Source organism: Alosa pseudoharengus, unplaced genomic scaffold (assembly GCF_046254945.1).
Source record: "Alosa pseudoharengus isolate Yale_2024_CS ecotype anadromous, Long Island Sound unplaced genomic scaffold, YU_APseudo_1.1 YU_APseudo_1.1_scf_18, whole genome shotgun sequence".
Lineage (NCBI taxonomy): Eukaryota > Metazoa > Chordata > Actinopteri > Clupeiformes > Clupeidae > Alosa > Alosa pseudoharengus.
In genome coordinates, this window is record NW_027468650.1 from 25,767,231 (window position 1) to 25,839,319 (window position 72,089).

The 72,089-nt window shown below is 40.4% G+C and overlaps 2 protein-coding genes, 2 long non-coding RNA genes and 2 pseudogenes across 5 annotated transcripts in view; 1 reads left to right on the forward strand and 5 right to left on the reverse strand.

The window, feature by feature from the left end:
* Window positions 1-856: 856 nt before the first annotated feature.
* On the reverse strand, window positions 857-10,108 carry LOC143131507 (phthioceranic/hydroxyphthioceranic acid synthase-like). Its single transcript, XM_076291157.1, has 6 exons — window positions 10,063-10,108; window positions 9,623-9,776; window positions 9,368-9,528; window positions 7,804-8,007; window positions 7,222-7,403; window positions 857-6,397 (listed from the first exon to the last, which is right to left on the reverse strand). The coding sequence occupies exons 1-6, from the start codon at window positions 10,106-10,108 to the stop codon at window positions 857-859; spliced, it is 6,288 nt and encodes a 2,095-aa protein (XP_076147272.1).
* A 10,030-nt stretch (window positions 10,109-20,138) lies between these two features.
* Window positions 20,139-23,741, forward strand: LOC143131509 (patched domain-containing protein 3-like). The gene is made up of 4 exons (XM_076291158.1): window positions 20,139-20,825; window positions 21,296-21,423; window positions 21,820-21,965; window positions 22,096-23,741. Exons 1-4 carry the CDS (start codon window positions 20,139-20,141, stop codon window positions 23,739-23,741), a joined length of 2,607 nt encoding a protein of 868 aa, XP_076147273.1.
* Window positions 23,742-30,134: 6,393 nt separating this feature from the next.
* On the reverse strand, window positions 30,135-32,968 carry LOC143131510 (uncharacterized; annotated as a pseudogene).
* Window positions 32,969-34,029: 1,061 nt separating this feature from the next.
* LOC143131257 (uncharacterized) lies at window positions 34,030-34,980 on the reverse strand. The gene is made up of 4 exons (XR_012988077.1): window positions 34,953-34,980; window positions 34,637-34,699; window positions 34,463-34,522; window positions 34,030-34,116 (listed from the first exon to the last, which is right to left on the reverse strand). It is a non-coding gene; the product is annotated as an uncharacterized LOC143131257 (long non-coding RNA).
* Window positions 34,981-36,880: 1,900 nt separating this feature from the next.
* On the reverse strand, window positions 36,881-38,870 carry LOC143131256 (uncharacterized; annotated as a pseudogene).
* A 31,763-nt stretch (window positions 38,871-70,633) lies between these two features.
* The window catches only part of LOC143131725 (uncharacterized), a 3,111-nt gene continuing 1,655 nt past the window's right edge, over window positions 70,634-72,089 (reverse strand). For both annotated transcript variants that reach the window (XR_012988194.1, XR_012988193.1), the window contains 2 exons: window positions 71,635-71,690; window positions 70,634-71,429 (listed from right to left, as the gene is read on the reverse strand). This is a non-coding gene — a long non-coding RNA (uncharacterized LOC143131725). The remainder of the gene's footprint in view (window positions 71,430-71,634; window positions 71,691-72,089) is intronic.

The window sequence follows — 72,089 nt, forward strand, 5'->3', positions numbered from 1 at the left end:
ATATATTATATAATGTATATTTTTCCGACTAAAAGTTATTCTCTACAATGCCACATGCAATGATGTTTTTATAAAATTCTGTCATAATGTTTATTTATATGAATACATTGTAGTTCCAGTTGTACAAAGTTTTAATACATTTTACCCAGGTAAAGGGACATACAACAATATTTTACATACAGTCTTCCAAAGTGAATTAAATGGCATTTAAAGCACTGACATTTACATTGAAAATGCACACAAATTATCTAAAAGTTAGTTACATTATATCACAATATGATTAATGACCATACTATGTGCAAGTAAATCACATATTCATATTAACACATCCAAAATAAACATTTCTTGTAAATATTTTTTACAGAAGCTTTTTAGATGAACCTACAGCTTAAACGTAAAGCAATAATACAAAAAGAATAATATTAAACATAAAGAATAATACAAAAAAGAATGGATATTTCTGAAAATGCAGTGTTTTTTATTTCAAATATGTACAAAACTGCAAACAGAAAGTGCAAGTTTTATCTCTTGTTAGACACCTGTGCTAGCAACCTTAGCTTATAAATAAAATAATGATGAAATAAATATTAATACAAATTATAAAAACAAACAAAAAAGCATAAAAACAGGTAAATGTGTGTGTTGTGATGAAATTGTTTTTTATTATCTAAAATTAAATGTTTTTTTATTATCTAAAAATGTTGTTTTCGTAATTATTGTGGGGGTAAAAAAAAATAAATATCAAGTCGCGGGCCGGACTTGGGCCAGACCCAGGCCGGTAGTGGCCCAGGGGCCGGGAGTTTGAGACCCCTGCTTTAAAGTCACTATCACCATTGCCTGGACATAGACCTGTAGTCTATAATGGTGTGTCATCATTCCTTTCTTCTATATCATCTTGTGAATGTTCCATTAGTATTGCTGCCAAGATTGAAATATTACAGTTAGGATCCAGTAATTTGACAAGAGGGATGTTTACACCTCTCTCCTGGAAGATAAGATTCTGCAGGGTCATGCCCAACATGGAGTCCACACCCAGAGCTGAGAGGAATGTCTCATCATTCAGCTCATCATACTCAACACCCAAGGTCTCACTGAGTATGGTCCTGATAAACTCGTTTGGGGAAGAGAACGATTCTTTGTTATCAGCTGGCATATCAGACATTTCTGCATCAGTCAATTTACCTAAAACTAAAGTGCCCAACCGTTTAGAGAGAGAGGGATTTTGTGAAAACCCATGGTGATACATAGCTTTTAAGTTGAACTTGCAAATGACTTGCTGAGCTTTGTTCAACATAAGACACTGCTCTAGGCTCTGAAGGATTTCTGGACCATGCATCACCATCAATCCTTGGGCCTCTAGAAATTTTTGCAGATGGTCTTTGTTCAACAGAAGGCCAAGGTTCAAGGCCCCCCAGTTGATGGACTGCGCTGCAAGTCCGAGACGCCTTCTATAATGACAGAAGGTGTCAAGAAATGAGTTAGCAGCTGCATAGTTTGTTTGGGATGCATTGCCTAAAAAGGAGGCAATTGATGAGAAGCACACAAAATAGTCAAGCTTACAGTGCTTTGTGGCATGATGGAGATTCAGCGCTCCATTCACTTTGGGCTTCAAGACCTTCTCAAAGAGGGATTTGTCAAGGTTCCCTAAAACAGCATCATGAAGCACAACTGCGCTGTGAAATATCCCCTTTATGGGGCAAGAGGTGAGACTTTCCTCAATGGTAAGGATGGCCCTTTTCACTTGTTCAGGGATGGCAATGTCACATTGCAAACTGACAATCACTGCCCCACACTGCTGCTTCACGGCATCAATCTCTAGTTGCATCTCAGAGCTGGGGCTCCTCCTGGAGAGAATGACAATGTACCCTCCACCTCTCTCAGCAATGAACCTCACAGTCTCAAACCCAAGTCCTGTGAGTCCTCCAGTCACAATGTACACACAGTTCTTGTTGAAGAGTCTGTGTTCTCTTGGTAGCAGTGAAATGTCAGAGACTGCATGCTTACCATTGCTTTCATGCAGCATCACCATGGGCATAGTTCTGACACTGAAGTAGGACTTTGGCTCAACAAAGGGCAATATGTCAATGCTTCCAGTTGTGCTCCTCTGAAATGTAATTGTTGGGAGAGCTAAAAAAAATTTGTCAAGGTGCAGTGCCCTCAGCCATTTGTAAATCTGTGGTTGGTTTGCTCTAATTGAGCCTTTTGCCAAAATGCTGGAGACCTCAATGGTCTGAATGCAAGCAACATCATTGTCTTCTCTGAGAATGTTCTGAGAGCCAATAGTTGAAACCTTACTGTCACCAACAACAACAATATTTTTGACACCAGACATGGTGCAAGCTTTGACTAATAAAGATTTGTCAAATGGAGGCAGTAAGACAAGTGCATCAAATTTGTTCAGATCTTGCAGTGTCCCACTCAGCTCAGTTGCAACAAAGGCATTCCATCCAGACTTATTTGCAATCAGAGTGAGGGCTTTCACCAAACCTGAGTCAGGGACAGAGGAGAGGATGCCCAACTTGCCATACCATTTCAGTTTGGGTAAAGTTGAGTGGAGTATCCTCCAGACTACTACATAGTATGAAACACATGGGAGGTCGCTCAAAAATGGAAGTTTCTTTGTTCTGTAGCAAACATCTTCTGGTAATACAATTTTTGAGGAGGCCATTACAGGGTAACATGCAGCAATGTGGTCTCCAACTTTTAGTTTCCTCACACCTTTCCCCACAGCTGTCACAATGCCACTGAAGTCAAGTGCCAGGAGCTTGTGATTGTGATTTGTGTGTTTGTTCCAGTATATTGCTTGACCAAAGTTGTGGTCAGAGACACTAACTGAATAGTAATCTGAAGAATGGACACAAATTTGACCAAGCTGAACCTCAACATTTTTGTCTGGTATTTGTCCAACTTCCACATCAGAGGGAATGGCAGATATACTGGTCATTCTGAAAGGGTCTGCTGTCTGTAAAGTGAAAGCCTTTGCTTGTGAACTGCAAACCTTCTTCTCTTGATTTACCGTGACAGGCATTGTGGTGTTTACAATTTCTGGTTGGAGAATCTGACCATCTTTCACTACTAACTCTGGGTATTCGCTGCAGGGGTAGGAGGTCAGGACCTGATTAAGGGCTTTAATGTCCTCAGTTGAGACAGAGCCGATGTCAATCAGCTGAAATGTAAATTCAGATATTTCAGCTGCACATGCTCTTGTCATGCCTGAAAGCACAAACCCTGGACTGATATGGTCCACTGTGGTCTCTGAAGATCGATAAGTCACTACTCTGACAGAGTTTGAGTAATTCATTTTCCTCAGTTCTAAAAGTATTTGGCGCAATTGTTCACAACAATTTGCCATGTTTGTCAAGACATCATCAACTGGCTGAGTGGAGAGGTCTTGATTGCCCCACATGAACAAAATATCTGTGAAATTTTTCCTCACATCTGAGATGTTTACCTTAGCAAACAATGCAGCCGGTCCCTGTTTTAACACTGTATTTGCATACTTTAAGGAGATGTATTTTGAGCCATTACTTATATATGGTTTTATGGCCAAGGAAATGGCATTATGGTCAGAAAAGACCAATGCATTGCCTTGAGGCTTTGTTGATTGTACATCCTCTGAAATGATGCTGACATCATTGTGAAAGAAGTACTCCTCAAGAACATGAGAAAAACTCCCAACATACTTGACCACTAAATCCCTCACCTCAGCAAGAACTATTCCTTCTCTGTCTGTGAGACAGCCACACACAACAAAGTGATCATCTGCCAGATCAGTGGCTTTTATATATATTACCATTTCCTTCTGGAGGGGTTCCAGCACAATGAAACTACCAACAGCTGAAGGAAAGCTTGGTCTGACTACATTCCCTTGGCAACCTGTGATGAGTGTCATTTGCATTAAGTAATCCAGGATAACTGGATGAATGGAAAATTCATATACTTGACTAAGTAACTCCTCTGGAACAGTCACAAGAGAATATGCCTCCCTGAATTCCTCCCCCCAAAGAATGTCTCCCTTGTTCTTGAAGACACCACCATATTGGAACCCTCCCATGTCTAATTTCCTGTACAACTCATCAGATTTGATAACAGATGTGCATCTGTTAGATATGCAATCTAACAAAATGTTCCTTTCGTCCACCATTTTCTCTCGTTTACATTCTATGCTTCCTGATGCAAAGACTGTGCTGCTGGAATGAATCTTAAAAAGGGTCTCATGCTCAGCTGGTTCAAGTGTCACCTTTAGCTCAGGTTGACGCTTAGTCAGCAGAAATGGACTCAGGAAGTTGATACTCAGTTGCAGTGTGTTGAGTGGAGCCTTTGGTTTGGCATTCGCCATGTAAGCAGCCAGGCCAATCTCAATATATAAAGCCCCTGGGATGATGGAGACTCCATTGTTTTTGTGTTCTGACAAATATGAGAGTTCTTGGGATGACAAATCACAAACAAACTCATGGGCTATCCGTGTCTGTTTAAGGACAGGGTGGCCGCTTGCTGTATTCTTTGGTGCATGTGAAAGGGTGATGTGTTTCTTAACACAGTCAAACTGATACCTCGGAAGGGAAGTTGGAACGACCTGCATGCCAGAATAGAATTGATCCCAGTTAGCACTGAATCCTAACTCAAACAGCTTACTGAAAGTGGCAAGCAGTGTCTCATGATCTTTTTCAGGCTGTGCTGAAGACAGGACAGTAGAGTCATTCCCAAGTGTCTCCATGATGTTTCTGTACAAAGCTCGCCTGGGACCGATCTCTACAAACACAACATTCTTCTTGTCTGTAGCTGCTGCTGTCAAAGCTTTTTCAAATTCAACAGGCTCACGGATGTTCTTTGACCAGTATGAGCCAGTGCAGAAATCATTATCGCTAGCTATTTTTCCTGACACAGTTGAGTACAACTCTGCATCCATTTCATTTTTCTCCAAAAACCCAATGCTGCTCTCTACCTCTGACAGAATTGGATCCATCATGTGGCTGTGGTATGCAGCAGGGACATCCAAGACATGAAGAAACAGAGTCTTGCTGTTTGCTGAACTGCTTAACATTCGATGCAGGGCCAAAATGGATTCTGCATCACCTGATAGAGTGCAAGATGTAGGACTATTATGGGCTGCCAAATAAATCTTCCCTGAGAATGAAGGCAGGTATTGAAGGACATCTGTTACAGCCATGTTACTGACAACCAGCATCTTCCCACCAGTGACCTTGTTCTGCAGTACACTGCGGTAATGGATGACCTTCACAGCATCCTCAAGTGACAACAGACCAGAGCAATGAGCAGCAGCAACCTCTCCTACAGAATGCCCAAGAACAACATCTGGTTTAACACCCCAGTGTTTTAAGAGAGAAGCAATGGCAACCTGAACAGCAAACAGGAGAGGCTGAACAGTATCAGGTTTTGAGAAAACGAGTTCCTCAACGTCATTCTCAAGTGCATCTATCAAGCTCTGACTTTTGTAGCTTCGTAAGGCAGTTTCAATTGCCATGATCTTTTCTCTGAAAACAGGCTCTTCTTTGAGCAGCTGTCTGCACATGCCTCTGTATGTCACACCGTTCCCACAGAAAACAAACACTAATCTGGGATCTGATTTGGAGGGAATTATCTTTTTGTCTAGAGAAGATTTAAGCTGTATTCCCAAATCTGTCAAAGAAGAAGTTCTGAACACCTTCCTGTATTTGTGTTTTACATGACTTCTCTTACACGCTGATGTGTATGCAAGACTTTGTATGTCAGCTGTTGTCTCCTTGGTCAGCTGTTCAGCCATATGAGCAATCATGCTGGTAAGAGATTTTTCTGATGCTGCTGAGAACACAAACATGTTCTGAGATTTCTGAACCTCTCTATCGGAATTGATTGGTTGATTATACTCTTTGATGATAACATGGGCATTGGTCCCCCCAAAACCAAAGTTGTTTATACCTGCAGCCCTTCCAGTGCTTGGGGCTATCCATTTTTGTGGCTGGGTAGGTATGATTAAATTCAGTGCTTTAGCATCAATGCTAGATCCATCCTCTGTGTAGAACACTGAGGGCACAATTGTTTCATGTTTCATCATTAGGAGAACCTTAATCAGTCCTGCCACCCCTGCTGCTGATTCAGTGTGCCCTATGTTTCCTTTAACTGAGCCCATATAAATCTGCCCAGATCCTGCTGGTCTTGCTTTGGCAATGACCTTTGAGATACTGCCTGCCTCTATTGGGTCACCTACTGGTGTTCCAGTCCCATGAGCCTCAATGTACTGGACACTGGTCAGGTCTCTCTCTGTAGAGTAGATTCTGCTGAGAAGCTCCTCCTGCTGAGCCATGGATGGCTTGGTGATTGGAGTAACAGTGCGGCCATCTTGGTTCACGGCTGTTTTGCTGATAATGCCCCATATGTGATCACAGTCTGTTAAAGCCTGTCAAATGTAGTCAGAATATTGATGTGAATGTTAATGAAAATGACATTAATTATTATGACCGCCGCGCAGCGAAGCTAAATATAGGTTTAGTCAGATTTTCCAATTTATTAAGAGTTAGAAATAATTGTTTCGTCTACCCCGGTCTTTCAGTGTCCCGGGAATCATTGACGGAAATTTGGACATGCGAAAAAGAAAAAAAAAAAAAAATCTGACTAAACCTATATGACCGCCGCTTCGCTGCGCGGCGGTCATAATAATATGAATGTAACATTTAATATTGTACCTTTTAACATATTACCGGTTGACTTTAAGGCAAATAATACACATTTAGATCCATATTTATTATTAAAGGAACCATATGTAAGATTGTGGCCAAAACTTGTACTGCAATCACTTTCAAATTACTGTAGAGCGGTGTATCCCCTCCCCCCTGACTCGAGGTTGCCAACCTGGATGCCGAAACACTACTGACTTCGTGATTAGTAGATAGGGAGAGGGTGGCGCATCAGGCCAAAACACAACATGACATGACAAAACACAACATCAACATCAGTTGAGGGCTGCAACTTCACTTTTTAAATGGCAATATCCTGGCCGGACTACTGTTGTCAGTGATATAAGTATTTGAAATGAACATGATTTCTTAATGTCTAGTGACATATCAGGACCATTTTATGATCAATTGAAATACATTTCTTACATATGGTTCCTTTAAAAAAAATATGAACCATTGTAGTAATATGAGATATTACTTTATCATCTACTTTTTAACCATTCGTTAAAATTACAATGTTTATAATAAAAATGTTAACATGTGATACCCTTTCCAGAGGTTTTAAAAGGACAATGCCACAGCCCTCCCCTCTGCCATATCCATCTGCTTTATTGGAGAAAGGTTTGCTGGTGCCATCAGGTGAGATCATCTTGGCTTTGCTGAGAGCCACAAAAATGTTTGGCTCAACAATGCAGCTGACGCCTCCACACAGAGCCATATCACAGTCACCTGTATGATAACACAAATCGAGAGACATTCATATGATGACACGGTGAAACCTTGGAACCTATGGTTTTTATATCACCAATATGAGAGCAATATAAGAACATTAGATTTCTTAACTACATTTAAGTAGTCAGAATATAAATAGGCTACCATGCTGTCTTTTGTAGACACGGTACATGAATATTATTGATTAGTTACGATTAGAAACTGTGTTGTAACTGTGGTTTTTATATCACCGATATGAGTACAATTATTTCTAACTCTTAATAAAAGACCATTACATTTTATACATTTAAGTAGACAGAATACAATTAGGCTACCATGTTGTCTTTTGTAGACACGCTACATGAATATTATTGATTAGTTATAATGTGAAACTTTTGTGTTGTAACTGTGCTTTTACCTTGTCTGATGCCTTGGCAGGCAGAGTGAAGGGCTACTAAGGAGGAGGAGCAGGCACTGTCCAGAGCAAATGAAGGCCCAGTGAGATTGAAAGTGTAGGAGATCCTGTTGGCTGCCACACTCATAGCCGTACCCGTGGAGAAATAGTGGGTTATTGTGTTGCTGCTGCTACTTAAACTGATCTCATAGTCCCTGTTCATGAGACCTGAAATGACAAAGTGGCTTTGTTCATATATATACCACATATTCCTTTCATATTGCACTATGTACGACACTTTGGTCAGTGTGAACTGTATTTTAAATAGGGTAAGGCTATTTGCACCCCTGGTACAATTAGCAGTGTATGCTATTCGTACCCTGGTGCAATAAGAAGTGAATTCTATTCGTACCCCGGTGCACACAGCAATGTGTCCTATTAGTACCCCGTCTGGTACAAATATCAATGTATGCTATTCGTACCCCGGTGCACATAGCAATGTGTCCTATTAGTACCCCGTCTGGTACAAATATCAATGTATGCTATTCGTACCCCGGTGCATACAGGCATGTGTTCTATTAGTACCTCGTCTGGTACAAATATCAGTGTATGCTATTTGCACCCCTGTGCATTTAATCTGGCATATTAATCACACAATGTAATAATATTATTTTTTTTTTAAAACAAGCAACATGTTTTTTGTTGTTGTTACATAACAGAGTGTGAATAGCTCAGCTGTGTAATACACTCTGAATAAGGTATGCTGTTTGCATCAATGTACAGTTTGAAGTGGATGCTATTCGTAGCCTGGTGTTTATAAAACTGCATGCTATTTACACCCTGGTGCATGAACTAGCTAATTGTTGCAATCAAAACTTCCGTTTGAGAACCGATTTCTTGTTCAAATTGCGCGCCTTCTCTCCAGAGACGTTGGTACACATGCACACTCACTCTGCCAAAACGCATCACATGGGATTCAAACCCAGGTCTCCCGCATGCCAGCCCTTGCCTGTGACCACTGCACTATCTGCTTCCTCAAAGAGGCATGAACGTCATATTCATGAAATTTCTGTTAGCTAACAAACTGACGGTTGTATGTGTTCACTGAACAAAGATTATGAAAATAAAACACAACTTTTCCATCTCATATTTAATTTGAACAGATATTAGTGCTGAAACCGTTCAGAATTCTTCACTTTCTAATGACGAAAAAACGAATGTCGCCATGTGTTTTGGGCACGCGAGCAAAATGTTTTTGTTGAATAGCCCAGTTATGTGGCCAAGGCTATTCGTACCAGACACTCCGTTTTAAATATGCTTTAGAAATAATTCGTACTTACTATTCAAGATTTATCATATTCTCATTTATTCACAATTTCTTCATTTTCTTATTTGTTATTATTTGCTGTTTGGTTCATGTTTATACCACATGTTACTTTCATTAATTTCTTATTTGGCAACAACATTTGGATTCTATGCAGTATATGCAATATACTATGCAAACTATGACATTAGTATTGCAACAAATATTTTTTGTTGCACAATTCTTGCACAGGATATTTCCAGAAGTGTGCATTAACTACTGTACCTATATAGACCCCTGTTCTGGTGCCACTGGCCTTCTCCATGGGAATCCCAGCATCCTCCAGGGCTCTGTAGGAACACTGCAGCAGCAACTTGTGTTGAGGATCCATCTGGTCAGCCTCAGCATCTGTGATGCCAAAGAACTTGTTGTCAAACTCGTTAAACCTGTGTAAGGAGATTGAGAAGTTACTAAATCAATTCAACATTAGCTGTTGAGGACAGTCATCTTTAGAATTGAATAATTTTTGTAAAAATATACCCATTCATGAGAGCAGCCCTCTTGGTCCTTGTCTTTCCAGGTTTGTTTTCATCTGGATCATACCACTGGGAACAGTCAAATCTCTCATCTGGAATCTCTACTGCACAATTCCTACCTTCCACCAGAACCTTCCATAAGTTGTCAAGGCCTTCACCTGCACAATGGTGGCAGACAAATGTAAATGATATGCTGTGTAAAAAAGAAAACAGAGACATATCTGTATTCTATCAGAATTGGCTAGTATTTCTTGACAGTGGCAGACACAGACTGCCTTTTTCAGTGTAAATGAGAATATAAGGATAAAGTTAGTCTGAAAGTACTGTATGGGTCTCTACATGATGGCAAAGAAATTGTTTTATAAGCACTTCAAACACGCATAAAAAAATATAGATTCATCAAAACGATCTAAAAAAGTTAAGATAGATAAATATTGTTCTCACCCCCTGGAAAATTGCATCCAATCCCAACCACAGCAATGTCATCCATGTTGCCAAAGGGAAAACCAGCTATATCTCCTCATTTCTCTACAGTGTCTCTTCAGCTATGTATGTTTTTTATAATCTGTAAGATAGTTAAACATTAAGCATCTGCTCTAGTACGTAGTTATTGCCTGCACCCACTAAAACAATGTTATCATTGTGGCAATAAGGAAAACTATAAAACGTATGCCTTGTGGACTGCCGTGAATGATGTTTCAGCATGTCTAGGTCAATGTACATGTAGTAGCTAAAATCATAATTCAATCACTCCCTGAAGTTATAAATTGTTCAATCCCATCCATACTAATAAAAATGGAATATGTAAAAAATAAATAAAAAAAAAGACACCATTTTGGTCATTGTTTTATCATACATGTAAGCCATGTTACATTTTTTCAAATTCAGCTAAACTCTGACAAAGCCATTTTATTCCAAGCAAGTGTTTCTACTGGAGCATGGACGGTATGGGCTGTATTTGTTTGGATGTTGGGCTAAAAAAATTACACCTTTATGAAACAGCATCACAGATGAGGTTTGGTTTTTAAAAAAAAATAGCATGTCAATGACAATCCACAATGATGTCAAAAATGACAAAAACTGCAATTGACTAAATAAGACTTGAAAATATATGATAAAAGATATGAAAATATGTATGTACAATGAACAGGGGATGATTAAGTAAACATATTTATGCACTTTATTTGAGGAGTATGTTAACATTCTTCTATCAATTGAATCATCTTTTTTATGTTTTACATTACTCAATGCCCTGCAATATTGATGCTGCTAAATTAACACTGAGGCCAGGATCACACTTAAAACACAGCAGCAAGAGTAGCCAAACATAATGTAATGCTCAGACCATAATTATTCAGTGAATTCAAACAAAAGTCTATCTCATTGACAAAGTGATATGAAGTACACATGTCTGCACAATGGAAAGAAACATTCTGCCCCTCTAAAGAATTGTATTGCTTTGATTGGTCAGAATGCCTGAAATCCTCCTTGGACACATTAAACTGACAATGATGAGCTTCACCTTACACTGTTAAAGTTGAACCAAGTTCTGAGTTCATGTAGAAGACAATTATTGTACAAGAAACCAAGGTTTTCCATATGGTGTATCTTCCTCTATGAGAGTTTCTAAAGCCATCTCTTTAGGGTTCTCTGATGCACAACCCTTATATGTGTACCTTAAAGGGCCTTTGGATTTCTGTAGGAATTGAGTTGGCTTGAATGCACCATTATGTTCATGGCAGTTGCACTCTTCAACTGAAAATGCTATCTGTGGTCAAAGGATGTCCAACTTAAGGACGTCCAATTTCCTTGTGGAAACTCACATAGGTCACTATTGTGGAGAGATAGTGTGTGAGGTGAGCGATAAAGATAGATAACAGGCTTTAGTCAATCCTTGTGTTAACTAATAGAAGTCCAATCTTTGAGGAAGTACAGATAAGTACTGCTCTTTATCACAGTCTGGGAAAAACCCATTGGCAGACCCTGAAATCACTTTCAAGCATTAGTGACCTGAAATTGATACGGCCAGCTATAGCCAGTGGAGTTTGATGAGCTGTGGTATCAATGTGCCCTTTTCGGTTTATTGAAAAGTTTCACTGTACGAGCTGGGAGACCCATTAAAAGTTTGTTACAGTGTGAAATGACCATGGCCTGTACAAAGATTTGTGTGGCATATTCAGATAGACATGGCCTGCTTTTTTCATATAGAATCGAGTAAAATGGGATCTATAATAATAATAATAAAATTTATTTATATAGCACTTTTCAAGCACAAAGCACAGTGCTCTACAGACAAACAAACAAACAAAACAAAGCAAAAAACAAAACAATAGTAATGATAACAACAATAATAATAATAATAGTAATAATAATAATAATAATGATAAAATAGTAAACTACCAAACTACAAACACAAACTTAACTAAATATATATAAAAAAGAAAATAGAAAAGGTATACAGTATACAGTAGTACCCAAGACAAAATAAACAAACAGAAATGATAATAATGATAATAAATTAGCAGAGACATGAGTGGAATCATTCTAGTGACAGAGACAACATAGTCAAAGAATAAGTTGGTCATCAATCATGACACCCATGTTTCTTGGAAACTGTGTGATATAGAAGAGATTTTGATGTTGATATTGTGATCTAAGGTTTATTTGGACTGAAGGACCAGCAGTTTTGTGGGTTCAGCTGAGGGTCATGTTCCTTCATCCACATTTGTGGATACACATGTCAGGACATCTAATTGGTGTTCAGAATCAAGAGTTTTTTTCCCTTCTTTATGCTCCCCCCCCTTTATGCTTTCCCCACATTCTCCAGTGACAAATCTCAGTCCAAGCGAACTCAAAAGTTGGAAGCCCTGTCTTAGTTTGTTGGCCAGTGAGATACTGTACATACAGCACAGCTCTGTGCCCTCTGGCCTTTGTCACCATAAGCCCATCTCATTCCTTCCTGCAGTTTCCCCTCTCCTTCCTCCCCTTAGCAGCTTGCATTATGGTCAGAGAGGCCCTGACATCTCTTTGACCCCTCCCTCCGGCGTCTCTCGCCCACTCAACCAGGCACCCTCTGTGCCCGTCCGCCGTTGCTGCCCTCCCAGCTGAAATGACAAGACCAAACTGCCCCAATTGCAATAGTCCAGTTTGGAGATAACCATGGCCTGTACAAGATGTTATGTGGGGTCTTGTGTCAGAGAAGGTCGGATGTAATGTTGTAAAGGACAAACCGACATTATTTTGCAATCGAGGCTACATGCGCAGAGAAGTTACGTGCAGATGTAGTTAGGGTCAGAGAAGTTGAGTCAAGCAGGACGTTAATCTGTTGGGGAATAGCTGTTTTAGCTGGAAACACCAAAAGCTCAGTTTTGGAGAGATTAAGCTGAATGTGCCGATCTTTCATCCAGACCGAAATATCTTTAAGTGATGAGGTCATGAGACTTTGATACTTTTTAAACTATACAACCATTGATGATGGTAACAAAAAAGAACATTCATTAACCAGTAAGTCAACATCAACTAGAGACATAAGTGCCATGGTCTTATAGAAGTGATCTACAAAAACATGAGGTATCAACATCTCAATCACCAGGTATTTTTATCAGAAGGATCACAAGGATAAATTGAAGCATCATAATATCTAACTGGGTTCATGAGCTGTCAAATTATTATTATTATTATTATTATTTATTTATTTATTTTTTGTGGGGAGGAAGTCTCCAAGATTTTGTAAAAACATGCAGTCATGCTTTGCCAAGAAATGTTGTCAATTTGAGATACAGTAAACCATAAAGGTCTCATCGTGGCCTTTATCTATATAACCACTGATAATGGTAACAAAAAAGAAAGTTATGGGAATTCTGATATTTTATGGCATTACCAGACAGTCTTTGTGAGAACATTCATTAATGTTTCACCAGTAAGTGTTACCAACATCAACTAGAGACATACGTACCATGGTCTTATAGAAGTATAGTAACATCTCAATCACCAGGTCTTTTTTATCAATGGTCTTTTTATTGACTTTTTCAATCTTATTACAGACAAGATATGAAGTTTAACAGTTTGACATAATTGCAAACCCCACCACCTCCCGCACCCCAGATACACACCCATAACATAAGGAAATAAAGGAGTAAATAAACTAAAATAAATAAATTAAACTAAAAAAAAACAAATGATAAAATTAAATAATAATAAATATTGACCAATCATGACAAGTTATCTCTGTGCTTGTGATTGTATTTCATATGAGAAGCCACAGTGTTAAATGAGCGAGTTGAACCATCCAGTCCAGAGACTACTCCTCAACTACAGTACACTGTCTGGAGCAGTTACGCTCTCAAGAAAGGGGCCACAGATCTTGTAGAACTTATTATGACCGCCGCTAGCGAAGCTAGCGAAGCGGTCATATAGGGATTGTCAAAGTTTTTTTTACTACTCCATTGGCATATCTACTTCCTGAAATTTTTGTCAACGATACCCGGGGCACCGAAACACCGGGGCACATGAAATTTGGTGTGTATGTAGCCCCACTAGACTTTTACGGAAAAATTTCGTTTGGTCCCCGGGGGCCACTCCCCCTCCGCGCTGGGCCCCCCGAAACCCAAAAAATGCAGTTTTTCCTGAATAACTACCTGAACCGTGGCACCGAGGATGAAGACATTTTTATGGTATGTTGGTCTCAAGGGCCCACATCAACCTAGCCCATAATCACTCATTTGTGATTTGCACCCCCCCGGTAAAAAAATGAAAATGCAATATCATTCTGCTTTAATCGCCCCTCTCTTCAGTTAAGACGTTCAGAACTGCACCAAATTTTATGTGTATGATTAACCTGACATTCTCTGGGGGTATGCCAAGTTTCGTAGAATTTCATCCATGGGGGAGTCTAAAAAATTAAGTTATGTGTACATTTAGTGACTGCACACTCATTGTCCTGTAGATGGTGGTGCACACATATACACACGCACACACACACACAGGCACGTATACCATCAGTATCGGCAATCAGAATGGCCGATACATAATTACAAATTCAGTAGGATTAAAGGAAATCTAGTCCACTAGATTGCATCGTTGCAGTGAGACGTAATTTTGTTGGAAGTTAATCTAAAGTGGGTTGGAAAGACACTAGCTTCCTACAAGGACAAGACAAAGTAGTTTACCGCAGAGAACGTCTAAGGGTAGGATGATTTCTGCATGACATGTAATTCCCATTTCCTCTTTAAGCCGAAATAAATCTGAGAATGTTTATCGGACATGCTTGTTTTTTACTGCAGGTAGGCTACGTTAATCCTATCAATAGCAGAACGTAGGTAAAATAATGTTACCGTTAGCATGGTTGAGTGATGGAGGCCAATTTGATTATTGATGTATTTGTAGAAAACCATAAATGCGTTTATAGGCTACCAAGCAAATTGATAACAGCACTAATTGTATCTTTCGACTGTCATCTCATTTGCTTATGACCATAACCTAGGCTACTAACAGGAGCTAAGTGAGTTAGCCACAACACGTTCACTACGTGATGGTTTTTTAATGGAACATATATATAGGCTACCTGAAAGATAACCTGTCTATGATGCGTCCTAAACACCGGGCTGGGACATTTCTGCTCAAAGTCTCAAAAAGCATCTGAGTCAACGTTCATTCCCTAACACCCATATAGGCTCAATCCTCTATTTTCAAAGGTGATTCAAGTAAGGAAGAGCATAAATTCGTCAAAGTGAATAATTTGTGTCAACTGTAGATTTATTAACGCACCCGTGATGATCTACATCTCCATTTAAACCAGATGTTTAAGAGCGCACGTTGAGATGTATTCAGGGCAGGGCTGTACCTACACATATTTGTTGCACGTGCTACAAAAATCATTCTTTGCAATGGATGATTTAGTACCAACGTTACACCGGTCAGATACAGTTTTGCCTATGGCTATACCGTGAGACTGAGGCGCTTTTTGTTTGATCGAAGTGCGTGTTTAGGGTGTGAGAGGGGAGTCGATGTGCTTTGATTCCAGCTTGGTAGTTGTCTATGCGATTAAAAAACACGTGTGTGTGAAGTATCCAAACGCTTTCATTATGGCTGCTTTAGCCACAGACCTTGAGCAACTGTACAGTGGGTTGGGTTCCATTTAGAAGTGTCCACTTCATTCGCCCTTTCCGTGATTCACTAAGCTACGTGAAACGTATTAGGCTACTACTGATATGCAAAACTATTAACTTTTCGCCAAGAGGTGTCAGCTTGATACTGTAAGGTGTAAGCCATTGGTTCCAAAGGAGATTTTATTTGGGTCGCCAGCATAGCCTAGTGACAATTTGTGTTGTGTAATAGGCCTAGCATACCTTATATAGCTTATAGTTTATTAACAGTCACGGTTTTGTCATAACTCCCTCTATGCATTTTTGCATTTAGAATAGCTCTAAAACCGGGGGGCGAACACGTCGCAGGGGTGCGTGCATATCTCAATCGCAAAATTAAACAATATTTCTATCGGGCGCCTACCATGGACTAGGCTGGGTGAAAATCAAAAGATTGCGTCAAAAGATTGAGCTTGGTCTGACTATTGAGCTTGGTCAGACTAACCATGGACCTCATAGTTGCAAAATGCAAGGGAACATGAATCAGCATATTATTTGCGCAAACAATAACGGACAGTAGCTCTTCAACTTTGCCCGTTAAAATGTGTATGAACAGTCTCGCAACACATTTCATGAAGGCCCTTTTGGACATGTCAGTTATTTTCACCACTGGGTAAAACGGCATTTTGTTTTAGACTAGGCCTACTGGTATTTAATTTGTGCATTGACAATAAAGCTGAACATCATATGAACTAGATGACTAAACTTATGCATATGTAGAAGAAGAAACATTCACAAAAATCCATGACATGACCTCTCTTCTTGATAGCTGTTGAAAACTGCATGGAACTGACAGGGATTGTTTTGTTTAATAATAAATAACTAAATACATTATGCTGCTACCTTCTGCTTTTCCCAAATACAATGTAGCCTACAGGTGTACCTTTCATCAGTCCAGTTGCAATGGATGGACTGTGATGAACTGCCCTACTTGTGATTGTTTAGAGATTTTAAAGGTTTTATAACAATGCTACACATTTTTTGGCCCAGAAACAAATCTATTCACCTTTGCAGCGCCAGTAGGCTACTTTGTGTGCGGAATGTGTGCAAACACACATTCCAAACAAGCATACACAAAAGTTTCAAGAGTGGGGGATGGAGTAGAAGATGGAGACAAATTCATTAATATGATTTATTTTCGCGGAATGGATGTACAGGATTGAGCGGCGGTCATATGTTGTACCGCTATGCGGTACATCTAGTTTACTGATCCTCTGAGACTATATCTAATCTTTTCTAGTGAGAGGAAGGACAGTGTGTCCTTGACCCAGTGGACGTGTTTGGGTGGGTAAGCCTTGCTTTTGGTCTTTGAAGAAAGGCTTTGCGAAGTCTAGGCTGTTTACCATTCCAAATGAATGATGAAATTATAGAATCCAAATATTTGAAAAATGATAAGGGAAGAAAGACAGGTACTGTATGCATTGGAACAGATACAAGATAGATAGATAGATAGATACTTTATTGATCCCCAGGGGAAATTCAAGGTCTCAGCAGCATACATACAACACAAACACTACTAACCAATTATTATTACACACCAAGTACAAATACTTGGGAAGAATGGTCATTTTAATTAAGTTGATACATCCAATGAGAGTCATGTTCAGAGGGGACCATCTTGAGAGGTCTGTTTAGTTTGTTGTAGTAGTTGGGCAAAATTAGCCTTGAAGAGCTGGTTGTAAAAGTGCATAACGTTGGCCCCTTGGTATGTAAAATTACTCTTAGCAATCCTAAAAGGTACCGTTAAGTGCAGTTGTAATGCTTCATGACTAATAGGGAAAAGTTTGCTCTTGTGCAAGTTCAATTTGTATCAAATGGTTTGTTCACTGTTGTAGACTTGTCTTATTGAGTTAGAGCATGCAAGTTCTAAAGTGACCTTGTAGAGAATATGAGGAAGAGTGTGCCTTTAGAACACATTTGAACATGTTATTTATAATGCAAAACATTGCATTTGAACAATCATTGAGCAACCAGTAGGACAGTATGTACTGTAAGACTTGTCGTTTACATAGAGTTGCAGGAGTAGGAGATGGAGTGAAATTGAGAAGAGATTTATTTTCTTTGGATTCTACATATAGCACCGTGCTGTGGATATATCTCATATTATATATATAACTCCTCTCGCAGTTACTCTCCATTGGCTCCCTATAGTAGCCAGAATTAAATTTAAATCTCTCACTTTGGCCTATAGGACACTGACTGGATCTGCTCCTAGTTATTTTAACTCAATAATCCCCCAACCGCCCCCTGCGGTCTTCTGATGAGCGTCTGTTGTGTCGACCAGTCATAAACGCTAGGTCTAATTCAAGACTTTTCCTCAGTGGTTCCATGTTGGTGGAATGAGTTGCCCAGTGCTCTCCGTTCCTGTGATAGTTTTGGGTCGTTTTAAGAGGGGTCTAAAGATATTTCTGTTTAACATGCACTTAGTTTGTTAAGTGCTTCTTGTATTACAGTTTTATTTCCATTAGGCTGTTGATTAATTTGACATTGTTTATTATTGATATTCTCCTTAATGTAGTCTTACCATGTTATTGTTTTTATATTATTGATTGATTGGACATTATTGTTTATTATTGCTTTTTTCCCCTCATTTTCATTCCTTATTTTATTTTAGGCTATTGATTGAATTTACATTGTTGTTTATTATTGCTATTCTCCTTATTATAGTTTGACCAACATTCTAATCTGTTCCCTGTTAAATTTTAAATATTATATATTTTTTTATTTGTATGTCGCTTTGGACAGAAGCGTCTGCCAAATCCCATAACCAAATATTATGAAACCCCATATTGTACATCTATTTTATATAAGTAAAACACCATATATATATAAACGTATGCGTGGGACCTCTTATCAGAAGAGAACATTTTACTTTTCCCCTTCCCTCAATAAATGAATAGGTGTGTTTCTGTATACTGTAACTCGCTGCAATTTGTTTTGGCACAAACAACTATGCAATTGTTCATTGTTGAAGTGTCATCTAAGATGATATAGCTTGACTGACTCATTATCAAGCTGTAACTGTCTGGGGTAGCTGTAGCACTAGTGCAGATACAGTAGTCATAAAGGGAACATCTGTAAAAGTACATTCATTAATGTTTTACTTGTCATCTCAATGACGGGATATAAACTTGACAGCGCCCTTCTCAAAATAGTTTTTGTTTCAAAATGAGTTATGGGTTCATCCTTGCAGCTGCCAGTGCCAGTGTCTTTGATGCATCATTTTCATTTCTGTATTTATTTGTTATACTTTGAATGACTTTGAATAAATGTATAAATTATACATTCATTCAAAGTCATTCAAAGTCAGTCAAAGTCAAAGTCATTCAAAGTCATTCAAAGTCAATTTTATCTTAAAGAGGCAGAACTGAATGGTTTACATTTGATATCTAAAAAGATTGTAAATGCCCCTGTCCTGTCCCACAGTTTGCCAATATGCAGGACTAACAGAATCTTTGTGCATGCCTGCAGCCACTGGTCTTTTAAGTGACTTATTATTTCAACCCTGCAGATTTCTAGAAGCCTGGGATGTGTCATTGCAAAATATGTGGGTGTCAAGAGAATGTGTGCTCATTATACTATAAGTGTGCCATTATTTTACTCTCAATTCTCGTCTCATTTGACTAGATTGTGTGTAGAATCGTGCACACATTTTACTAAAACTAAAACTAAATCTGAACAGAGGTGTCATTGCATGATTTTTTTTTCTGTAGTATATCCAGAAAGCGCACTCATTTTACTAAAATGTGCACGTTTTCCTAAATTGTGCACTCAAATTACAAAATTAAAATGAGATCATTTAGTAAATTGAGCACACTATTTAGGAAAACATGCACATTTTAGTAAAATGAGTGCACACTTTCTGGATATACTACAGAAAAAAATATCTTACAATCACACCTCTGTTCAGATTTAGTTTCTGGTAGCCTATTGTAATGTTTTTTTATGTTTTGATTTGATTTCATTGTCCATCTTTTCAGTTATGATTTGTGTGGCTGAAGTTGTGTGGATACTGCTGTCTGCTTGCCCCTTGGGAAAATATTATTTTCTTATTATAGGCCTACTTAATCACCTATGCTATCTGGAATTTGTGTACATTTTTGCTTATACGACTTTTTGTCCAAATACTTCTGTGTCGTTGCTGTGGGCATACAGGTGCTATATTTTTTTACATATATTTTTTTATAATTTCCATTGCATGTGCTGTCGAAATATCTCATCATCCGTTAGGCTAATGTTTAACCAACTTCGCTCTGTCCCGATATTGCGCCATAAGCCTAATAAACTACAGTTCAAGTTCAGCATTGCATGAGTCTGGTATCTTAGAACCAGAGAAGGATAGAGAATCATTCGTAGTGTACAAATATCGGCTTTAAAATGCAGAAATGCAACACAAATTGCGTAGAGAAACCGTTATCAAAAGGCTTTAAAAAACTTGGACGTATCGTCGGTAAATATCCGTGGGTGTTCTTTGTTTTACCCATGATAATATCAGCGGGTTTCGGTGTAGGGTTTTATTTTCTAAACGACAGAGAGGCAAACGACATCGAAGAGCAATTCACTCCAAAAAATGGTCCAGCTAAGTCAGAAAGAGCATTTATCAAAGAGAATTTTCCGCAAAGCGAGCAGTTTTCTAGTTTGAGGCTTTACACAGAAGGAACATTTGCTTCACTAATCGCTGTGCACCCAATAAACATTCTCAACTTAGATTCTTTCGAAGAATTAGTAAAGTTAGACCATAAAGTAAAACAGATCAGAGTAAATGACAGTAAGCTGACATTTTCAGACTTGTGTGCCAAGGAAAACGGAGAATGCGTGTTAAACCCGATTCTGGATTTAATGAACGCCTCTATTAATGATAACACATTGATAGATTTCCCCTGGCACGGCAGAGAATTCATAGGGACAGCAATTGGCGGCGTGAGTACATACTCGAACAATACCATTCAGTCGGCGCAGGCAATACGAATGTTCTATTATTTGAAGGAAGACCAGAAAAATGAAACAGACCTTTGGTTGAAGAAGTTCATTCAGACTTTGTCAGAAGATGCAAATCTCAACATGGTAAGTTGAAGCAGCAAAAGCAGAAAAATCTACCTGGACCGAGGCCGCTAAGAAATTCATGCATGTTATGTGAAAGAAAGTCTACTTTGCTTCAGGGCACATAGCCTATAATTGGCCTATACCAAATGTCATCCTTGTGGTGAGAATTAAGTGTATGTGGAAATGAGAAGTAATCATGTTTAAGTTTTAGGAGTAGGTTAACACCATCTTAATTAAAATGAATTTGTGCATATGACATGAAATGTCCTTGCCATATGAAGGTATTGTCCATTTTCATTGAAATGAGTTTTCCTGTATAATCTAAGACAGGCCTATAGGCCATTGTTTTATAAATTAAATGTTTGTGGTATATTTCATTTGTGCTGAGCCCAGCCTGTATTCTCCTCTATTATAATTTAGACTATATTATAGATGTTTTGAGATCAAAGAAGATATTGAATTGCTTTGTGTGTACGTTCTTGCTGTTACAGATCTCTGTTTCCTATTTCACTTCAATATCACGAGCAGAGGAATTTGAAACAAATCCACAGACAGTGATACCATTGTTCTCCGTTACTTACTTTCTGGCCATTACCTTCTCCATAGTTTCGTGTATAAGGTACTGTTTTGAAATCATCAATCATGTATTGTTGTTTCCACTGTAAATTATTATTTGATTACGTAAATATGGAATGTAGCCTATCTGTGTGTGAATCTGTTCACTTGACATAATATCACTTCAGCTCATTGAAAGCAATACTGTGTCAACTGTTGAAGTAATTTAATTATGTTCAACCTTTAAAATGAACAGTCTTTGAAATTCTACAGGACAGAAAAAAGTGCACGCTAACTATATGATCTTGTTATAACAGCGACAGACTCAAACAATCATTCATTTTCAACTGTAGCTTTCAACTGTTTCCCATTCTGTTTCAACAGAAAGAGTTTGCTAATGCTTGTGATTGCTTTCGATATGCATGTTTAACTGCATGGTGTCATATCTGTGCTCAATCAGGCTGGACTGTGTGAGGAATAAGGTCTGGGTGGCCACCTTCGGGGTGCTGTCCGCAGGCCTGGCGGTGCTCACCAGTTTTGGACTGCTGCTGTTCTGTGGGATGCCATTCGTGATGACGGTGGCGTCTTCTCCCTTTCTCATTCTTGGTATGCTAAAAGACATCCAGTTTATGTTCTTTTTCTTTCAAAGTTTTTCTCAACACACTGAATCTAAAAACTCCTGGGATTATGAGATATAGTCCATAGCTTTTACATCATTTGCCCTCTCTTGCCACAGGTATTGGTGTGGATGACATGTTCATCATGATTTCATGCTGGCAGAAAACAAATGTCAGAGATGAGGTGGAAGATCGCATGGCCGAGACGTACCAGGAGGCTGCTGTTTCCATCACCATCACCACTCTCACTAATGTCTTGGCCTTTTACATCGGTCTCATGACCCCTTTTGGGTCAGTCCAGTCCTTCTGCATGTACACTGGCACAGCCATCCTCTTCTGCTACATCTACAACATCACATTCTTCGGTGCTTTTCTGGCCCTGAATGGACGACGAGAGGGAAGCAACAGACACTGGCTTACATTCAGGAAGGTTGAAACTCCAAATTCAGACAACAAGGGCAATGCATGTTCAGTTGGAGGAGCTTATGATCACCAAACAGGTGCAGAGGAGGAAATGCCCATTAATGTCTTCTTCAAGAAGTATTATGGGCCATTTCTGACAAAGCCTTGGACTAAAGTGTTTGTTATTTTGATCTACTTAGGGTATTTGGCCGGTAGCATATATGGTTGTTTTCAAATGCAGGAGGGAATTGATCTAAAAAATTTAGCACCTGATGATTCATATGTTGCTAGCTACTATGATAATGAAGACAGATATTTCTCAGAGTATGGCCCTTTTGTCATGTTAGTTATTAAAAATGAAAACTTTCAGTATTGGGAGGAAAGTGCTCAAGCAAACCTCAATACATGCCTAAATAAATTTGTATCATCTAATATGGTTGCCACAAACATGACTATATCTTGGCTTGGATCCTATATTAGTTATGGAAATGGTTTGGGATTAAATCTTACAGATGAAAAGGGTTTTATGGAAAATTTACCTCTATTTCTTCTACTGTCAGGTTTGAGACAGGATGTTAATATTTCCAATGGCAAAATACTGGCTTCCCGAATATTCATCCCCACTGTAAACATCATCACTGCAATTGATGAAAAGAACATGTTGAACTTTTTTAGGGAAACAGCTTCCACTTGTGGGCAAAACATGGATCTGATGGTCTACCATCCTGCCTTTATTTTCTATGATCAATATGCAGTCGTTGTTAGCAATACCATTCAAAATATTGTAGTTGCTACTGTGGCTATGCTTGTAATTTCTCTTCTGTTGATTCCACACCCTCTCTGTTCTCTATGGGTGACCTTTGCCATTGCCTCTGTAATAGTAGGTGTAGCTGGTTTCATGGCTTTGTGGAACGTTAATCTAGACTCCATCTCCATGATCAACCTGATAATCTGCATCGGCTTTTCTGTCGACTTTTCTGCACACATTTCTTATGCTTTTGTCTCAAGTGAGAAGAGAACAGCCAATGAACAAGCTATTGATGCCATATACAAACTTGGGTATCCAATTATACAAGGAGCTGTCTCTACTCTTGTTGGCGTTGTGGCCCTCTCAGCAGCAAAAAGCTACATTTTCAGGACCTTTTTCAAGATTATGTTTCTGGTCATCTCATTTGGTGCACTCCACGGCATCATGTTCATCCCCATATTCCTGACATTGTTTGGGTGCTGTAGTGATTCAAGCAGTGTGCAAGATGAAAAGGACCAAACTGAAAATGGACAAAATCGTAGCAGTAAGATGCAAATGTCTGGGAAAAGCCAACAAAGCCATCCAAACTGTTCAACAGGTTCTGACTGTTCATAAAATTGTGGGGAAGTATCAAGAAACTAAAGCACAAATATTGCAATGTATTACTGTATTACAGTGCTGTCAACTTATCATGGGAAATGTGTGTGTATATATATATATATATATATATATATATATATATATATATATAGCTTTTTTTCAATGTGATGTTGATGTGATTATATTTTAATCACATCATGCTTTATACAGTTTCTGTCTTATATTTATGTTCTATGTCTTGGTAGCTAATATTTAAATATTTTCTAACCACACTACAGATCCATACTTTATATTTAATTACTTATTTTCCATAATGTGTGGGTGAAATGGTAACATTCTCTATAGAACATTCTTTGTCATTATTTCTGTGTAATCATGATAATAAACTGATAATTTAATTAGATGTGGAAAAATGTGCTACCTTTTTGGGAATGAGGGCTACCTGAAGACCCGAAATCATATGGAGGGGTACTCATTTAAAACAAACATGCCCTCACCCCTTTTTTGCGAGGGTAGTCCTCCTAAATAATAGGCCTATGTGATTTTTACTTTTATTATCAATATTGTGCAGGCCTATACGTCTTTATATTAAGCAACTGTATTTTCAAATTTAATATCAATAACCTATGCAACACTACCAACATTTTTGTTCAGTTTGTTCTATTCAAAATTTTCATGGGGAATCTAATGTATTTTTTTTACAAAAAAAAAAAAACTATCTTTTTGTGCAATTAATAATTTGGGTTACAATTTGTACCCAATTTATACCCACCCACCATTATGAATTCAGGGGTTGTTTAAGTTCTGATTTCAGTGGACAATTCGGTTTTAACATTTCAATAGTAATCGCCCACACCACCCTAACATATGAAAACTCCTTTTAAAGTTATTGCACACCTGAAATCTCTCCATGATCTGACAAAAAAAGGTAATGCACAGTCCTGCTCAGTCATGCATGCTACAACATTTTCAGCGCTATTATACAGCAGTAGCCTACGGAGGAGAAAAGGCCTGTGTGAGCTAAAGCAATTGTTTTTCAGTCCTTGAACATCATGCAAGAACCGTATTTGACCAACATGGAATGGCCACAACATTTTTGCAAAGATATGCTTCCATTGGCTACACCAGACGAGCAAGTTTTTTCCCCCTTTACTCTGTCTATGCGTGCGAGCAGCGTGTATGCGCTCCGCTTCCGTTGTTGTTTAAAGATTGAATGGGAAACGGATTTGAAATTTAACGCAGCTACAATTTGTATGGTATCACCAATATCAATTTAATGTTACATTGGCTACATACATTCTTAAAATGGTTCTGGTCTAGACTTAACTATCTATTGAAAACTTCACAATAGAGCGTGTTTTTAGAGCGTGATCTGCAGGCGATCTGTTGGCTTTTTTTAGAAGGTGCGCTGGGGGCGCCTCATAGCTAGTGACGAACTGACCGAAGTGTCGGTTAAATAACCCGGTTCGTGTCACTGAGCCGGGAGAATCGAGTGTCAAACGTCAAAAACCGACTCAGTGTTCCTAACATCATTCGTTTTCACATACAGAGCAACACTGGCTTGATTGGCTGTGCTCGAGTGTTCTCGTCGCTACTCTTTTATCGTATCGCGTATTAGCGCCTCTACTGGAGTGGTAGTATAATCAGTCAAACAAACTATGATGAGCCTGCATGGCTCTGGGCCTCATAACCGTGGCTGCCAAACGAGTCAAACAGTTCGCTAGGTTCTCCGGGCCTCGTAACCGTGACTGCCACACGAGTCAAACAGTTCGCTAGGTTCTCGGCAAGTTGTAATCAACCGATCACATAAGCCTTTCTAGTGCAAACTAGATGCTTATGTTCATGGAAATCTTATCGATGGGAAAGTATTATATCACATACCTACAAATACACATAGGCCTAATGTTATCTTAGTAGTCATGTTAAATAAATGCTTAGAAGTGAATGACTGTAGGCTGCAGGCTGTCACGAGGAGACAGAATGAGACCGAATGTAACCGTGCAACCGCTGTATCTTTATCTTGTCTTGGTTCTCGGCATGTTTGATTCATACCATTGTTAGTGCAACGTAGCCTAGATGGATTTATTCATGGCAATTCACACATTATCGATGGGGAATTCGCCTACATCTCATATTAGCATACACGTCATATTATCTTAAAGTTATAAAGTGAAATGTTAGAGAAGTGAATGTTGCTGGCTTCATAGTAGCCTCACGAAGACCGTGCCAGGCTGAACGAGACCGTAACCGAGGGTGAGTAATGATATCAAACGGTCTAGGTTCTCGACAAGTTAGTTATTAACCAAGCCTTATTCTAGTATCCTAGATGATTGTGTTCATGGCAATTTACATTATTGATGGGGAAGTAGCCTACATCACATAAGCTTCAAATAGGCTACACGTTATCTAGGTAGCCTAGTTATAAAGTTAAATGTTGCTGGCTTCGTCACGAAGAGACCGCGCATAGCCTACTTACTAAACGAGACCGTAACCGAGGTATAGGCTATGAGTCTATGTAATCAAAACGGTTGTCTAGGTTCGCGGCAAGTTATTCCATGCCTTGTTTTTAGTGCATCGTAGATGCTGTTCATGGCCATTCATATATCGATGGGGAAGTTCATCACATAGCCTACAAATACACGTCATGTTATCTTTGTAGTTAGAAAGTTAAATGTTAGAGAGGTGAATGTTGCTTCATAGGTTCACGAAGTGACCGCGCGCCAGGCTACTGAAGGAGACCGTAACCGAGGGTATGAGTCTAATCAAACGGGTGTTATCGCAACTTTGAGTTCGCAGAAACCTATTTATTTCTCGTGCATCTTAGGTGATTGTGTAGCCTACATAGATGTTCATAGGCTACATTACCGATGGATATACAATACAAATACGTCATGTTATCTTGGTAGTTATGTTAAATGAGATGTTTGTTGGTAGGTAGGCTGTCACGAGGAGACTGTAGGCCTACAACAGGTTAGAGACCGTAACCGTGAATGCATGAGTAATCAAACGGGTTTCTAGGTTGTTGGTAAGTTGAGTTATCAACTGATCCCAAAAGCCTTTATGTTTCGTGCATCTTGGAATTGTTCATTGAAATTCATATGCTAAATTACAAAGGGGGGAAATATTATATGACATAGGCTATATGTTATCTTGGTAGTTAGTTAAATGTTAGAAGTGAATAGGCTATTGGTAGGCTCAAGAGGAGACCGCGCACAGCTGACTACTGAACAAGACTGAATGCAGTGCTTGAGTCTAGTGTAGGTCAATATGAGTGTGTATGTCAGCTAATTTCAGAGACATGGAGAGCATGACATTTGCAGGTTGAGGCTACATGTCTTGGAGCGACTATGGCAGGGGAAGTAACGCGCGATATAACCCCCCCCCCCCGTCGCGCGAACCGGTGACCGAATCTATTAACTCGGTAGGCCAACCAACGACCGTCCGGTTGAACCGACTTGCGTATAAGAGTCGGTTGTCCCATCACTACTCATAGCCGTCTCGTGGGCTACCTGGTGCCCGCGGGCACCGTGTTGTAGACCACTGTATTAGATATTCCTGAAATAAAGGCTATATAATATACAGTAATGTGCAAAAGTCTTAGGTACCTTACCAGTGGCGTAACAAGTCAATGGTGGGCCCAGGTGCGAGAGCGCTACACGGGCCCCACATCAACGAATTTTGGCCCAAGATGAATTAGCTCTGATACATGCAATACACATTAAGGGTGACTTCAATTGTTAATGCAAAGGGCCTGAGGCACCGAAGTAGTTTAGTTACAGATTACAATTTCAAATAAAAAACACACGACTACATATCCATTACATGTCAAAACATTAAAAAATGATTTTATTAACAGCCTGCAGGCCAGGGTAATCTAATATTACTGCATTAACATCAACTCGCATGGAATTATGGGAACACTCAATGCGCCTCTTCAACCCTCTGCTGAAACTGCAAGCGTAGATTGCTTGCTTATAAACTCGCACTGCGCAGAAACAAAACTTAATGTAGCCTAACTTATTTAACCGTCCAGAAACCAAATAAAATTATTCATATGCATACAATCCCCAATATGCGTGAATTAGGCCATTAGAAGAAGGCCATCTTACGAGCCTTTCGTTGTGCAAAATCGTCAACGATGTTCCCAATATTTAATGCTCTGGCTCTCGTATTTTCAATGGACAGGATAGCTAACCCACGGAACCTCTCCTGCCCCATGCTGCTCCTTAGGTATAGGTCTTAATAAATTTGAGTTTGGAAAAAGATCGCTTAGCTGTTGCCACAGTCACAGGCAATGTCAGAAACAACATGAGTAGGCTACACACTTCCCCGAATGTGGATGTTACACTGTCATAATCTACCACCAGCATTTTGGCAAGTTGAAAAATAGATGACATCTGTGAAATCTCTGCTTTAAAGCAAGACCTGAATGAGAGGAGCTGTGTTGGGAATGTCGGTGCAATGCCCCTAATGGTCTGACAAACGTCTTGCCTTTTCAAGCAGTTCATCATCACCTGCGAGTTGAAGGGTCATACGTAAAGACTCAAACACATGACAAGTTTCCCGCATACTTGCAAATCTTTGGGAGAGCTGACTGATTATGATGTCCAGAGTTGCATAAAATACCTGCACTTTGACTCTCTGCATCGGTTAAGCGCTCATCTTCCGATAGATCGTCAAAGTGACGCTTCACTCTCCGTGCTCTAAAGTTCTAAAAAAAAAAAAAAAAAGGAGGCAGGGCGGGGGTAGCGACGGGCCCCGGGAGGTCACGGGCCCTGGTGCGACTGCACTTGCTGCACCTACTATAGTTACGCCACTGCACCTTACGTTATGTTTTGTTTTATGTTTTGCTTCAGTAATGCCAGTAATATAGACCATATTGTTTATTTCTCACTCTTAATTAGAATGACCAGAGAACACAGGAAATATGTACACAGTCAAATACACATAAAATGTAGTTTTTTTCTGAGTCCATTTTCAGTCTCAAGCTGCCATTGGATTTGTTGTTTCAGCAGTGTTATAATGACCAGGGAGAAGCTCTTGACAGAGCTGTCTTTCCCCACCCAGGCCACTGACGGGCGTGCTTGGCCTGCCAGAAGCTGCTGGTAGATCCAGCTACGATGGGGCTCTTGAGATCAGCTGCTGACTTGACGTGGCTCACCCTAAAACTGACGCTGCCGTGTCAAGAGCATTTTAGAGATAGATAGATAGATAGATACTTTATTGATCCCCAGGGGAAATTCAAGGTCTCAGCAGCATACATACAACACAAACACATTCTTTAACAGCAGAAAGAGTAATTAAAGTATATAATATAAAAACACAACTAAGCAATAAGGACAGTAGAAGATAAAGAATATGCTAAATATACTAAAATACAAATTATACTAACTAACACTTAATACAATATAAAAATATACTAAAATACAAATTCAATTCTAAAAACAGTATCCACATAGTGGTGATTAATAAATAATAAATAATTTTGGCAGGGCACAAAGTGGAGGTGACCAACTTCATCGTACTTCCAAGTGGGAATACAGTGTCAGCTTGCCTCATCAAGGCTCTTTGAATAGAAATATTTGGCCACGCTTTAGCCACACTTTCCACTTTAGGTGAGCATTGAACTCTTCCAGCTGTAGCTTTTCAATGAGATCTTTGATTTGAAGTGTCTTTATCTCCTTCACACTTCTGATACCGATGTGTCAGAGCCAGAACATACTAACAGTTTTCAGCTTCCAACCATTTTTTGTGTGTTTTATATTCTGTCTATCTTCTGGTTGAATTCTAGTGAAGACAATTAAAAATAAACATATACTGTATGGTCATCATAGCATTGCTAAAACAACAAACAGTGCCGCTGCTGGCCATTTGGGTGCCCTAAGCAAACACACACACACCAAAAAAGTAAAAAGTATTTTTGTTTAAAATATGAATTTCTTAAGAAAGATAGGCTACTATTAAAATATTACTAGCTTGAAGTACTAATATAAATGGTGCACTGTCACTTTAAGGGCATTTAGTCTACATACACCCTTTTGCCAGCTCATTCAAATATAGACTATGGCTGATAAACAAACTCTAGCATTGTTTGTGCTACATTTATAGCACAATATTAACAATGATATGCATAATATTATAATGCATATATTATAATAATATATTATATATTATAATTATAAGACATTTGTTGCAAGATAAGCATCCTCACCAGTCACAATGCCTCCCTTGAGGTGTAGAACTGGACATGGATGCATGGATTATAAAACATGAACCAACATTTCCAAAGTGATCACTGTTAGTTGAAAGATACATCTTGCTGATGCAGCACATCATCAGTGATGTAACCTGGTGTTTTGGGTCTTTCAACATCAGACACCCTCGCCCAGGCGACCCGACCGGAGTTGATCAGACTCCGGCCTGTGTCCCAGCAGCATTCTTCCACGGATCAGCCCTCTTGATCCAAAGCCATTTTGTGGCTCTTTCTGCGGCTTCAGTTGCAAATCTGATGGCCTTCCTCTTTGCCTCACCAGTGAGGCCCAGCATGGTGAGGACTTTGCAGAGGGACCGCCCTGCAAATCCTCGGCATCCCACCTCCAGGGGTTCACAGAAAGTCCTCCAGCCTTGGCTCCTACACTCCTCCACCAGCTCCTGGTACTTGGCACGCTTCCGCTCATTAGCCTCCTCCATGCGTTCTTCCCAGGGCACTGTCAGTTCCAGAATGATCAATTGTTTGGTGGAATCAGAAACAATGATCATATCTGGTCGGAGCCGTGTTGTTGTTATTCTTGCTGGGATCTTCAGCTGTTTGCCCAGGTCCACTTCTAGCTGCCAGTCTGTGGCGGTAGTGAGGAGACCTGACCTGGCCCTCGCTTGGATAGTGGGCTTCTCTCCAGCTCTGTGGAATCTGATTGACTGAGGCTTGCTGTGGTTCTTGGTGGTGGTAATGGCCTTGGCTATACTCTCAGCAACCGCCTTCAGCACCTGGTCATGGCGCCAGCGGTAGAGCCCCTCTCCAAGGGCTTTAGGGCAGCTACTGAGGAGGTGTTCCAGGGACCCCTTCCTGGACACTGGAGGCAGGATGGTGTCTCTGCTTTGCCCCAGACATGGAGGTTGGATGGACTGGGCAGGACATCATAAACAGCTTGGACTAGGAACCTGATGTTAAGGGAGTCTGCTCTCCAGATGTTGGGCCAGGTGATCTTCCGTTGCAGAACATTCTCCCATTTAGTCCAAGCTCCCTGTTGTCCCATTCCCACCATCCTGCTGGCTCGTTCTTCCTCCACGCCTGCCCGCACTTCCTGCTGGATGAGATGTTGCCGCTGTTTTCCCTGGGCCTTGTCCACCCTGGTTGATGGGAAATAGCCAATACCTGCGCGTCCTGAGGCTATGGACCCCACCAGTACCTTCTGCCTCAGTCGCGACTCTGCCACTTCCAGAGACTCGTCTGCCCTCCATTTCCGGCCTGTTCGCACCTGGATGCCAGCCGATGCCACCTTTTCATCCCTGGATTCCCTGTACTGCAGGGCTTCTCGAGTTCTAGTCACCATGAACTCTTCAGTGAGTCTTTCCAAGACTCTTGACTGGCTGTTCGGTAATGGACGGGATGGTGGCTCCAGCCAGAGAGAAGCGGTACCTGTCTGTCACCTTTCCCTTCTTGAGCACCAGAGATCTTGATTTTACTGGCTTAAAGCTCATCCTTGCCCATGTGATGAGCTTCTCTAGCCCTTGCAGAATCCATCTGCAGCCCGGGACAGATGTGGTGGTGACAGTCAGGTCATCCATGAACGCTCTTATAGGGGGCTGGCGTACTCCAGATTTTGTCAGGGGTCCCCTGCACTCCACCTCTGCTGACTTTACGGTCATGTTCATGGCGAGTGCGAACAGGATGACTGAGATTGTGCAGCCTGTTATTATGCCCTTCTCAAGTCGATGCCAGTCCGATGTGCCCAATCCGGCGGTGACTCTTAGCCTGAAGTTGCTGTAATAATCCAGGATAAGTTCTATGACTTTTTTGGGAATGTGATGTTGCAGCAGGGCAACTTCAACAAGCTTGTGAGGTATGGAGCCGTACGCATTGGCCAGGTCCAGCCACAGTACGGTCAAGTCTCCTTTCCCTTCACGAGCCTCTCTGATGAGTTGCGTTACCACTCCTGTATGTTCCAGGCATCCAGGCACTCCAGGAATCCCACCCTTCTGAACAGAGGTGTCAATATAACTGTTCTTCAGAAGGAACTCAGTTAGTCGTCGTGACAAGACGCTGAAGAAAATCTTGCCTTCGACGCTTAGCAACGAGATCGTCCTAAACTGACTGATGTCCTTTGAGTCCTCTTCCTTCGGGATCCACACACCCTCTGCACATCTCCATTGGCCTGCCACTTGTCCCCTGCGCCAAATCACCCTTAACAGCTTCCACAGATGTCGCAGTAGTTGTGGACAGCGTTTGTACACAGTGTATGGAACACCGCTGGGGGCTGATGCTGATCTGGCTCCCTTCACAACCTCCTGTATTTCAGCCCAGCTGGGCTCCCTCATCACAAACTCCACTGTTGGTGCTTGCGGGCTAATGAGGGTCCTCTGTGGTCCAAGCTCCTGGTCCCTCTCTGGGTCACTGAGGGTGTTGTGCAGAAAGGTGTTTGCCTCTGCCATTGAGCACATGAGGTTGCCACTCCGTTTGTCTCCAAGCAGCTTCTTAGTGAAGGTGAAGGGGTTGGAGATGAACGCAGCACACTTCCTTGCTCTCTCCTTTCTTCGCCTTCGGTGCCCTTTTGCACGTCGCAGCGTCATGAGCTTTTTCCTCAGAATATTGCGAAGCTCTGCCAGGGGTTGTTTCTCCTCTTCACCTGCCACCTTGTACTGCTTCTTGAGGCTCCGCAGTTCATGGCGCAGTTTGTGTATCTGAGTCGCCCGGCGGTTCAGTGTGAATTTGGTCCTGGGGTTCTTGCTCTCACTGAGTAGCTAACTATGATGGATGTCATAGTCTCGAGGCGTCTGTCCACTTCTCCCTTGGCGGTGGTTTCCAAGATCTGGCTTACGTCTGTATCAAACTGTGCCCATGTTGCCTGGCTGTTAGATGAAGGCCACTTGATCTGCTTCTGATGGAATGACCTGCAGGGGTTCAGAGGCTGAACTGCTTGGAGGGGCTGGGCACTGTGGGGTGCTTCCTGGCCGGGCTCCTCCTGCGTCTCACCAGGACCAGGTCCTGTGCGTTGCAGTATGTTCCCCTGGTCCCTACATTTCATCCTGGCAAGATGTATCTTGAGGCCAAGTGAGTTCTTACACACTTTTCCGCAGATGCATTGTGCATTCGTAATCGAGTTTCCATTGCCATGTGTCGATGCCGTGTGGTCGTGTGTGCCGTGTGGTCCGGGTGGGGCTCTCATTCTCCCCCCCTCTCGGGCTCCCCTGGGGGTATATCTCAGAAGGCATTTTCGTAGCAGATTTGGGCTTCTCCCTCACGTGAGACACAGGTTGGGGTGCTAACCCTCCCTGCCCCGGTTGCCGTCTTTCCGAGCTGTCAACTGTCTCTCCAGTTGTCACCAGACTGTTCCTGGTTGCCACCCAGTCTGTTCCTGAGTGTCACTGGCTTGGCCAGATTGACAGTTGAAAGATACATCTTGCTGATGCGCTGGGACACATCATCAGTGATGTAACCTGGGGTCACTGGGTGTTTCGGGTCTTTCAACATCAGACACCCTCGCCCAGGCGACCCGACCGGAGTTGATCAGACTCCGGCCTGTGTCCCAGCAGCATTCTTCCACGGATCAGCCCTCTTGATCCAAAGCCATCTTGTGGCTCTTTCTGCGGCTTCAGTTGCAGATCTGATGGCCTTCCTCTTTGCCTCACCGGTGAGGCCCAGCATGGTGAGGACTTTGCAGAGGGACCGCCCTGCAAATCCTCGGCATCCCACCTCCAGGGGTTCACAGAAAGTCCTCCAGCCTTGGCTCATACACTCCTCCACCAGCTCCTGGTACTTGGCACGCTTCCGCTCATTAGCCTCCTCCATGCGTTCTTCCCAGGGCACTGTCAGTTCCAGAATGATCAATTGTTTGGTGGAATCAGAAACAATGATCATATCTGGTCGGAGCCGTGTTGTTGTTATTCTTGCTGGGAATGCAGTATGTGCATGTGTGTTACATGTATGTCTGCACTCTTTCCTTTCAACTGTATGATTGTTTACGTATACAGTCAGGGAATGCATAAGCGTGAAAAACATTTTTTTTATAAACCCTCAACTCAAAAATGCAGGGAAAAAACACACAACAAAGATGTCCATTGATTTGATGTATTTATTTATTTTAATTCTGATTAAGCTAGATTAAAAATATCAGAACAACTCATTGATTTTTTCTTAATCCTTGTGTGTCCTGAAGTATCAATATGCTGCCATCTACAGGAGAGACATGAGAAGCTCAAGTCACAATCTGCCAGTTAAAACATCAGGGGCTAATTTCTTTGGCAGGCAAAGTGCAAATATCAGCAAGCGAAACTCTGCATGAAATACAGCTACTGTGTGGCATATGGGAGCATTGACTGACTCATTAATATTTGCACATCAATGTCTTGTCCGTTATGTTCAACTAAATATATTTTGTGTAGTTCTAAAGTTAGCTATAGTTAAAATTAAGACTTCAGACTTAAGACCCATCATTTGAATTAGGGGCCCAGATATTTCACCTTACACTTTGTTAGAATTAAACAAATCTCAGAAAGGTTTATTGGATTTGTAAAATTACCCTGTTTCACTTTGTTGCCACTTCACTGTAGATGACATCTGCAACTTGGTATCTAAGGGACTAGAAACAGGTACACATGTGTAGACACAGACAGAAGGGTATAAGCTCATGTTAATGGTTGCACTGTAACAAATCACTCATCAGATCAATTATAAGAAATACATTTAAAAATACTTTTCTCAGGCCTCTATTGTGTGCGGCGACAGTGCTGTAGATGACATCATCATGGGTGTCAGCCTGTTGAGAGAATAGACATTAACCTTCAAGAAACCTTAAAAATATATATTGTCCAGTAATGGTCATCTATGTCCAGTGGCAAATGTGGAGATCAGTAATACTGTAATGACACATTTAGTTGCTATCACTCTCACTCTTGTGGATGCATTTGTGTGAGGGTATACCAGAGATAACTGTGTGTGTGTGTGTGTGGGGGGGGGGGGGGGGGGGGTGAGAGAGAGAGAGAAAATGAGAGAGAAAGATGGAGACATACTGCATTCTTTAACGGAATCATAGCTATCATGCTGTAAGTGGCTTTAGAGTCCTCCTTGGAATTTTGCTGTAAAAAAATATAAGAAAAAAAGACAATGATGGTTAGTGCTCAGTCATCTATCCATCATTTAACTTTGCATTATATGAATGTAGAATATGGTGTCCAAACAAAAAAAACACATTTTAATTGTATATATTTTGGGCTTTATGCCTTTAGTCAGACAGGACAGTGAAGAGTGACAGGAAACGAGATGGGAGAGAGAGACAGGGTGGTATCAAGACCACGTCAGATTTGAAGCCTGGTCCCTGTGGGCACTTGGATATGAATGTGGTATGGACACTGCAGCTGCTTACCCCTAGTTCCCTCCCGTCAAAAGTTTTGACAAAGAATAAATTGCATTTTGAACATTTTGAATTTGTTGTTGTTATCATACAAAAGAACAGTAGAGGTCAGTCATGGGCTATAAACAGGACTCTTCGCTCTCTCAAGTTTATTTTCCCTTTGAAATAACTTGCCAACTTGACTTAGTTCATTTCTGTATGCAGACATAGTGGATGCATACTGTATGCACATGTGTAAATAATTTATTTGCATATTTATTCACATTAGCATCCTGGTTCAGTCTTCTTACAATATCTAAACAAAAAAAAAACATTCTGTTTGTCACAGATGACAGTGCTGTACAAATGCTGCTATCATCACAGGCATCAAAGGCTATCATGAAAGAAAACTGATCCCACACATGAGAAACCAAGTTTTTGATATTTTGTTGCCTCGACACCCCAACCATCTTCAGTAGTCTAGTCTAGTTCCTAGATTAACTGCAGGTGATATCAGGTGCTCATTTTGTAACATGAAAGTCTGAAAGTTCTTCATAGAGAACTTTCATATAAAACTTTTTTAAAGCTGTGTTTAAAAAGTCTAAAAAACACAATCAAGCACAATAGGAATTTATGTTTTCTCTTTGAACAGGTTGAGGCAAGGCAGGCTGATGTAAAAAGAGTTAAAGTTAAAGAAAGGTATACAATTATAGAAGGTATTAAAAAGATATACAATCTTACTTTAGAGTATGGGTCTTGTTTGTGGTTGATGTGGAAGACAAATCATCAACTGAAGGTTAGATGGGGAGACAAGAAATTGTTACTGAGGGAATAAGAAGAAATTAATCAATTATATATTTACTATTTCTAATACCGTATATGCTTTCAGCTTTAGTTGGGTTATTTAATTGAAGCGTTCTGATGTGAACAAAGAAGATATTCCACCTCTAGTGAGATTAAACTTGTCTATACCAGTGCTGGTTGTCCTGATGGTGCTTGTTTTGATTGCAGGCTGCTGTGTTATTGTCCTCTGAGTAGTTGTGTTCTGTTTGACAATGATGTGCACAGGCATCTGTAGGTCTCCCACAGAGCAATAGTACCAGCCAGTGTGCCACAGTTGTAGACCTCTCATAATCACCTTAAACACTCCTTTATTGGCATCAGTACTCATGTCCACAGTCATTCCATCTAAATATCTCCAATAGACACAGTGACCATCAATCCGGCACCATTTCCTCTCTCCATTGTTCCTGTAGTAGCAATTTATTGTGACACTCCCATCTACATATCCGGTCTCAACTTGACTACGAACATAGAGTGCTGGAGAATCTAAACAGGATTTAATGCATTTGTGTAATTCATGACATGCAATTTGGAACACATTTTCACTAAATGTGCAGTGGTAATATTATGATTGTTCAATGACATAGCAGAGAGGGAGCTACAGTAAATATGTGAGTGCTGTTACCTTTTACTGATATATAGACATCCTTGTATTCATACCACCTGTGTCCTTTGATCTCACATCTGTACCAGCCTGCATCACTCTTTCCCATGTTGCTCATTGTGACAGTGAAGACGGTTTGGTCTGGGTAATCTAGCATTGTAACTCTCTCTGACTGAGGCCAATGTCCACTGTCCACAATAACATGCCAACCACTCCAATAATAACCATTAAAGATCTTATTATTATATATATATGCTGCATTGTAGTGACATGGGATGATGAAGGACCGTCCTTTTCTCACGGTTACCCAGTCCACCGAGGAGATGCTGCTGATGACTGGAGGAAAATTAAAATCATGACAAAAAAATGATGCGCATGTGCACGCACACACACGCGCACGCATCTTCCTAAAGGTAAATGACACCACACGACTCGTAAGACATCCTTGGGTTCATTAGTTTGACATGTGAATCGAATATTCTGCAGACAGAAAGAGATATACCTCCTCACGATTGTGTAAGCATTATTACATTACATAACAAGGTATACAAAGGTAACAAATAAAAGTTTTCTCTGATATTTCTATTGGATATATAAGGCTTCATTTAACTAAAGGTCCTTACTATTCCAAACGAACCATTTCACAACAAACAAAAAGGTTAAAAAGATATACAATCTTACTTTAGAGTATGGGTCTTGTTTGTGGTTGATGTGGAAGACAAATCATCAACTGAAGGTTAGATGGGGAGACAAGAAATTGTTACTGAGGGAATAAGAAGAAATTAATCAATTATATATTTACTATTTCTAATACCGTATATGCTTTCAGCTTTAGTTGGGTTATTTAATTGAAGCGTTCTGATGTGAACAAAGAAGATATTCCACCTCTAGTGAGATTAAACTTGTCTATACCAGTGCTGGTTGTCCTGATGGTGCTTGTTTTGATTGCAGGCTGCTGTGTTATTGTCCTCTGAGTAGTTGTGTTCTGTTTGACAATGATGTGCACAGGCATCTGTAGGTCTCCCACAGAGCAATAGTACCAGCCAGTGTGCCACAGTTGTAGACCTCTCATAATCACCTTAAACACTCCTTTATTGGCATCAGTACTCATGTCCACAGTCATTCCATCTAAATATCTCCAATAGACACAGTGACCATCAATCCGGCACCATTTCCTCTCTCCATTGTTCCTGTAGTAGCAATTTATTGTGACACTCCCATCTACATATCCGGTCTCAACTTGACTACGAACATAGAGTGCTGGAGAATCTAAACAGGATTTAATGCATTTGTGTAATTCATGACATGCAATTTGGAACACATTTTCACTAAATGTGCAGTGGTAATATTATGATTGTTCAATGACATAGCAGAGAGGGAGCTACAGTAAATATGTGAGTGCTGTTACCTTTTACTGATATATAGACATCCTTGTATTCATACCACCTGTGTCCTTTGATCTCACATCTGTACCAGCCTGCATCACTCTTTCCCATGTTGCTCATTGTGACAGTGAAGACGGTTTGGTCTGGGTAATCTAGCATTGTAACTCTCTCTGACTGAGGCCAATGTCCACTGTCCACAATAACATGCCAACCACTCCAATAATAACCATTAAAGATCTTATTATTATATATATATGCTGCATTGTAGTGACATGGGATGATGAAGGACCGTCCTTTTCTCACGGTTACCCAGTCCACCGAGGAGATGCTGCTGATGACTGGAGGAAAATTAAAATCATGACAAAAAAATGATGCGCATGTGCATGCACACACACGCGCACGCATCTTCCTAAAGGTAAATGACACCACACGACTCGTAAGACATCCTTGGGTTCATTAGTTTGACATGTGAATCGAATATTCTGCTGACAGAAAGAGATATACCTCCTCACGATTGTGTAAGCATTATTACATTACATAACAAGGTATACAAAGGTAACAAATAAAAGTTTTCTCTGATATTTCTATTGGATATATAAGGCTTCATTTAACTAAAGGTCCTTACTATTCCAAACGAACCATTTCACAACAAACAAAAGATAAATGTAATGGCATATTATCTCATAATGACCATTCTACCTGCAAAGTTTGCAAGAAGGATGAGGATAATGAAGTCCATGTTGTTAGGGTGAACGTCTGACTGTACTGTGACTACGTGCCACATGAAAGTCGTTGCAAGCATTCTGCTGGTTTCTACTTCTCCTTTCAGTCTTGCCTTAACCATGTCCTCTTTTTGTAGTCTTTTTCTATGTGCATATTTTTATGAATTTGCTCATGTAGTCATGATATTATTTCATTTTCATAACTAAAGTTATGTTTTCCTCTAAAGTATATTTCTCTCTCCCTCTTTCTCTCTCTCTCTCCTTTATTATATATACCAGTATGTCTGATGCAGCCCAGAGCTTCCATCTGTCTGGCTGTATTTCTCTCTTCCTCTTTAGGACTCTTTCAGTTTGTTACCACAGTATGTTGTTGCCTTGGCTAGTCTACAAGGCTTTTATCAGTTTTTACTGTATCATCAATATGCAAGAAGAGCATACACTTCCTCATTTGTCTCAGCTGGGTTACATCTGCACTGCCACTGGATGTTGAAAAAAGAGGACTTCATGTCTTGAGTTACATTGGCAGGCGATCAAATTACCACGGCTGTGCAAAATTCTGAATTTTAGAATTGGCCTTCATTCAATTCATGAGTTGGAAGTGGAATTGAAGTGGAATTGGAATGACAAGAAAAAAACAAAACAACAACACCAACAACAACAACAACAGGGGCGGAGCCAGAGGGGTGGCTTTGGGTGGCACAGGCCATCCTTCAAATTCGATTGGCCACCCCAGGTGCCACCCCGCCTAGTCTACGTTTGGCCATTATGACGGTCTAAGGCAGGACCTTTCTTGACGCATTTGCAGCGCTAGTTTGAAGTGTCAGACAGACTTCGGAAAGTGGCAAACATGCTTGCCATTATACATGACATATTGTTTTTAGCATGTGAGTTTAGGCCTACAGGCTACTGCTTGTGCTAACACGCAAAGATATCTATTTACCTATCGCATCCGCCAGTGCCTATTTATCTAATCACACACACAAGTTGCGTTTCAATATTCTTTCAATTCTTTCAATATTCTGCTTTGCATCCGAGTAATAGCGATTTTCATTTAACCTAAGGCCTGTCAAAAAAAACTTAGCATTCACAGTGCAAATTAATTTATTTACGCAGTGGAGAAAGTGACAGCGCACGGCAAGAAAGAGCGTCCAAATTCACCCATTCTTCTCTGTTGAACTACTCGCGAAGTAGCCTACTCATGACCAGTGTTGCCACAGTTCATTTGAAAAAGTAATCTGATTACTGATTACTGATTACTCCTTTAAAAAGTAACGTAGTTACTTTACTAATTACTTGATTTTAAAAGTAACTAAGTTAGATTACAAGTTACTTTATTAGTTACTTTCAGCAGCTGCCGACAACACCCCCAACGCCTCAACATAAAAATGATAACCGGTTTTGCCAATACTCACTATACTGGAAGTGCATTTTAACAGCAATGTATAGCAGACATCCCAACCTAACCTACTTAGATACTGAAATTCAGATGTTTGTTCAATAATGTCTAAGTACACCAAATAAGGAAGGCCTATTGATAGAAAGTGTTATAGTAAAATATGTAGATTTTTTTTTATGTAGGCTTGGCAACTAGCCATCTTGTAGCCTATAGGCCTGAGTAATATGCAAATGAAATTACACTTGTTAAACTCACCTCAACAAGTCTTTTGCAATCATTTAACCCACCGTGAGCAATGCTAAAGTTGCTGTTACAAACAGTGCAGTGTGCAAGATTATCATTATGTTTTAATCTTTTGAGACAATTGGGTACACTTTTGTGTAGTCTGATGTGAAATGGGTCTTACATCTTCCTTTTTGAGGGGCACTGACGCTGCCATGACGCTTCTGTTCCTAGATACACTGACTGAACTGATTAATTATGTTTGGGAGAAAAGAGATATAAGCACTTACACTGAAAACGGATTGGTTGATTTAGCAAAACAGACCAGGATGCTCTCTGTCTTGGATGCGCTTCAGGCACAAACGCACCACTCCTCTCTCTCTCCCTCTCCGTTGTGTGCGCATTAATCTATGCACACGCGATTTGAAGCAAAGATTCTAGAATCTTTGGTTTGAAGTCCGGTCTGGCTTGCGTGCTCTTGTTCGCTCTAGGTTCCGGGAGATTTTATGTAATTTGCGGGCGTCAGGAAGCCGCTATCAATATGTGGGAGACTCAAAACTTCGGGAGACTTGGGATGTCTAGCTAGACAGCACTTTGTCGCCAGCACAGAATGTACAATTTACCTTAATGTTGTCATGTTTAACTCACACAAACTCAAAGTAATGACTGATGAAATGTGCATCTCTCTCTCCCTCCATTGTTGTTTACGTTTGTGTCGCTGCACGTGAATTGTCCTCATGCTGAAAACGTGAGCATAGCCTACATGACATTAATAGGCTACCCAAGACAAGAAGAAAGCAAAGAATATATCTTTTTATTAAGGAAAATGACAAAAATAGTAACGCACAGTAACTTAGATAAGTAACTTTAATCTGATTACTGGTTTGTAAATAGTAGCGCGTTAGATTACTCGTTACTGAAAAAGTGGTAAAAATAGACTAACGCATTACTAAGTAAGGCGTTACTGGCATCACTGCTCATGACACAGACATTACATGTATCACATCACATGAAAGAGCTTTTTCTTAGCTTTTAAACGATGTTAGCCATAGTTGCTGTGATAAACGGTTCGCGAGAAAAGTTACTTTAATTTAATCAAATTATTACAGTTCTGCGCCCATCTCCCATTCATCTCGGTAGAATGCTTTGCGAACTCTTCCCATATACAAACAATACATACAAACCAAATTGAATTTGCAGCAAATTTCTACATCTCCAACTTTAAATATCATAGCAGGCCAAATAAAACATAAATGTTAAATACAGCCTACGTAGATATCTGTAAAATCAGATGATTTACAGTTCTATGTAATAGGCCTATGTCATGTTTCATGTTTTTGTCATGTTTCATACAGTGATGCAGGTCTACTGCTGTGAATAGACTAAATACAACTTTGATCATTTTTATGTCTACTGTATAGTTAACTTTGATTTTGTTCAGAGCTGAAAGTGCAACTGTATTTGACAAAAGACAGATGTAAGTTATTGCTAGTGACAAAATATTAACTTTCGGTGTGGTCTCTTTGTAAATTATGTGTAATTAAAACGTGTTTTGATCGTCCCAGTTGTCCCCTATAGGCTAGTGCATGGTGTCCTACTGTATATCCAAGGGGAATATTATTTCTCACCCCTATGTATTGCCACTCTGTTTCGAGGGACAAGGGGTAGGGCTAGGGGAAGGGGAAGAATAACAAATGGGATTGAGCCTTAGGGTCTGTAGCATTATGAATGTAACGTTATGATTAGATTAAGGTTAGTCTTTAATTGGTGTTTCATTCCTGTTTCATACAAGTATTTTAAGCTAGTTGAGAGGTGTTTGTTGATTTTGGATTACTTTGTTATAGCTCTTTGCCAGCTCAGACAAAAAAAGCAGGTCAAATTATTTTAACAGCTACAAAAATAGATGGCCATAGATAGCCATATAATATAATAAAATATATTTTAATGTCCCATGATGGAATTTATTTTAGCTCAGCATAACCCATTGATAGACAACTTAGATTTAATGTTTGTTTATTTGTATTTGCATTTTATTCAAATACAAAGACATTTTACAGTATGTGAGAGTATGGTCTTTGTCCTTCAATTGATGAGTACGGTGTTTGGTGCATGGTTTTCCTAATGTATTTGTGCTAATTTAACATCTTGAGCCTGTTTCCATTTATCTGGTTGTTTTGCCTCATGCCACCCTTGAATTAATCAGTGCCTCACTAGGGCCACCCTTGTTAAAAATGTCTAGAATTGCCACTGAACAACAAAGCACAAAAAATAAAACACCTCCTCTTCCCCTTTAAACCTACAGGAGGCCACATTGGCCCCTGTGGGTCACCCACTACCTCTGATGGTCGCTCAGGGTGTGCAGACATGCATATCATCTCCCCCAGTGCACCGCTGCTAAGCTGAGCACTTGGCATGCATGCATCGCCTCTACATGAGTTCTGCACAGTGTGCATGCCAGTGTCGAAAGGCTACTCTCACACTCCACCATGCTTTACAACAGTGCCGCCCACGGCTGCTCACTAATTGTTGCGGCTGGCTATAAATCAGTGAGCTGGCGGCAATGCACGCCTGTAACACCCGCCAACATAACAACATCCCACCAGCATAATAAAACACCAACATCATAAAACAAAGCTGCACTTTCTTAATGCACTAATCCTATCAACGTAATAATTTCCTGCAAACATAATACTGTTAATACTGTCAATACTGTTTAATTTAAAATTAGAACAACTAAAATTAAATAGTAGGCTATATCAACTAACATTTCAGAGAGATTGAGCTGGGCTGTAGTTCACTTCCTTCCTGACACATTTGTCCGTGCTGGAAAGTACTCTCTAAACTTAAGATAAAAGTATCTTGTTTTGTAGTGTCATTTTGAAGTAGGCCTATGTTTGCCAACAAAAGCTTTTCAACAAGCATAATTACTTAAATTAAAGTAAATTGACTGAATTAAACTGAATTGACCGGTGAAAGTGGCTATCACTCAGTTTCTTTTCTATACCAGCTAGTAGCCATGCAGTTAACCTGGGAAACCTTTGTTGACTAGTTGCACGAAAGGCTGTCGGTGAGCTTGTTTGTTTCCTGTGGAGCCAGGTGTGTTTGAACCTGCCACTATTCTGAATGCAATTAGTGTCTACACAGACCCGGTTGGATGTTGCACCTACAGAATCAGGACGTTATGATAAAGAAGTAATTACATTCAGAATAGCGGCAGGTTGAAATACAATTTTGAATTTGAGCCTCTGGCCCTCAAAAGGTCTCTGCATGGCCCTGGTGGAGAGTAAAAAACGTTGGTTCATTATTGCAAAAGATCAGTGTTGCTGTATTCCCTCAGACAGTGCTCCTGTCCTCTTCCCAAAACAGAGCATTAGGCCTGTTTCTTGTTCTTAAAGGACAATTCTGGCGCAAAATGAACCTAGGGGTAACACATGTGTACCGAGTTCGCTGGGATTTATTTTCATGCTAGTCGAATGTGACCAGTTTTATTCAGGGCCGTAGTCACCATAGACATTGAGGGGGACGTGTCCCCCCCCAATTTTCAAATATGGCCAAAATGTCCTCCCCAATATTCGGACATAGAAAAATAAAGAAAGAATAAAGCGCTATACTAGGCCTACAGGAAACCAACACGTATCTGAAATGTAATCAAACGTAGGGCCTAAATAACGCACAAATTAGTGACCTATGGTTCCAGAGTAGCCTACACCCCTGAGTGGTTTGTCCTGGTGATTTTCCGTTTTTCGTTAGTGGCGTGCGCTATCAAAAGCTTCCATTTACTGCACCCTACTGCGGTGAGGTAGGGCTGTCAACAATATCGCAAAAGCTACCGGAACAATTTTCACAAAACTTCTTGGAAAGGTGTAGCACAGGCTAAGGAAATCCCATACATGTTTGGAGCCGATCTGGGGGTCGTTTCTAGAAAGCGTCGTTTGCTAACTTGCGTCGCAACCTTGGTAGTATGCTCCATCGTTCTTGGATTTGGTGTTTCTAGAAAAGGTAGTTCGAACTCTCAATCGCAAACAAGGACGCAAAGTTTGGTCGTTTGAACTACTGCCCCTAGGCAGTCGCACTTGTGTCGTTCCTTGGTAGTTCCTGTTGGTGTCCGGAGCGCCTAACCAAAAATCACAACCGCCTAACCAAAATTTGCGAAGTGGATGTTTATCTCGTGACTCAATGATTGATCTATCCTGTAGCTTAATTTTGATTAAGACACTGCTCCCCTACTGGGCTCATTCTTGCTATTTATGTTAATTAAAGTATTGCCTTGATTTTAGTATTATAATCTTCACAGTCCCTAACAGCAGCAGTGTTAAATGGTGTAGTGGCTAAAGCAGATGACTTATTATCCCAACGTTGTAGGTTCGATTTTCTTATGATGTGAGATTGTCCTCTTGCTTCTCGCTACCTGCAGGTGAACTGTGTGACACGTAGATTCAATTGTTTTTGACTGATGTATTGTACCTATGGTCTCTCGATGTAGAGTAACTATATACATAAATATGTATAGTCAAAACCTATTGTTGTGTCTCGTAGGCCTACTCTTAAGAGATGAAAAGAAGAGATAAGATGCGAACTCCGGCCAAGCGCGCAGTGCACCAACGCGCTGCCGTTAACCCTTAGAACCCTAAGCTGTTTTTAGGGCATTTTCACTACCTTTATTCATAAGGATTTATTCTGGTCATTGTAAGTGCCACACACATATATGATATATTGTTATTTTCATGTATTAATACTAGCATTGATTTTATTTTGATTTTTAAAGAATTAAAATATAAAAAGTCTATTATAAAAATTCTTATATTTCGACATGTATCTCACCACAGCAAGCTCACAGCTCTACATGCATTTCATGTGTGTGTAGGGCAGACTGTCCTGAATCGGGCAATATAATTGCCATGTTGGAGGGATACTCTGGGGCTGAGCAATTTACAGAAATATTTGCTGTGTGATTTACGGAAATAAATGCCATTTTTTATTTAGTGATGAAAAATGACCTTTCTGCGCTCCATATCTGTGACACGAACTGATCTGACCTGACTTGACCCAAGGTTGCGTGTTAGCCTGCGTGCCTGTGTGTATGCAGTCATAATAATTCTCAACTTTTTACTGCATTGCCATGAACAAAGTAAAGGCAAAAAAAGGTGTTTATTTGTTGAACAAATTGGGATGCAATGAGCCTTGAATTGGATGCCATGCAGGAATTTGCTAGGATCTCAAAACCGGAATATGAACATGCTTTGCCATAGAGAAACACATGATAGCATTGGATTATAAACATGCTTTGCCACAAGAACAGACAAAAACGTGGGGTAAGTCCAGCTATATGAAGTTATTATTTTGCTGTCACTTCGTCTGTTTTATAACCCAGAAGGATGTACTTGGTATCAAATGATAGCTCCGAGTCTCCTCTTTCATCTGACATGCGTGGCATATCTATGCGATCACGGGTCCGCGAGTAATTCAAACGAGAGTAATGAGTGTGCAGCGTTGGTTTGTGTACATGACATTATTATTTTGCAGTCACTTCGTCTGGTTTTATAAGCCAGAAAGATCGATAAACATGGTACCAATGGATAGCCCTGTGCCTCCTCTTTCATCTGATATGCTTGCCATATCGATGCGATCACGGGTTCGCGAGTAATTCAAACTAGAGTAATGTGTGTGCAGGTGAACGCAGAGTGTAAATATGATGCAATTTGATTTAATTTCATGATTTTTTTTAATTTTCATACTTGATCGTACAGATAAGTGTGTAGTCTCGTTGGAAAGCCCCACTTCTGCTCTGTCGTGCAATAAAGGTTTCATCTCGCTGCGATGATAACAGAGAAGAAAGGGTGTGTTTTTTGACGCACTTTGCGTCAATCGGGTTCTAAGGGTTAAGCCAGGAGACAATTGATAACCTATGGGATACCCAGATATTTGTCCAGGCTATATATTTTTTCCAACACATAGATATTTAACACAACTAATGACTCATATTGCTTAAGTTAACTGTTTTATATGCTTGCAATAGGTTTAGGTTTTGGCTGATGGCAATGACAATTATGGAAGCATATGAGTAGCTTTATTCAAATGAGAATGCAATCTGCAATATGCAATTCAAAATGACATTACATTATGCAATTGCCAATTCATTATGTAATTTAATATTGCAATTTGCAATAATTTCCAACAAATTGTATTTTAATTTGCAAAGTGACAATGCAATCCTAAAATCAATTTGAATAATTTTGGTTAAAAAATAGAATAAACATGGATTGAATTGCATTCCATTTTGCCATGGTACTTCAGTCTCAAAATTCAAATGGCAATTCCTTTTGCTTTTAAATTTTCAATATTCAGTTTAATCATTTAACTGTCAATTCGTTTTGCAATTTAATATTTAAAGTGCAATGTAGGATTGCATTTTTAAAACATATTTGGCAAAACTGTCAATGCCAGCTTGAAAAGATTTTGGATTATTTTGGGCAAAACGTTTTGCCATCGTTTTGAGGCATTTTATTCAAATGGAAAAGAAATAGCGCCCCCCGTGATTGCATTGCACTTTGGTCACGCTCTTTGTGTTGCAAAATTCAAATGGCCATTCAATATGCCAAACGCATTGCAATCTGTCAAGTCTCTCATCAAGGCGGGAACTAGCCTACGTCACTTCCGTGTTTACGTCTTACCCAGTTAGTGCTTGCAATGGAGAAGTTTGCAGCTGCACTAAGGTCTCTGGCTGATTATGTAGAACACCACCGTGTCAACGAGTCTGACTCAACGGACAGATTACTGAAAATGGACGACAGAGTGGGCTATCTAGCCCTACTTGTCCGATTTGATGTCAACCTGGTCCGTTCAAAGATTTCTGAGGCCTTACAGCTAATGGGAGCTAGACGGTGGGGAGACCTTCTGTGGATACCACTGGAGGGAATAGAGGGTTACCTCTCCTATTAGGGAGATCGCGGAGCTCTTTGGAGTTCACAGGACAAGTAGGGCTAGATCGCCCACTCTGTCGTCCATTGTCGTTAGTTAGGCTAAAACTCACAGCCTTTCCTTGCCCTGCTCTCTCTCTCTCTCTCTCACACACACACACACACACATAGAGACTCCCCTCCGTGGTCTGGCTAGCCTCATAAGCAAACCGGGGGGTGCGGTCGCTCCGGGCCCACGTTTGGCCAAATCTATCTCGCTGAATTGTTGTATACGATGCTTATTTGTAGGCTACTAATTGCTGGGGGGAGGGATGCTACTAAAGTTGCCGCTGGTTGGCAAAGTTATCAGCAGCAACATAAGAGCCTTAATAATGTAAGAACACAGCTGGGTCTCGCGGACACTAGGCCTACTCGCGGTCACGGTTAACATTATTCATCAACTGTGACATGATATGTTTGCGGCGCCAACACCCCCCACCCCCCCCAAAAAAAAATGTGCCCCCTTGAAAATCGCAAATGCCCCCTCTGTCACTGTACTCTACAGCCGGGTCTGTCGGCCAGAGACTGCAAACTCCTCCATTGCAAACGCTAACTGGGTAAGAACAGAGAATGTCTAATAAGACATTAGCCCGTAGACGGGCTCTGGTAAGAAGACGTTAACACGGAAGTGACGTAGCCTAGTTCCCGCCTTGACGAGTGACTTGACAGATTGCAATGCGTTTGGCAGATTGAATGGCCATTTGAATTTTGCAACACAAAGAGCGTGACCAAAGTGCAATGCAATCACGGGGGGCGCTATTTCTTTTCCATTTGAATAAAATGCCTCAAAACGATGGCAAAACGTTTTGCCCAAAATAATCCAAAATCTTTTCAAGCTGGCATTGACAGTTTTGCCAAATATGTTTTTAAAATGCAATCCTACATTGCACTTTAAATATTAAATTGCAAAACGAATTGACAGTTAAATGATGAAACTGAATATTGAAAATTGAAATGCAAAATGAATTGCCATTTGAATTTTGAGACTGAAGTACCATGGCAAAATGGAATGCAATTCAATCCATGTTTATTCTATTTTTTAACCAAAATTATTGGAATTGATTTTAGGATTTCATTGTCACTTTGCAGATTAAAATACAATTTGTTGGATATTATTGCAAATTGCAATATTAAATTGCATAATGAATTGTCAATTGCATAATGTAATGTCTTTTTGAATTGCATATTGCAGATTGCATTCTCATTTGAAAAAAGCTACTCATATGCTTCCATAGACAATACCAGCATTAATCACTCGGTTTAGATCATAGACAGTAAAAGAAGATTAGAAACATGTCGACATAGGCAGTGACAGAACATTTCTAGGGGGTGGGGTATTACACGTTATCACTGTTTCCACCAATGATATGTATCGCTGCATCATCAACAACGTTGTTGGAACTATGGTGTTCGAACGTCAGAGGTAGCGAATTGTGACACAGGTACGATGCTTTCTGGAAACAGGTGTAACAGTGTCGTTGTTTGGTCGCAAGTTGCGTCGTACCATGGTGGTTGAGCAACGTCGTTGCTAACTTTTCTAGAAACGACCCCCAGACTGAAAGGGAACATTTTCCATATTGTAGCCTATTCTCGCAATGATAGCGAAAGTGAAACGTTTCATTTTAAATGATGAATTTGTGCAAGCCTGTGTCATTTCTTTCACGTCTTTAATGCATTCATATGCTAGTAGTAATGCCAGAAATTACCGTGTATAGGCCTCTTAGAAATGATTGTTGCATATTATTTAGATGCGCACTCAATCGCGCCATGCAGGCAAAACGTGATCAAATGTGGCGACGTTTACAATACGTGATCGCCTAGTTAATGTGAATCGCGGACAATAACCAAAGAAAGGAATTTGCACCTCCATTCACCAATTAAAGGCTGTAGTAGGCCTAGTGTTTCTACATGTTGGCACAAAACGTAATTTCTGTCAGAAGCCAGTCTATAATGCATACAGGGGTAACATGAGGTGAGTCAGACAGAAGAGGGGCCTGTCTTAGTAGCCTATTCCTGAATCCTGTCCCTTTCAAACTACGCCTGTTTGAGTCGTGATTCACTCGGATCTTTCACCCGTATCTTTAAATTAACCCACGAGTCGCGAGTCTCTAGTAGGCTATCATTAACTCGGATCAGTTGAGTCCTACTACAATTCAATCTAAAACGATAAACAGCACCACACACAAACCTCTTGCAACATTAGCTAGCCAAAAATGTAACCATTTCGTAAGTAGGATAACCACAACTCCACAAATCAACTCAAGCGACTGAGTGAGCAGGCAGTCTGAGATAACTGGTTAACTTCCCGCAGAGCCGGGTTAGTCGGATCAGCCGGCCGGTTAGGCTACATGAGTACGAGTTGGCTACGGCTACGTTGTGTCATGAGTGGCTGTAGACGAGCGAGTAGCTCCTCCTCAAAGTGAAAAGCAATTCCACAACAAAAGCCATTCTTCACCTCTTAAATAACATTCAATGTTCTTCATGTAGCCTAGGCATACTTTAGATTTGGTGTATAGATGTGTAGCAAATTAGAATGCAATTAGGTCGCGCAGACAGTCCGAAACATTGCACGCTCTTAATGGAGCTGCTTTGTATACCCGGGTTAGTCGGATCGCTGGGCCGGGCGGTTACGTTATGAGTGCGAGTCAGCCGAATCAGCCGGCTACGTTGTCATGAGTGGATCAGTAGACAAGCGAGTAACTCCTCGTCAAGGTGAAAAGCAAATCCACAACAAAAGCCATTTTTTCACTTCTGAAATAACATACAATGTTCTACACGTAGGCATAGCCTACTTTTAAATGCAATTAGGTCGCGAAGACAGTACGAAACATTGCAAGCTCTGTATGGAGCTGCTCAGGCTAGCCGGGTCAGTTGGATCTGCAGGGCGGGCCGGTTACATTGTTATGAGTGCGAGTCAGCCGAATCAGCCGGCTACGTTGTCATGAGTGGATCTGTAGACAAGCGAGTAACTCCTCATCAAGGTGAAAAGCAAATCCACAACAAAAGCCATTCTTTCACTTCTGAAATAGCATACAGTGTTCTACACGTAGGCATAGCCTACTTTTAAATGCAATTAGGTCGCGAAGACAGTCCGAAACATTGCAAGCTCTGTATGGAGCTGCTCAGGCTAGCCGGGTCAGTTGGATCTGCAGGGCGGGCCGGTTACGTTGTTATGAGTGCGAGTCAGCCGAATCAGCCGGCTACGTTGTCATGAGTGGATCTTTAGAGGAGCGAGTAACTCCTCGTCAAGGTTAAAAGAAAATCCACAACAAAAGCCATGCGTTCACTTCTGAAATAACATATATTCTGCACGCATAGCCTACTTTAAAATGCAATTAGGTCGCGAAGACAGTCTGAAACATTGCAAGCTCTGTATGGAGAGTAGGCTAGCCAGTGGATCAGCCAAGCGGGCCGGTTACGTTGTTGTTATGAGTGCGAGTCAGCCGAATCAGCCGGCTAGTTGTCATGAGTGGATCTGTAGACGAGCAAGTAGCCTCCCAGATAGCAATTACTCATTGAATCTATGTTAAATCAACATTATTTTGTCAACGTTAAAATCATTGAGTCAACGTCGCACTTCAACATTGATCCTATAACATTTTGCACCCTCTATTAATATTGAAGCAATGTTGAAATTCCAACTACAGATCAACGGGATTTCAATGGTATTTCAATTCAAATGAATATTGAAACAATGTTGAAATTACAACCAAACTAAAGATCAATGCGATTTCAATGGTATTTCAATTGATATTAAACCTCAGTAAACCACTTTTAATCTGGAAAAATATTGGGAAATTCACATCCTGCTTTATATACAGCCAGGATAAATTTGACTAGGCCTAGTATGGCTGGTTTAGGCTACACAATCGTGCATAAATAACCATTGACAACTTATCAGTTTGAAAATCAAGTGCATTTATTAACTCTTCTTCATTTAGAAATTCACGTGTGTTGTGCTTCCCTGCCATCCATTCAGTAGCAGAGTGAAGTGGCACCTAACAGAAACAGAAGAAAAAGAGATAGACAGTGTTAGATAATATGTTCAACTGAAACTGAAGGCTACTTATAATCATAGAATATATATTCTATATGTTTGTTGAGTTTGCTGTCAAAATGCCAGGCTGAAGATAGTGTTAAAATAATTCAGCTGGGTGAGCTCATTGAACATGCCGTGTTTGCTAGCAGCACGAGCCATTCGGGCAGCTCTGTTCGTCCTAACAATTTTGCTGCCCAATGAACGGTTAATGATAGCAGTCTAGTCAGATATGACTTCAAGTTAACTTATATCAGTATTGCTAAAGTTAGCCTATTAAACTCACAAAAATATGATCACCAGGAGTTACATAAATGTTAGCTAAATCTCCACGTTAACCAGCAGCACATCTTCAGCCTATAATTTTGACAGTAGCCTAGAAGCTAACATTACCGGTAGGCCTAGCACTACTTCATATTTTATTATCATGAGAATAATAAACTGTAACTTACTGACAACAAAGGTAGGACCTAATTATAAATCAGACTGCCGAGTAACGTTAACCTAACCAAACTGCCATAACGTAAGTTAGCCTAAACATTAATTTGACAACAGCAAGTAAATTTAGCTAGCCTAGCATTTGAATGAGTTTGTAAGTCAGACAGTACGATGTAGCACTACATAGACTGTAAACATGACCGAATTTAATGTAGTACACTTTTACAATAAAACATTATCGTTTGATAAATAAATGCTTGCTTACCATTAAGGAGGAGTGAACTTGACAGAGAGCTGAACACCCCCGTTGGTCTGACTGAACTGTTGCTGAAAATGATCTCCTGGACAGTTCAAACGTCGTCGCGCGGTCAACTATAAATCCACTACTTTTCAATCACAACGTTAAGATTTCCCAGTCAACCAGAAATCCATGACTTTTCAATATCTTTTAGTGAACTATGTATCGATGCTCTATCGATTATGGCAACATAAACTATAAACCAATGTTGTTTCAATATCTCTCTTATCGATATTCATGCACTGTCGGGTTTTTGTCAGGATTGTAATGCTGATTCAATGTCTATTTACCATTGAGATTTCAATCTCAACCAAAATGATGATTTGGATGGAAAATCAACATCATATCAATGTCACCTTGCTATCTGGGTAGTTTCTACTCGTGTCAAGGTGATAATAATAATAGGCCTAATGAGAATAGTAGTAGTAGTAGTAGTAGTAATAATAATAATAATAATAATAATAATAATAATAATTTAGTCACTGCAGGGCATTTCTATGTTCCTGTTTCTATGTCTACATTGAAAGTCAATTGCTTAGGCTAAGACAATAAATAAACAGTCTGGCTCAAACTGCTTTCTTTCCCGTGAGTGGGTGGAGGTTTTGATGCTATTATATTAGGCTATTTTATATTATATTATATTATATTATGTTATATTATATTATATTATATTATATATGATATTATATTAGTCTACCTAACATGATATATGTATAGCTATGATTAATAGGCTAATAATATTAGTTGCCTAGTATTAGCTGCCTATAATACCTATTAGAATAGATTCCTAGTAGCCTACTATTAGTATATAGTAGTGGTAATAAACATTGTAGCAGAGTAGCATTAGACCTAGGCAAATTTTCTATTGTTAACAAAACAACAACAAATAATTAATTATTATAATATAGGCTACCCTCCCTGTCAATAAGATCAAAGTTTCTGAACATGAGCACCAAAAAGATGAACAATGTGTGGATGCACTTTGACCAGGAGACCAAAACTCTTAGGCTAAATGCAAGTACTGCAAAAACCTGGTTTCAAATCATGGAGGATCCACATCCAACATGAGAAGGCACTTAACGAAATGAAGCACCCCACTGCACTGCTTGAACGTAGGACTGAATTTCTTTGCGATTTAGCAATACTGACTCAAGTGACTCAAGTGACTCGTTCAACCCGGATCAGTTTAGTGAGTGACTCAGAATAACCCGGATCCTTAAAAGGAATCGAGTTTAACAGGCCTATTTCAAACTACGTTAAAATTGTGTGATTAGCCGCCAGCATAATAAAATCTAAAGTAAAAGACAAAATCTTATTAGGCTCCAAACCTATGAGTCTAAGCCTTAGTTTAAAAAAATCTTCAGGTGTAAGTAATAAGTCAAAGAACCACATTCTGTGTAATATAGAGGTTATCAAAAGATACTCTAGTTTTTTCTTTTAAAGTATACATTTTGAACACAAATGGAGTCACGGGTCCAGGGATGGAACAGTGAAGTTGCTTCTTCTCCACCCTTCTCTTGTCACAAAACTCACCGGGGAAGGGCGCTTCTGTTTGGGGGTCCCTCAGACCCCACCACAGATTTGGTCCCCCCCAATGTTGACATCATGACTACGGCCTTGGTTTTATTGCAAACCGCTTATTAGCGTTTAACGCTAGCCTTCGGGGCACACATACAGTAAAAAGAAATCGCTATTTCTATACCACTAACAAGGCTCAAAATAGCACCACACTTACACAGTAGCATAATGAGGGTCTCTACATGTAAACCGAAGCATTGAGGACTTTGTAAGTGTAGGCAGTTTATTAAAAAGAAACACATTAGGCATACCGTTCACGTCAGGTTCACATAAAGGCAGGCGATGTGAACTAAAATCAAATGTAATTTGCTCAATATAGGCCTATCAGAAATAATAGCTCCGATGTAACATAACTTGTCTAATGTAGGCTACTTACTGATAACTGTCCATCTGGTCCCTCTGGTATGTACGGTGGTGCATTGCATTCACATCACAAAAAAAAAAGTCAGGCTATCTCATAATTATGAGATAATTATCTCATGAGATATAATTACGAGATAGTATCTCATAATTACAAGATAATTTTAAGGATAGGATAGGATCTGTGCTGAGGATCTAAACAGCCTTTCAATAAAAGCAAGCACATATTTCCTACTGATTTCCTGCTTTTAATGACTTTCGTACTTTGAGAGATTAACATGTCTTTAAAGGAGAATTCCGGTGTGATATTGACCTAAAGTGTGTTGAAACATGATACCGAGTGTGAACGTATGTCTTATAGCTCACCTCGGCTTGTGCCCTGCACTCAGAAATCTGGCGCTAGTTAGCCAATGCTACCAACAGTGTTTCGTTGCGGTGCCTCGGGCATCGGCCTAGCCATGCAAATAAATCACTGTTTTACACCATTTACGAGGCTCAAAGTAGCTCCATACTTCATTGGTAGACTTCTGAGGGCCTTGACATGGAGAACTTTGAAAAAGCACTGGTAGTTTATTTACAAGATGATTTATACAGACAGTACCTTTTTTTTTTAAGTATATTTTTTGGGCTTTTTATGCCTCTACTCAGATAGGACAGTGGAGACCGACAGGAAGTGAGTGGGAGAGAGAGTCGTGGTGGGATCCGGAAAGGACCACGGGGCGGGAATCGAACCCGGGTCGCCGGCGTACGGTGTAGGTGCCTCAGCCAGTCGCACCACTGCTGGGGCGATACGGACAGTACCATAAGGAATTTTACCCTTCGACGCCATCTTGAATTTAGTCACGATAAGTCGAGCGACGAGTACGAACGAACAGGTATGATAAGGGATCAGATTCCAAAAATAATTCAGTGGAAATGCATGGATTCAGTTGATTCCAGTAGCAGCAACTGGAATCCATGCATTTCCACTGAATTATTTTTGGAATCTGATCCCTTATCATACCTGTGTGCCGTGAGAGATCATCAGGTGTGCCGCAGAAAATTACCCAAATGTCACTCACTGGTCCAGAAAAGCAACTGTTGCATCAAAGAATTTATAACCACATGCTCTCATTGATTGTATGATTGCACTATTTGTGGTATGCAGGCATTGTACGGGGGCCCCATATCCAGTATTCACAGAATCATCACATATCCAGTTCATAACAACAATTAAATTAGATATAGTCATCTACAAATGAAACAGAGGGCGTTATTGAGCAGGTCTTGCATAGAAGCCATAATAAGGCCATATCTGTGTATTATTTAAAATTTTAGGCTATGGTATGTTTATTTTTTCTTTGTACATTGTAAGTGTCAAAAGTGTGCCGTGGCACAAAAAAGGTTTAAAAATACTGAGCTAGACCATGTCATTGCCACACACAAGTGGGGGCAGTATTGGAAATGTGTCATAAATCTTAATTATCTCGTAATTACAAGATAATTATCTCGTAATTATGAGATAATTATCTTGTAATTATGAGATAATACAGTAGGTCATAATTATGAGATACTATCTCGTAATTATGAGATAATTATATGGCGTTTTACAAACGGAAGTTCGGGAGGAGCGTGACGGAATTTGCCACGCCTCCTTCTTCAATCAGTCAGGTTATTTATTCGCAGTCTACCTGCCGAAGTTGCAGCATCGGTGTTACTCCGCTCGCAGTGACTACCGGTTTGCTCGCTTGTCTCAAGCAGAACTTGCTGCCCACTATCTGTTACAGACTTTCATGGTCTAGGTTGCGTGGGAAACTACTGCAGGGAGGTAGTTCTTATCTTGTTGCTTTGTATTAGAGCTGTTTGTAAAGCCCACTCGTTCCTGCTGAATGTTGAGATACATGTCACAAACATGTAGGCTACTACTAGATGAAGGCACTTGTTTAGCTATTTGCCTTACTTGTGTTTAGCTAACAACTTTTCGGTCACATTGGCTGTGTTAATAGTTACAGGCTCACGGAGTGCTTGTCTAGAGGCATAGGGTGAACTGAAGTCAGTGTAGGCTAAATATCCCGTGAATCACACTTGAACATTGCAAGCGGCCATGTTATATAGACGTGACATTTCTGATAAATCAGGCTTCCAGTCCTTCGTGGTTCTTTGGTAAAGTTTGCTTGGAATTGTGTTAACCAACGTGTTGTCTATCCTAAGTTGTTTGTCACTCAAATTTGCTTCAGTAGCCAATGTGCCTGTATTCCGTGATTTGCATGGGTCCCAGCTTGTAACTTCTAACACATTACATCTCTTGCCACTTGTTTGTTTTAGCAAGCAACTAGCTTCCCTCATTGCAGATGGCTAATGGTTAGCCTACACATGAAGTTGGTACCAAAGATTGTTAAGGCGGAGCAAGATACTTCGTCGTAGTTCATGTCTATGGGCGCGAAATGGGGATCAAATCCTGTCTGCATAAAGAGGCGTGTCGATGACGTATTGATGAGCGTACGTTGCAAACCGCCAACAGCAGCGGCATAAATAACCGGCGCACACCTGATATAAAGTCGATTTTCTCCAGACTGGAATGCTCAAAAATGCTAAAAATGTACCTGAAATGTTCACAAGGGTTTGAGGATCATGAAAACGTGCCCGAAATTCACATTCCTAACTCTATAGAACTAAGACCTTAGCATATGTGGTAAAATTCTGAGCTATGCCCATAGACTTCAATGGAGCAGTCGCTGCCTCTGCTCTGCATAAAGGGGGATTTACCCCCCCCTCGTGTGATCCAGGTTCCCGGAAGTGGCTCCTGATGAAGTATCTTGCTCCGCCTTAACAATCTTTGTTGGTACTAGGCTACAAACTGCTGCCCTTTGCCAAGGGTAATTGTATAACGTTAGCTAAAATTACCTAGCCTACTGTTTTTATTTTACTAGGCTACTGACTAGCCTACTCCTGCTAGTCAGTGTGTGTCACCGTGGGCTATGCAGTGGGTTCTAGCTTAGCTTGTAGGCTAATTCCTGCTACATTATTTCAATAATAACTTTAAAGTCTCAATTGCTGTGACGAGTTTCTATCTCATTAAAGATCAGTAGTAGACCTACATAACAAACAGCTAACAAACTCAGCTGCGTTCTACAGCTAACAAATCTACATGTTGCTGACTGCTACCACTTTGCCTGTTTAAAGAGTCTTATCTCGGCATTTGATTTGTGATAAGAACAGTTTAATATGCATTAGTATTGAATGCATTGCGCTGCGGTGTTCATGATGCTAACCTTTAATGAACACCAAGCTGAACTGTCATTCGGCCAGATTCTGTGCCGCAACAATCTGGTATCATTCTGATCCAGACATGCACAAATATTGAGTCCCAGTGTGTGTGAGATGCGGAGTTGAGGTCAGTTTTGCCGCTTTTACCCCCACCTCAATGCCGGCTTTGGCCGTAAGGCAGCTGATACACAGGAGCTGTTGCTCTGTCGCTCATTGTTAAGAGGGCAAGGAAGGAATTTTTTCTTCTTTAAAGTGTTTGGGAGTTTTTCGCCTTCCTCTGTGTTGAGAGTGCCAGCATATTAAAGCCTTCCCTAGCTGACAATGGGAGCACAGGTACACCAGCGTGTAGCTTTGCTCTGTTACACTCCTAGCTGACCATGGAAGCACCTACACCAGCGTGTAGCTCTGCTGTTCCTTGGAATCCTCTCTAATAATGTGCTGCTCACCACTTTTCTTGCTGTTAGCTACAGTTTTTTAATTACTTCCTGGTTTCCATAGCACCTCATATTGCTAAATTGGCGCTATTGCTATCCCTGGATTACTCAAACTCAATTATCACAACTCTATGTAATTATATGCACTATCCTGGGGTGTTAGGCCTGTATCCTCAAAGCATGTTGTAAGCAACAGTCTACAACTACTAGACTACTATCGTCTCCATTGTACTTTGTGGCTAAATGTAATTTGATCATTTTGAATTGCTTGATAGGTGTTGGCTAAAATGAAACATACATTCTTAAACAATTTCAAATCAAGGCCAACACTTTCCCGATTTTCTCCTGAAACTTGTCCTCAGTCAGAGTGTTGAGCTCAATCCTTTTTTCTTTCCCTCCTGCTAGCCAATCAGCCAAGCACCTGCGCCGTAGTGTGTTCCTCACTACGGCATCTCTCCCTTTGTCCATGCAACATGCTTTGTCAACCCAGCAAGTTATGGGTGCCCGCGTGCAGCCCTCTACCTTGCCTTCCACTACTGCGGCCTCTTTTCTCTATTCCAGCTAATCAAGCCTCTTCTCTTTGCAGACCCAGGGTGCTGTGCAACCTCCTCCCCCTCCCCTGTAGCAACCGCGTCGCTACCTTTTCCCTTTCCCCATCATCTCCCACCGGCGTGAACCGCATTCGTGCCCGTGTCTCTTCCCCAGCCAGGGACCGCGTCCCTGGTTCTCCCTCACCCCTCTTTCCCTGGATTGGTGCCACCACCCATGGGGTCACCCAGTGTTTCCCATACATTGACTTATTTGTAGCGGCCTACCACAATATCAGCATTGACCACCACACAATGATTTTCCAGGTTGTATTAAATTGTGCTTAAATCTGGTTAGCATCATAACCACGCTGTGCTAATTTGATAAACTGTTCCATTCAAGTAAATTCTGCAAACCAACCACCACAATTGGAATTCAATTCTGTGGGAAACACTGGTCACCGCATCCTTCTAACAATGTTTTCCAGATCACACCCAGGTCAATTTTCTCTTTCCGCTCTTCATGTTTGCTCTTTACAAAACCTTTTTGCTTCATTTTTTAAGGTGCTTAGTTGCCCTCATCTTTGGGCTGTATACACTGATCCTGCTGACTCCTGCCTGCACAGTGACTCCTGCACGATCCCCCCAGAGCAATTTGGCTGAGCCATAGACTCTGCCAAGCATGGGTTTCTTAACATCCATTAATCAGTTTTAGCTTCAAGATGGCTCTTCAGGCTCTTCACTTGTACTAATCTACGTGTCAATGCCTAACCTACTCCAGCCTAGCCGCTTGCTCTCATTCTCTAAATTTCTTCTCATGCTCTTGAATGCAAACTGCCTCTATTAAAGTGTTTGCTACAGGTTCATATTTACTCTCTAGATTGGCTACCATAATGCTAGGTAGCTCAGTGTTCTCTACAAACTTAATACAGCAAAGTAGAAACCTGTAACACCCATTTATCACCTTTCAGTAACTATCCTTATATTCAGACCATGTGTATGCTATGTAATGTCTAAGTTCCCCTTATAGCATATATTTGACATTTTTTGCACATGTAACCCTCATTGGTTTTAAGGGCAACTCGGATATCTACCAACGCATATTGGTATTGGCACAGACCGTTTAGGTTTCATTCAGGCAAATAACGGTCTACCCGAGTAGTAGAATACTCTAGGCGCCTTAGATACCTTTCATATCACCTTATCTATAGCCTACATGGTCCTAGCCAGGGTCTTTTCAATTGGGTTGCATTTTTTAGGGTGATCACATGACATGGATCCTGCTTGATTCCTGCCAGCGCAGTACACTCCTGCAAGATCCCTGCAAAGCACTCCATGACCCTGGCTAGGGATCTTGCCAAACAGCAGAATTGTAGATCGTAATTTGGAATGTTAACTTTATGAATCACTCACAAATCTTCGAATCACATGCCATGAGCATCAGCAACTACATCAGTCCTCTATTCCCACTGCACTGGTCCCGAGCTCTGCTACTGCAAGCTGTACTCCCCTGCACTGATCCCGAGCTCTGCTACTGCAAGCTGTACTCCCCTGCACTGACCCCGAGCTCTGCAACTGCAAGCTGTACTCCCCTACACTAACCCCGAGCTCTGCAACTGCAAGCTCATTGCCCTGCATGTTAAGTGCATGTTATGTGTGCAAGTGCATGCCTGTTAAGTTAGCTCTCAAGCTTCCCATTACTTCAGGATTGGTACAGCCACCACCGCGGCTGGTGGTCTGACCAATCCGCTAAGCACTCCTTCACCCTGGTTAGGGATCTTGCCAAACAAGTTTGCTGTTTTGCATGTCAACTCATAGATTGGCATTTGCATCATCATTAGACCTCCATCTGCCATAGACGACAGGCGCCCCTGGCTGTCTTAATTCAAGTCGTTCCTCTATCGCATCCCCATTAGATCCCCCATTTGATACAGATGACGGACGCTCCGTCACTTGCTTCTGTTTTCAAATGCAGCTCAAAGCTGTTCTAACGCAAGTTGGAATCCCAGCAGACCGTTACTCAACTTATTCTTAGGATTGGTGCAGCCACCACTGCGGCAAATAACGGTCTGTCCGATCAAGCCCTCAAAACTCTCGGCCGGTGGTCCTCCGACGCCTATCACTCATATATCAGATCAAATCTCTGATCTGAGGAAGCGCACCTCGCGCACTCCCATTGAATTTGCTCAGCGTGGTTCTTGCCATAGGGTCCTTCATCTTCAAATGCAATTTTTGGGGTGTATGGCGGAATCCTGCCCGACTCCTGCCTGCGCAGTCGACTCTGGCACGATTCCACGAAGCCCTTCAGGACCATGGCCAGAGACTTCGCCAAACATGCTTTTCTATTATGCTTTTATGTATTATGCTTTTATGTCTTTATGTAAATTCAGGAATGTGAACTAGTGAAATGGCGTTTTACAAACGGAAGTTCGGGAGGAGCGTGACGGAATTTGCCACGCCTCCTTCTTCAATCAGTCAGGTTATTTATTCGCAGTCTACCTGCCGAAGTTGCAGCATCGGTGTTACTCCGCTCGCAACCCACCACCTCCCCTTACGCCTCCCGTCTTCCATAGTTAAAGAATAAGGGGGTGTATGGCGGAATCCTGCCCGACTCCTGCCTGCGCAGTCGACTCAGGCACGATTCCACGAAGCCCTTCAGGACCATGGCCAGAGACTTCGCCAAACATGCTTTTCTATTATGCTTTTAGGTATTATGCTTTTATGTCTTTATGCAAATTCAGGAATGTGAACTAGTGAACTCATAATTATGATGTGAATGCAATGTATCAATATTGTGATGTGAATGCAATGCACCACCGTAGGTATGGATCGCCCCCTCCAATTTCTTTTTGGGACATGGAAAAAAACCTACAGCCCTGTTTATCAATGAGGGTAAATCTTCAGACTCAAAACACTGCGTCTCTTGGATGTCGCGACGCAACAGGTTCGACTCCATGCAGGCACTCCTCTTCGGTGGCCATAGCTTCACAATGTCAGCAGGTACACGACCAGTTTCCAGAAGTGTGAGGCTGTGTTGCGGTATTGGCTACAAGCTCTCTCTCTCATAGCCCTTTCACAGAGCTCCCGCAGCTCTTTGTTGGTATATTCCGGCTTGAAAAGATAAGGACGTCCATCAAACCGAAAGGGTTCATTCTCGATGTCTTAAAATTCGTTCAAATAACCTGCCATCTCTTATGTCTCCTGTTGCGTTCAGTGCTTCTCCTATGCGCTCAGTGCTTTCTTTCGGCAACAACGTTTCACACGAGATTCACTTCACATCCCAGCGCCTGCCTGTATGTGAACCAGACGTGAACGGTAATGTGTTTCTTTTTAATAAACTGCCTGTACAATTAAAAAGTTCTCAATGCTTCGGTTTACATGTAGAGACCCTCATTATGCTACCGTATAAGTGTGGTGCTATTTTGAGCCTTGTTAGTGGTATAGAAATAGCGATTACTTTTTACTGTATGCGTGTCCCGAAGCCTAGCGTTAACCGCTAATAAGCGGTTTGCAATAAAACTGGTCACATTCGACTAGCATGAAAACAAAGCCCAGCGAACGGTCGAACTCGGTACACATGTGTTATTAACCCCTAGGATCATTTTGCGCCGGAATTGTCCTTTAAGAGACATGTTTCCTGTGCTGATGAACTGTGATTATTGGTATCAGTATTGATAATGTCCCTTTTGTTATAAAGACAAAAAATTTATCTTCCTCCTCAAAATTCTCCAGAAAAAGGACCATTCTTTGAAAACCTTAAACTTCAGACACAGTGTTAATTATTCAGTGCTTTGTCCTCAAAATTAGAACAGCGCTCAAAAAACTGATATCCCAGAGGGTTGATGTAACAAATCTAACTTTCCTCCCCACCTCTTTAGGCCAATCCATCCTTAAAGGTTGTATCAGCGATAGCGGGGTAACGTCACTTCTGTTGATGTTTAAACAAAACAGAGAGCTAGCCCCCATCCCTCCCGTGCAATTGAAACTCTCCTGAACGCGCATCTCGTCGGTTATTGGTTGGAACACTTTATTTTGCCTTTGAGTGGTTGGCAACACTTCTTAGCAATTGTTTTGTGTGCAGATATCAGAACCTAGGCTGCCTACAGAGACGTGTTTTTTTGACAGCCTGCTTATAGGGTGGGCAGCTAGCGGATCGTTAGGAAACATTAGATGAATGTGATCATTTATGTTTGGGCCTGCAATCGCTTATATAACCTTTAAGGCCCACACCCTGTTCCTTAGTTTCTCTTCAGATTGAAAATAAATAGCTTTAAATAAATAGCATAATATTTCTTAATGGTCTACTGGAATCTCAGTGAGACAAGCTTCCAAATTGAAAACTGAAAAAATAACTACAATATGTTATGCAAAGGAGACATATAGAAAGACATATACAGTAGAACGATAAACCATTAAGCAATCATAATTAATTAGCATCCATGCTAATTAAATGCATTGTGTGTCCATGCACATGCATTAACATGTTTCAGCATATTTCAGTATATAACAGAAAACATACATATTACATCTGTAATATATTCTTACAAATACTTTTTTGAACATACTGTATTCTGAGCATGCTGAAAAGATGTTATACTAGCAATTGCTTTTTTGAGATACTGTAACAACTCTAGGTTAACTAGTACAAATGGTATCTTAAAAATCTCAAGCATTGCATATTACTTATTACACATTTATTATACATGTGTACAATGATAACAAAGTAAAAAGTTCACTTTGCTGAAATATATCACGTAACACCATCATATGATGCAGTTGTAAAACTAACTAGTCGATTTTTAAACTTGGCTCCTTTTCACCTCTGAGTAGGTGCAGCTGTCTGTGTTTAGGGTGCTCTTGGGCTTTGGCGTGCAACTGTGTTGATTGGCAAAAAAGTTAACTGCTGCATAGTTCTCGCTTTCTCCTTCCTAAAGTAGATATGATGAGGCAAACTTATTAAAAAGATCAACATTGTCCTTACATTTCTTTTCACAGCACCATTACATTATGAGAGAGAGAGAGAGAGAGAGAGAGAGAGAGAGAGAGAGAGAGCGAGAGCCTGCAGGAAGGAGCAGAGTCAGACTACCTCTACTATCCTTTGTGGTGTAATGTCCTGAACTCCAACAACTTCTTTGTTTGACTCTGTAAATTATAAAAGAAATGTATTTATGTGCACTGAAAAATTATTTGTCATATGTCTCAATTTAAATATGGTTTTCAATGGAAATGGAAAGTTTGCACTAGAAACAAACAACCACCTATCACATGTCACACATCCCACGACACATTTTCCAGTTCTCGTAATAGTAGCTTTGTGCAAGTTTCAAGTTGCACAAATAAACAGCATATTAAAAAGTATGATTTTACACATAAAACAAACAAAAAAGTGTGTGTGTGTGTGTGCGTGTGTGTATGCACACTCTTAACTTGTTTAGCAGTTATGGAAACCTGTAAAAAAGTTTAAAAGAAAAGACATTCTGCAAAATCTATAACAGATTTTATTTCTTTAAATTTCTCTATATAATATGCCACTACACTTGATCACAGACCTACCTACTACTCAAAATACTACATTTATGCATAACAGAAAGAAGCTGTAATGTAATTTTATAATTGTGCATTTTTTATATTTGTATGTACAGTATATGTCACACATTTTGCATACACAATTGTCTTCTGATCGTGTCATTTGCTATTTTATGTGCAGGGAGAAAAGGATACTTTGCATTATATGCATCATATATGATATGAATAGAAAACTAATAATATGGTGTTGGAGTACACAAAATAGAGAAATTATGCTATAGTTAAGAAATAAGACTATAATATCAGGTCTCATTAAGTAAGCTCAGTTTTTTAATGTAAAATAATATAATGTATATTAATCATTTGTACTATAATAACTCACAGCAAGTTGACATGTAATGCAATTGATGGCTTTTTAATGATCTATAAGTAATTCATTACATAATTAAGATAACATTAATCTAATTAATATGATGTTGTAAATGCAGTTGCATTTAAACCCAGCACCTTACTAATTTCACAATAACTGAAATTGAATCATTCCTTGTTGGACCCTCGGTTCCAGTTAAAGTTACCATTGTTTGTTTTTATTGAACAATGTGTACACGTGAGAATGTACTGTATGATGACACAAGACTAGAATATCATACAAAAGCAAGCTTACTTGTCTTCTTGCTGAGAATGAGCACACAAGCAGATGATGTAATGGCAGAGAGTAGAGCACTTATCGGGCACAAAATGGCCAACAACGTCCACACAGTCTGACAGTCTGGAGGTGGAGGTTTGGACGGCTCTGTTGATGGAAGGGAGAGCAGGTCAGGTAGTATCTTGTAGTAAGCACAGTGCAACACAGGTATCTAGATGTGCACTTTCGTAGGATAATATAGTCTTGCTGCTCACTGTGAACGTGTTCTTTTTTTTGGTGTATGAGATTATAAAGTTCATCACACACACAACATTCACATAATTTTGTTGGCCCAAAAAGTCACTGTGAATTCATATGAATGTCTTGTGATAATCAGTTTTGCTTAGAAATCTCCATAGTTGAAATATTTTCATGGCATTTATTACACTGATTTTGTTATATTACTTACCTTCAAAAGTCACCCGGGTAAAAACTGTTCCATGCTGCTCCTTCTGTTGTTTAGTTATTTTCCAGAAATAGCCACAGTAGTAAACCCCTAGATCATATTTAGTGATGTTCTCAATCACTAGATCATAGGTATTATTCAGTGGGTTCTGAATCAAACTTAGATGAGAGGAATAGTTATTTTTTGTTGAATAAAGACTAAGTGGAGGCTGGTTAACATGAGAATAGTGTTTGCTCCAGACAATGTATGATAGATGAATATTATCACTATTACGCATCCTGCAGTCACAGAAAAGAGTGATTCGGTCCCCTGGTCTGACTTTTCTTTCCACTTCGATTCCACCAATGCTCTTTTGACTGACATGGAAAACGCCTGAAATATGTAAACAATTATGTAAAGACTAGAAAACAATTGCAAACAAAAATAAAGGGTCATTACAGATTTGAGGAAAATATACTTACAAAAGATTGTGATGAAGGTGAAAGATGACACAGTCATGTTGACATGAAATGATTAAGATCAAAGTGGTGAAGTTCAATTATTTGGACTTCCTACTCTCAGTGCAGTGAAGGACAAGAAATATACTGATTGGTCTAGGACACACAATGCACTTTTACACTTCCTGGAAGGCTTTTCAACCAGCACAAACATTTCTGATTGACCATCACCAATTTGTTGTTTTTGCGTACCTGTTTACATGTACCTGGTTGGGTGTTACACCTAGTGAATGAGAATGTTAAAATGCTGAAGGATTTATGTGTGTGTCGAAGTTGAATAAAGAGTTGGGCAAAAACAATATGTGTAGTGTTGGAGTGAAAGGAACAAAATATAACAGAAGATGCCATTGTTGATGTTCCACCAGAAATAAATGTGCTGGCATTTCTGAAACAGCCTTCTGTCAAATATACTGTAGTCCATCAAACCAAACCGTGAGATATGTCCACCACAATATTGATCAGTTGTCGTGTCAGTGAATAGCAGTGGAGTTGAACGATAAAGATATATTGTTGTTAATGATAATCTCAAAATCATGCAAAAATCTTATCATTCAAGCAACATGCTACTTCACACTGGGTTAAGTGACTATACATCATCAGACAACATCAAGTAATCAATGTTGTTAATATGAACTGATTATGTAAAAGTGTGCGTGTTTGTGTGTGTTGAGGGGAGGGGCAAATAGCCTTCGGTTAAACAAGGTGAAGAGTCTGTGGTGGTTTGGGGCTGCAGTGGTGGTGTTGATATTGTCAAAATAATCAATGCTGAAAAAGTACAGCATTTGGTTTCTTGCTACTGTCCGTAAGTTCTACATTAAGTTATAACTTTAGCTCTCTTTCAATGCATTCCCTGCAATGTTAGTGACAAGAGTTTGTTTACCTTCTGTAAGTCTTCATGACTTACCTTTATGTAGTTACTAGGTAGGCTATACATATCAAAGAAGACTCTTAAAAGAGAGATTGTTCAGGGAAACACGCCAAGAAAAGTTTAGCACAGTAAACATTTACAGTCTTTGTTAGAAAACCTGACCTAGGCAGGTTTTAATTGAACATTCCTCCTGGAAGTATCTGATTGGAAATTATTTTATTTTTCAGACAAAAAAACCAATAAAGAGCTGATTAAACACTGACAGTCATGGACTGGCCTTCACAGAGTCCTAACCTGAATATTAGAAAAGCAGATAAAAAAGGCAGGTCCATAAAGAATAACCTGAGTCCTGAAAGAAGACTGGTGTATGATTATTCCAGAAAACTTTACTATATATTAAACACAACCTGTACATTTTGCCTCAGCAGCACCTAAATCCAGTATTTATACAGTAGGTTACATGTAAAATAGTTTTTCTTTGTACTTGTGTGTGCAGTGACAATACTTTGGATCTAATTTAACAGTAAATTGTCAGAGACTTGGCCAGATATTGTTACAATGTTTATGCTGACAATAGCATAGCAAGACAACAACTTGTCACATAAACGAAGGAAGTAGTTGTAATAATCATATAGGATTATGATATAATATGATAGCCATGTATAAAGTAAAGTTGTTAGAGGAGTCTTTATTGCTTCATTTGCAAAAACATGCTTTGTTTAGTTTGATACTTTCATGACACAACTTTAAAAAAAAAAAAAAAAAAAAGCTATTAATTATGATTGGGGGGTGTATTCACTCACCATAAAAGCAGCTTTGGAACATTTGGTAAGTGATGGGTGAAATGTGGTCAGCTTGCAAATGGAGGTGTGTATGCACTCATAAAAGCAGAAGGCAGCTTTCGGAACATGTGTCTTGTGAGGGGTGAAATGTGGCGAGCTTGCAAATGTGGGTGTGGGTTATTGTTAGTTCTTATCTCTCAACTATGAACTGACCATAAGACCACAAACCATGCACAGAGCATTTTGCAGTGAAAATGTTCCACCTCTTAAAATCATGAGTAAACCAGGTAGCATAGTCACTGCACGCATAGGACAAAGTAGTTTAAGCACCAGTTTTGCTCACTTAATTTATATGTGTTTATTTTATTCACAAGTTGCTATATTTCTCTTTTTTTTGAGTGGGTGAAGAATTGCGGCCCTGTCACATCTCATTCCATTCTTCAGAAGACTGTCTGTCTGGAATTACTAATTCAGACATGTACAGTAGCTCGGGTCAGGAAATGAACTGTGTGAGTCTCGTTCTCACCTCTTTGCCATGACTGGCCTGGCTCCTATAGTGAATTCAAAATGAATGGACTTGTACAGTCCAAATTCTTTCGAAGAATTTACTCCTCACTCTTTCCTAATGCACAAACATTCTGTCCTTTTTGATTTTATGTAGGTTAAGTTAGTGGAATTTTAGGTTTTATATGCGGTTCACAGTTCTAACCAATGGGAAACAGCGTAGTCCTTTTTTTTATAAAAATGCATACATTTGGTCAATACGTCCAATTTACCTATACGAAATCTTAAGATAACAGTATAGTTCCTATTCAGCATGCATGGGCTCGCATAGGCAGTGGGGTGAAAGGTCATGGACTGGTTGTCAGGAACATCTACGTTATCTCCCAGAAATGTCACCGCTGCCATGCCTAGCTGGCAAATGGTATGTTTCCCCCCTGTGCTTCCTATCTGACCCACCGTCACAGTCACGTTCTACTGCCACTCTTTCAAGAGCGGGGAAAACAGAGCTGCATACATATGGAAGGTCACGTGTTCTGAGGAGGTCCAACACATCTGGGCCTGTATTCACAAAGGCTAAAAGTAGCTCCTAACTGGCAGATTTAGGAGAAACTTCTAAAAATAATGGGTGGGACAGTCAAAAGATTTGGACTCCTACGTTTTTTTTTAGTAAGAGTAATTCACAAAGCATTTTGTAAGACGTCGCCCAACTTGGCTACCGTCAGTGTGTGCTTTAAGGGGCCGTTTACACGAAACCGCCGGGTGAATTTTATCAATATGTGGGAGACTCCCAAAAGTTCGGGAGACTTGGGATGTCTAGCTAGACAGCACTTTGTCGCCAGCACAGAATGTACAATGTACCTTAATGTTGTCATGTTTAGCTGACACAAACTCAAAGTAATGACTGATGAAATGTGCATCTCTCTCTCTCTCCCTCCATTGTTGTTTTCGTTTGTGTCGCTGCACGTGAATTGTCCTCATGCTGAAAACGTGAGCATAGCCTACATGACATTAATCCCCAAGACAAGAAGAAAGCAAAGAATATATCTTTTTATTAAGGAAAATGACAAAAATAGTAACGCACAGTAACTTAGATAAGTAACTTTAATCTGATTACTGGTTTGTAAATAGTAGCGCGTTAGATTACTCGTTACTGAAAAAAGTGGTAAAAATAGACTAACGCGTTACTAAGTAACGCGTTACTGGCATCACTGGCTGTAGTGCATATGTGACTGCTTTGTGAAATTTCAAATGCTTAGCCTACGCATTGCATTAGGTCTGAGCACCACTGGAGAAAACACTAACAAGCAGTAAGCTAATGTTTAACTAAGTTAAGCTAACGTGTGCTTCTAACTTACCACTAAAGGCTGATAGGCTACATTGTGCACATAAATCATGACAGGGGAAAGAAAGACATTTTAATATGATAAATAAATGGTTTGGTTTGTTTTGACAAGCAGCATGTCAGGTCGTGCTGTGGCTGAGTTGAGAGGTGGGGCTATGTCGTCATAAAGTTGCCGGCTTCGCACCTACAGGCCGTCTACACGGCACTGTCTAGCCGGCGGTCTCAAAAGTTCCCACTTCGGAAGCCGGTTTCAAAAGCTATCGGTTTCAGTCTCCTAAACTGCCGGCGTCGTGTACACGCAAGGCGTAACCGTTAACAAAACCTCACCGGTTTCACAAAAACCGGCGTCGTGTGCACGGCCCCTAAAGTCAAACCAGGGACTGGCTGGACAGTGGCGTAAGGTGCAGGCTGGACAGTGGTAGGTGCAGGCTGCAGCAAGTGTAGTCGCACCAGGGTCCGTGATCTCCCGGGGCCCGTCGCCACCCCCTCCCTGCCTCCTTTTTTTTTTTTTTTTTTTTTAGAACTTTAGAATGTTAGAGCACGGAGAGTGAAGCGTCACTTTGACGATCTATCGGAAGATGAGCGCTTAACTGGTGCAGAGATATACTTCAAAGTGCAGGTATTTAATGCAACTCTGGACATCATAATCAGTCAGCTCTCCCAAAGATTTGCAAGTATGCGGGAAACTTGTCATGTGTTTGAGTCTTTACGTCCTATGACCCTTCAACTCGCAGGTGATGATGAACTGCTTGAAAAGGCAAGACGTTTGTCAGACCATTATAGCAGGGACATTGCACCGACATTCCCAACACAACTCCTCTCATTCAGGTCTTGCTTTAAAGCAGAGGTTTCACAGAAGTCATCTATTTTTCAACTTGCCAAAATGCTGGTGGTATATTATGACAGTGTAACATCCACATTCGGGGAAGTGTGTACTCATGTTGTTTCTGACATTGCCTGTGACTGTGGCAACAGCTAAGCGATCTTTTTCCAAACTCAAATTTATTAAGACCTATACCTAAGGAGCAGCATGGGGCAGGAGAGGCTCCGTGGGTTAGCTATCCTGTCCATTGAAAATACGAGAGCCGGAGCATTCAATATTGGTAACATCGTTGACGATTTTGCACAACGAAAGGCTCGTAAGATGGCTTTCTTCTAATGGCCTAATTCACGCATATTGGGGATTGTATGCATATGAATGATTTTATTTGGTTTTTGGACGGTTAAATAAGTTAGGTTACATTAAGTTTTGTTTCTGCGCAGTGCGAGTTTATAAGCAAGCAATCTACGCTTGCAGTTTCAGCAGAGGGTTGAAGAGGCGCATTGAGTGTTCCCATAATTCCATGCGAGTTGATGTTAATGCAGTAATATTAGATTACCCTGGCCTGCAGGCTGTTAATAAAATTATTTTTTAATGTTTTCACATGTAATGGATATGTAGTCGTGTGTTTCTTATTTGAAATTGTAATATGTAACTACTAAACTACTTCGGTGCCTCAGGCCCTTTGCATAAACAATTGAAGTCACCCTTAATGTGTATTGCATGTATCAGAGCTAATTCATCCTGGGCCGAAGTTCGTCGATATGGGGCCCGCGTAGAGCTCTCACACCTGGGCCCCCCATGGGTATGATACGCCACTGAGGCTGGAGGTTGGTTTCTCAAAATGCAGCAAAATCTTTTTACTTTTCCTCAAAACATGAGCAGTTGTATATTACAGACAAAGAGCATTCTTACATTAACAACACAGAAACACTCAGAGTAGGGAAAGGCAACTTCTGAGCCCCTGTACAATATTCAGCCCTCGATGAAGCAGATAGAACTGCCAGAGCTAGGCGTTATTATTTTTTATGCCAGTGCTAGACTGACCTTTCAAAATGATAATCTCTCACTTAACATGATAATCAATCACTTGATTGATGCATATATGGCATTCATATTCGCTTTAGCAAATTAAATAACATCAAAAGGCACATTTCATCAAAACATTTGTCAATATTCATCCACAATATAGCATGCATGTAACTTTATCTTTCAGTCTAATGGTGGTCTTGTTATAAACCAGGCTGATCTGAGACAATTTGCAAAGCATGATATAAACATCAATATACTGTACATTCTAAGCAGTTAAGCATTTTATGACTAGACATGGGGGAATGATTATATTTGTAAGCATTCATGAAAATCATTTGGAAATTGAAATGTACACCTTTTTAGGAAAAGTCGGATCAGCCATTTCAGCTGATCAGCTGATCAGCCATTTACCAGTTAATGTGTTTAATTCGGGCCCCATGTTCATGGTAGGGTTGATCGACAGGAAACTGTTGCATTGTATTAAAACCAGACATGAACTTAGTGAACTGGGAAGTGAGACTGCTGTTGAGCATTGCACTCTAATGCAGACCCCAGCCGGCTGTCTACTGAACATGTGCTGGGTCTTGGCATCTGATGTCTGTGTCGCTTGGCAAAAAGTTCACTGTTGTGTAGATCTTGATTTCTCCTTCCTAAAGTAGACATGATGAGCGAAACTTATTAATGAGATCAATGTTGGGGATCATTAACATTATTTTTTCCCCCAGCATCATGGCATTATGTAATAATGAATACTACTAAGTGAGAAAGAGAGTGTGAGACAGAGAGAGAAATTGAGAAAGAGAGAAAAAGAGAGGGTAGAGAGTGAACCTGCAGGAAGGAGCAGAGTCAGACTACCTCTATTGTCCTTTGTGGCGTAATGTCCTGAACTCCAACAACTTCTTTGTTTGACTCTGTAAATTATGAAAGAAATGTATGTATGTGCACTGAAACAATATTTGTCGATTCAACTCAATTTAAATGCGGGATGTTTTCAATGGAAATGTTAAGTTTTTACTAGAAGCAATCAACCACATATCACACACCCCACAGTCCCACAGCACTTTTTCCAGGTCTCGTAATAGTTTCTTTCAGTCAGTTTCAAGTTGCACAAATAAACAGCAGTGTGTGTGTGTGTGTGTGTGTGTGTGTGTGTGTGTTTATTTAAATAACACTTGCCTGATGGATGCTACTATCTGCTACTATACCTCTGCGTCAACGTTACTTCCGTGAAAAGCCCGTAAAAGTCCTGGCAGGAAGTGATTACATCAACGTTTTTTGGGTATGTCCAGTTTTTAATATTTTTTTTCCGA

Coding starts and splice junctions, on each gene's coding strand:
- LOC143131507 (XM_076291157.1), bottom strand. CDS start 10,108: ATGGATGACATTGCTGTGGTTGGGATTGGATGCAATTTTCCAGGGG. Junction 9,529..9,622: donor AGGGCTGCTCTCATGAATGG/GTATATTTTTAC, acceptor CTCCTTACACAG/GTTTAACGAGTTTGACAACA. Junction 7,404..7,803: donor CTGCCAAGGCATCAGACAAG/GTAAAAGCACAG, acceptor GTTATCATACAG/GTGACTGTGATATGGCTCTG.
- LOC143131509 (XM_076291158.1), top strand. CDS start 20,139: ATGCAGAAATGCAACACAAATTGCGTAGAGAAACCGTTATCAAAAGGC. Junction 20,826..21,295: donor AAGATGCAAATCTCAACATG/GTAAGTTGAAGC, acceptor TTGCTGTTACAG/ATCTCTGTTTCCTATTTCAC. Junction 21,966..22,095: donor TTCTCCCTTTCTCATTCTTG/GTATGCTAAAAG, acceptor CTCTTGCCACAG/GTATTGGTGTGGATGACATG.